The following is a 60,948-nucleotide window of genomic DNA, read 5'->3' as shown; positions in this document are numbered from 1 at the left end:
CATCTAGTCTGACCTCCTGCACGTTGTTGGCCACAGAACCTCACCCACCCCCTCCCATCATAGACCCCAACCTCTTTCGTTCTAAATCAAGCACTGCCAACTCACAATTTTATCCTGTGTCTTGAGGTATTTGGTGCTGCTCTGAAAGCAAAGACCTAGCTGCTGAGGTTATATGACGACGTCAGAATCTCAGCTTCCATGCCAAAAGAAGGGGAAGCTACTTGCCCTCATGATTTTAGGGAAAAGCCCAACAACCAGCAAGTAAATAACTCAACATGTATTTTTTTAAAAAATCTCATGATATTTAAGCCACTCCCAATCTTTTGGGGCCGGACTCTCGATTTTTGAATCATGGTGTGGCAGTACATCAACCCTATAGCCTTACCTTCTAATGAAGAGGCCAATGAAGCTCCTCTGTCATGACGTTGAGAACGATCCATCAGGTGCTCAACACCCATCTTCTGCTGCCTCGTTCCTTAGTGCTCCAATGTGTGTGCGTGGGGGGAGAAGAAAGAGGGGACTACTTAAAACAACTGTATGCAGACAGAGAGATTACAGGATTCTCTCCTGAATCCCATGTGCACTCCTATCCCACTGTGACCGGAGTCCCAGGGGAGCCAACTGAGGTCACTCAATTAGGGTGAACTGCAAAGAATGGGGAAGACAATCCCCAAAGCTGGTGGATATTCCAATTCTTCCATTTACCAAGCAAGCACAAACCAGCTTCTATAATACCTCACTGGTTACCCAGAAGCCAACAACACAGTTCCCTTAAAGTAACCCAGTCGTAAGGCCTCCATCCAGACACCCAAGTCAAATATGATGAGAATTACTGAAAATCTTATTCATCATATAAAAAAGTTCTACCAATTCCAAAGGATCAGACACATTACCTCCCAGCTTAATGAATACTCCAGATCTTACCCAAAGACACGCTTACAGCCAATTCTTATGAACTAAACTAAAATGTATTAAAAAAGAAAAGAGAGAGAGTATTGGTTAAAAGTTCCATATACATACAAACATGAGTACAGTTCTTGAGATTAGATTCATCAAAGAGATGGTGAGCTTTGTAGTTGCAAAGAGTTCTTTCAGAAATAGTCCATAGTTTATAGTTCAATGTTCATAGTCAGGGTGATTCCAGATTAGGACTAGAGATCTCAATCTTGGGTTTAAGTTTCCCCTGCATGAAGCATCAAGCAGATCTGAGATAAAAAGGATCAGGACCCTAGACGTTCTTACACAGTTTCAGGTCTTCTTTGACAGCTCGAAGTCCTCAGGCGAACAATAGGCAATCATGGAGATTTTGAAGTAGACCTATTTCCTAAGCATCACTGGTAATTAGCTGCACAGATTAACATATGGAAATTTATCCATTAGGCAGTCTATCACAAACTTTAAAGAGACCTATAGACAATGACATTATTTCACCCAAGATTCATCTAAATGATAATATTCCTTTTTGATCTCTGAATCTGTCTGTTTACATGATATAAGTAAACACATAAAATTGGTATCACCTCTAATACAAGTGTGCATTTCAAAGTTCTAGCCTATCTAGCAGGGAATGGCCCTAACTACCATTTATATACTTTTATAACATGTTTTTAAAGATTGAATCTGGGTCATTTATCCTGCAGGATGCTTAACGCTTTCTGGCCATGCATCACACTTTGTATAAGATTGGTTGCAACTATATAACAGTGGTGGTAGCAACGATGATTTGCATGGTCATATTTTAATTAGATAATGTCACATCCACCCAAAGAATTAGAGCAAGTCTGCTTTTTTGTTAAATTAATTTTTTTGTTGACAAACCACTTTTTAGTGAACAATGTCATTAAACAGAGGCGTGCGCTTTTTACAATATTTTCCCCAAAACAGCATTACAAAATCTTCAATTGACCAAAAACCAAGTTTTGAGCAAATGAAAAATGTTGATAACCACTTTAATACAAAATTTAGGGGAGGATTTAAAAAAAAAACTCATGAAAAATTAAAACAAAATTAAGGGGTCAGCGTCAAACCTTTTGAAACGAAAACAACTTCAAAAGCTGGAATTTCTTTCCCCCAAATAGGCTTGCATTTCTCACAATCCTGGTAATTTTTTGTGGCTCTTCAAAGAGGGCATGATTGGGCCCAAGACCAGGACTAGAGGATGCGCTTTTCTACAGCTACCTTGTGTGACTTGTGTGTTATATTTTTATCAAGAACATAAATGATTATACCTTGGTGCACAGTTCTGCATTCACTGTGAGGCATGGAAAGCCATTTCACGTCAGAGCAAAGAGATCTCCTGAAACAGACAATCCTAAACTCACTTGATTGGTTCACTGAGTCATCTGATGAGAGCAGACAATTCCTTCTTTAGCACTCAGTTACAGCCTTCTGCTGCTAACCCAGGCACATAGGACTGGCAAGTGCTCCGGCCAATAACATTGATTCCTAAACCTGAAGGGGAGGTACAACTCCAGCACACAGGGAAATGTACTTTCTCAGAAATAAATTTGATCTGAGCCTCAGTGATTTACCATCATGCCAGATTTTACCCTTTCTGTCTTTAACTCCTTGCTCCTGGTATTAGGATTACAGCAGTGCTAAACTGGGGGGGCTGGTTTCTCGCCTTCAGCTGCCTCTCAGTAAAGCCACATGACCAGGAGGAATTTTTAGTGACTCTTTCTTTGCTGCTCTGAACAGAGGCGGAAGTGAAGGGCATCTGAAAGCGTGAGAAGGGGTGTCTGGACAAGGTAAATTACTATGAGTTCTGGGAGGGTGGTTTTTTGGTGGGCGTGACATTTAATGTGGTTTTGCTGTGATCAATCAGCTGTGCTTGCTGCAAAGAAAAATCGGCTGCCAAGAAAGTTCTGGCTTCAGAGAGCTTTGCCCCAAATTCCATCAGCGTGAAATTTGCCACGAGACCCAAACCAAATGGGGAATTTGTTTTTACAAACTGGTTTAATTTCAAATTAGCTCGATTTTCCCCTATGAAATCATAAATCAAGAAATAAAACCAAAACCAAATTGAAACAAGCAGATTTCCAGGGTCACCCACCCGTAGGCTCACTTTCTGGCCTTGGTGAAATAAGAGAGTTTCATCTTTTGGAACAAATATTTTGAGATTTATCGGTCTGACACCGGGGCTTGAGTCTTTCTGGTGCTGTGTCTATTGTTCATAAAATATAGGGCCAAATTAGCTGCTGGTGTAAGTGGGTGAAATGCTGTTGAAGTCAATTGAGTGGCACTCATTTACAGAGAATTTGGCCCAGAGATTTTAAAGCATGATAGGTAGTTATTGCACATGTGTGATATTGACCCAACGGACCTTTTCAGTCAAGGAAAAACAATGCTGGTGAAAATGGGCCAAATTAACAGCCCCAGATCTTGTCCATTCCACAGAACTGGCATTGAATGAGCAAATCCAGTGCAAACTTCTCCAAGCAGCCCCAGAACCTGTTTAACGTCTGTCCACCTGCTTTCAGAGTAACAGCCGTGTTAGTCTGTATTCGCAAAAAGAAAAGGAGTACTTGTGGCACCTTAGAGACTAACCAATTTATTTGAGCATGAGCTTTCGTGAGCTACAGCTCACTTCATCCACCAGCTGTATGTAGCAAGAGGTGGGGCTCAGTCTCCATGAATCAGTTCTTTGCTTCCTGCTGGCAGGCCAGCAATGCTAGCTGTGGGGTGGCTTTCTGAGAGGCATTTGTTTACTAGGAACTAAGATGAGACTCCCAGAACTCATTTCACATGGGCCACTGAATTCAGGGAGATTTTTTAAAGTCAACATGTGTTATTGAAGGAAGTCTCTGCCCTATTTTCACACTATATTTTTTTCACATATTAGCAAACCAAATCCCACTGATTTTAATAAGCCATTCTGCGTTGTATTGCTGATCCTAATGGGTTTGCTAGAGTTGTTATTATGGCTACCTTTCCCTTCCTGAATCTGTGTATTAACAGGACAGGATTAAAAATACTTTGCTTGGACCAACTCCTAGAAAATGAAATACCACTCACTGTTCATACCTGCTGTTGGGATACTATGCCATTTGCTGGGATTATGGAAAGTTAGGATTATTACATTATGCAAAAACTATTAACAGAGCATTCTGCTACAGGGAATATTATGTTGCATAGCAGGACTATTACTCCAAGTGAATGGCCTCTCTATAGGATCAAAGGGAGAACTATGATGATTCTGTTTGCATTTTAATCAGGGACCATCTTTTTGCTCTGTTTGTACAGCATGAAGCCCAGTGGGGTCCTGGTCCAGGACTAAGGCTCCTAGATGCTACAATAGTACAACCAAAATGTAAAATAATAATAAAGACAAATAAGATAGTTTGATACCTAATTTACTATCCTGAAACACAGTGTGACAAAATTCAGGTCAAATTTCTTGTGTTACAATAACTGGAATGGGTCTCTACTGAAACTGACCAAAGCAAAGAACCGAGTCAGTGGTAGCATCATTTCAATTCAGTAACTAACTTGATATTTAAACTAAAAATGACCGCCTGTGTTAGTTTTTTCCTAAGTATGAACTGACAGGTTACAGATGCAAAAGGTAAGAGACGAGGCAGGAAAGATGATGAATTACATATTGTTCAGGTGTACATACCGAGTGGGGGGGATTTTCAAAGTGCTCAGCTTTGGCTTGACTTCTATTTGAGCTCAGTGGCGGAAGTCTAAATGACTTTACTGAGCGCACAGGTAGGCCAACACGGAACGCTTCTGAGAATCCCACCCACTGTTGTTAGTAAGTCTTCTGGTCATGGAAGTGTGTTCCGTGAAAAAGATGCAAGGTCACTGGGATGACAAAGTGCTGCTTACCTTCAGAGTTGTTTTTGGCATCTACAGTGTAATTCCCAGGTGCCCCTGTGGAACTTGCATGTCAAACCAATCTTTTGTCCTAGGAGAAAGTTTAAAAATCCCACCAGCTGACTTGTGCTGAGAGCCAACATAAAGAAAACTGGGTACATGCTCTGTCAATGACAGCAGAGAGAGCCAGAATTAGAGCTGGGGGAATACTTTTGACTAACTGTAAAATTGCTGAAAAATGCTTTTTTCCGGGCACCAAAACTAATCGCAAATTCTGGCTGAATTCCCCAGAGAGCTTTGGCTGGAAAAAATATATGATTTAAAAAAAAAAAAATCAACAGATCTGGTTTCAACCATTTCAAATCAAATGTTTTGCCTTTTTGTTTTTAAACAGTATTTAATTGAAATGGTTTCATTTTTAAAAGCGAAACCAAAAAGTAAAAAACACCCAGAAAGAAACACCAAGCAGATTTTGTTTTGCGTTGAACTAAATCGGTAGACTCAAAATGATTTTTTTTTCCCCCAATTTGGAAACAAACCCCAAACAACTTCACTTTCAGTTTAAATTGGACCATGGATTCACCAAGGGAAGGTCATGCCTGACTAATCTAATTGCCTTTTATGATGAGATTACTGGTTCTGTGGATGAAGGGAAAGCAGTGGATGTATTGTTTCTTGACTTTAGCAAAGCTTTTGACACGGTCTCCCACAGTATTCTTGTCAGCAAGTTAAGGAAGTATGGGCTGGATGAATGCACTATAAGGTGGGTAGAAAGCTGGCTAGATTGTCGGGCTCAACGGGTAGTGATCAATGGCTCCATATCTAGTTGGCAGCCGGTATCAAGTGGAGTACCCCAAGGGTCGGTCCTGGGGCCGGTTTTGTTCAATATCTTCATAAATGATCTGGAGGATGGTGTGGATTGCACTCTCAGCAAATTTGCGGATGATACTAAACTGGGAGGAGTGGTAGATACGCTGGAGGGGAGGGATAGGATACAGAAAGACCTAGACAAATTGGAGGATTGGGCCAAAAGAAATCTGATGAGGTTCAATAAGGATAAGTGCAGGGTCCTGCACTTAGGACGGAAGAACCCAATGCACAGCTACAGACTAGGGACCGAATGGCTAGGCAGCAGTTCTGCGGAAAAGGACCTACGGGTGACAGTGGACGAGAAGCTGGATATGAGTCAGCAGTGTGCCCTTGTTGCCAAGAAGGCCAATGGCATTTTGGGATGTATAAGTAGGGGCATAGCGAGCAGATCGAGGGACGTGATCGTTCCCCTCTATTCGACATTGGTGAGGCCTCATCTGGAGTACTGTGTCCAGTTTTGGGCCCCACACTTCAAGAAGGATGTGGATAAATTGGAGAGAGTCCAGCGAAGGGCAACAAAAATGATTAGGGGACTGGAACACATGAGTTATGAGGAGAGGCTGAGGGAGCTGGGATTGTTTAGCCTGCAGAAGAGAAGAATGAGGGGGGATTTGATAGCTGCTTTCAACTACCTGAAAGGGGGTTCCAAAGAGGATGGCTCTAGACTGTTCTCAATGGTAGCAGATGGCAGAATGAGGAGTAATGGTCTCAAGTTGCAGTGGGGGAGGTTTAGATTGGATATTAGGAAAAACTTTTTCACTAAGAGGGTGGTGAAACACTGGAATGCGTTACCTAGGGAGGTGGTAGAATCTCCTTCCTTAGAGGTTTTTAAGGTCAGGCTTGACAAAGCCCTGGCTGGGATGATTTAACTGGGAATTGGTCCTGCTTTGAGCAGGGGGTTGGACTAGATGACCTTCTGGGGTCCCTTCCAACCCTGATATTCTATGATTCTATGATAAATTGAACCATTCACACTCCTCCCCCCCCGCCAGTTCAGCCCCTGAACCAAAACATCTATTGCTTGTTCAACTCTAGGCAGGATACCACACTCCTTCTGCACCTTGTTTTTGTCTGGGGGTTTTTTTAGTTCTTTTTTGTGTGCATGTGGAAGGTGACCTATTTCTCTGCAGTTTAAATCACACTCTTCTTTTCTCTTCCCTCCCATATACCTAGTTTTCTAGGAAACTCTCTCTCTTTTGCTCTCCCTCTCTTAGACACTAGGAGACAGACATGTACCTGAACCAGAATTGGGAGCATACAGAACCAGATCTGAACTTTGCAGCTTGGACTCATCTCCTCCTTTTGCTCCCCTCTGGGTGACAGTTTCACAAGCATTTACGTGACTTAGGAACACAAGTCCTTGGGATTTATACTCCTAAGTCACTCCGGCAGTTCTGAAATTTCCATCCAACGTACACACAGATATGTGCCTCTAGACAGATCAATAGATATTTCAGCACAAATCTCAGGACTGGTTGTTGTTATTTATATTTCAGCAGTGTCTGAAGGCCCCAGTTGGGGACCCCTTGTACAAACACATGCTAAGAGATAGTCCTTGCCCTTGCCTTTGCCTTGGAGAGCGTATATATCCCACTGATTAGCGTGTGGTACATGCCCCACCCACCCCTTGCACCCACGCCACAGAGGGTGAGACGCTGTTACAGCCCCCAGCTAGCAAGCCTGGCTCTTTAGTGTCTCCAGATTCATGGTCCCAGGTTCTATCTCTGGTGTGTTAGAAAAAGTTAAACTAGTGGCTACAGAAAACAAAAAGTTCAGTGTGCCTCAATCAGGTTATTATTAGATACACCCTCTCCTTTATGCATTGGCAGGGGCCGGACTAGATGATCTGATAGGAATTTTCCATCCCCAGCACCTATGATTTGGGGATTGTTTTGCCTGGAAGTTTTGGTGCACGTTTTTGTGTTTGGTATTAATGTTAGAATTAGCCAACCAAGCTATAGTAGGGATATGAATAAGGTGGGCGACTAAACAGTCTTATCATTTGAATATATACGAGACCTACCAGCCATCTCTGGGGAAGGCTGATAGAATACAATGCAAAAAGGAACTTTTCTGAGTATCCTGGTCATGCTGATCAAAACGCACCAGTGTGGAGACAGGATCCAAGTTGCAACTACATCCATTTATAAAACAGTCTGTGCAAAAGGAGGGAGCCTGTTGTGTCATTCGGAATTGATCCAGCCCCTCACTGATGTGGAGGGAGTATTTCCCCTGACCTCAGTTGGGGTTGGAGCAGGCCTCAACATGCCAATACTTGGAACATCCAGAACTGTCAGGTGTCATGCATCTCACGTGCGACTGACGTGATGAAGCTATAAACTGGCCACTTACCGACTCTTCAGACTGCCAAGTTTTCTTCATTTTAACGGAAACATGTTCACTTTGGAAACTGGGTCTGACAATGATGGAGAGATGTTATCAAATTTCCTCTCTGCATGGGGTTGATATTATCTGACTGGTGTTAATAAAAACATTGCTGATAGGTGAGCTTGTTCTTCAGTAGCTAAGCCATGCAGTCTGCAACTGGTTCCTATCCTGGGCCATGCAATTGTTCATGGCTGAAATTGGTTTTGCTTTGGAGATGATTCCTTAGTATTTATATTTAAGGAGCACCTTCATAGAAACCCACCTTCTGAGGGCTTGGCTGACTACTGGGCCGCCCACCACACCTTGCTGCCATTGAATGGCTTTCCCAGCAAGGCACGCTGCAAAGCTAGGACTGTGGCAAGAAGCATACGCAGGGTTACAAAATACAAACCTAGTGACAGTATCACAGGGAATTTCAGGATTATTTTAAGGGGATTTTTTGCATGACCTTTTATCAGACATTTCTCTAATTGAAACTGTCCGGGGGTAAATGTTTTAAAGATATAAGAATGTCACGACAGAGATTGGAAAATAGTAAATTCCCATCATCCTCCCATTCCAGTAATTCAGCCACGCTGAAAGAGAATTCAGTTCAGTTTCATCCCCTTGGCAAAGATGACTCGGGCTCTCCAGACTGGCTGACTTGGTGGGTTAGCCAAGCGTGGCAGCGTTTGCCTTCAGGACCCAGTGTGCTATATTCACTGAGCCAGGCTGCACCAGTGTGAGTTCAAGACACTGTATGATATAGATGAAGGTTTCTCATAGTGGAGATGAGAATATGAAGAACCAGATCTAGCCTCCTTTTTGCATTATCTAAAGCCTTGAAGTGAAATCCTAGTCCCAGTGAAATCAATGACCGTCCTGCCCAGTGCCTTCAATGGAGCCAGGATTTTACCTTTGGATATTTTTTTTTGTGCAGAAGAAAGGAGCTGGGTTTAAGCACCTCTCATGCTCATTAGACCTGATCATTAGAGGCCTGATTGGTGAATTCTCAGCAGGTTCTCACCTTTGAACTCAGGGTGTCTCTGAACTAGAAATCTATCCATCGGGGGACTTCAGTGTAGGATACTGAATGACTCTTTCTTTGGTGCACAATGTTCTATCAATTTTTGCTTTAAGAGATAATGATTATAATTCCCTTAAAGGCTACACTTGCTTTGCCAATAACAATCTCATGACTGTTAGTGTTTTTTCTCTTATAGCACGTTTTCAGATAGAACAAAACCACCTCCGACTAACATCCTTGTTACAAACTTTGCTTTGCTTTGTGTGTGTCATGGCTGCCTCCAGAACAGACTGTGCTCACATACCTGGTATTTTAGGTGCTGAGGATGGCAGACAGCTCTGATCTCTGGATTGGCAGCGCTTATCTATTCCTCCAGTCGACATCTGAGAAGATTATCCTGCCCTCTCTTTATGAAAGCTCCCACCAGAAGTCTAGCGTGTTCAAGGCCCTCAAGTTGGCTTTAGCAGGTATGTGTCATTGCACTGAATACAAATGGAAACGTCACAATGTCTTATTTCTTTACTTGCTACATTAATTTTCAAGGGATTTGGTGCTTGGAGAAAGGTGTCAGATTCACAACACAGGGAATTTTTTAGGAATCTTAACTGCAATTTCATGGGTCATATCCCATCCTTTCCTATTAATTTCATTGAAGATTGTAGACTTCTCAGGGCTTTTACAGAGAAGTTCAAGCCATGATCTTCCAAGGCTTGAATTCAAGCACTGGGGCAATCAGAATCCTTGCACCTGCTGGACCACTTACTGTCCAATAATAAAGTTAATCCTTCTCTCTTCGTTTCATTGTAGCACTAGGTAAAACTGATGTCACACTGGTTAAATCAGAGCTCTGCACTGATAGCACCAGACATAGACATAGATAAGTGCACTCTGGATATATTATTAATAATTTATTAGTGCTACAATAACACCCAGAGGTCCCAAATGAGATTGGTTGCCATTGAGTTATGCTTTGTATAGACACATAGGAAGAGACTGTAAACTCTTCAGGGGAGGGACTGTTTAAATAGACAAGAAACAATGGGTGGGAGAAAGGAAGCATTAGTCCCATTTCACAGATAGGAAATTAGTGCACTGAGAGATTAGGATTCCAATAGGGCTACTCACATGCTTAAAATTAAGCTGCTGCTCAAGTGTTTTGCTGGAGAAGGATCAGAAAGCTGAGCACCTTGCAGGATTAAGCCCTAAGGGTTGTGGCTGAGTGGGGAATGGAACCCAGCTCCAATCCAGTGCCTAAGCCACAAAGCCATTCTTCCTCTCATATGATCACCCTTCCCAGTATTTCAGAGTAACAGCCGTGTTAGTCTGTCTTTTCAAAAAGAAAAGGAGTTCTTGTGGCACCTTAGAGACTAACCAATTTATTTGAGCATAAGCTTTCGTGAGCTACAGCTCACTTCATCGGATCATCCCAGTATCTTAGCCGTTGATACACTAGAGGGAAGAGATCGCCACTATTCTCAGATTCCAAATCGTTATCGTTTACACTTGGATCACAAAGTTAGCAGATTGCTTAGAGTCCAGATTTTTTTTTTTTGAACAATCATTGAAACCAAGACAGGACAATTTTAGCCCCTCCAATGTCAGTGGAGTTTCAACAGAAAGGAATTTGGTCCAGTCTAACTTTTCCTTGCAGCTGGCTACAACAGCTGACCCGACTTTTTACTCCTGGGTTCACAATTGCAGCCCAGTGATGAAACCTCACTTACCCTGCATTAGAAAACTAGACTTGTCAAGTGTGGGAAATTCTGGATATGGGAAAAATTACCAGTGAAAGAATACATGGGGCAAAGGACCGATAATTTGCTCTCGGCTTCCTTTTATCAAACATATTGAGCCAAATCCTTTACTTGTGTAAATGGGCTCAACTCCAACAAAGCCAATGCAATGGTGCCCATTTACACCAACACAGGATTTGAGCTACAGTAGAAGCATCTCAGCTGTGATCCTTTGCAGCATATTGACTCCCTGGATAACAATAATTTAAAACAGCTATCACATTTGTTTTCTCTCCCCATGATGAATATCTTAGCGTCAATCATTTACTGTACAACCAACTCTCCAGTGTGTCCTTTAGCCGGGTTTCTATAAGTACAACCTGCCTTTTCTCACCAATCTAATTATATCGGGCCAGATTCATTGGCACACTGCAAATGCTTTGTGCTCCTCCAGCGATACAAAGCAGCAGACAACCTGGCTTGATTGCCTGGTTAGGCCAGATTTATGGCTGCTTTGCATCACCAAAGTGGGGCAAAGCAGTCAGATTGTACTGGTGAATCTGGCCATATACGTGAACAAGAGCTCTGCCCATTTCTGTATTAATTGCACTACATTCTGCACTGTACTGCCAGACCTAAAGAAGGAATGAGACCTGGGTATTCAGAGCAGATAAGCACAAAGTCGTCTCCTATGCAACAGCCATAAAGATCATTTTACGCAATTCATTACAACTTTCCATGTTTGTACAGTACCTGTTCACCCAGATCAAACTCTTGTGCAAACTTCAGTTGAATCAGCCTCTTTGTACTCCTGATAAATGGAATGAGAAGGCAGAGATACAGGGCAAAGGGCATTTATTTATCAGTAATAACAGCAAATTTGAATGCCTCTCTCCCCAGATGTCCCAGTCTTACAGCCGTTCCAAACTTCACCTTGTGATGCAACCAGTAATACATAAAGGATCTCAGTGGTACATCACGGCAGGGCAAAAGCCTTGTCATACACGTAAAACAAAGAGATCCTAGAGATGCCAGGGCTGAACTCGAGTGCTCTGGACTAATGAGGCACAAACAGATCCACTTTGACATAGGACATAGGCTGCTGAGCTGAGACACGGCACAGATATTTGTTACCTCAATATAGCTGATTGAAACCAACTGTGACAGGTTGGATCACAGAAACCACCTTGGGACTGCCAACTGATGTGCTGAGACTGTCCCTGAGCCTGTTTTCCCTGGCAGCTTAGGACTCCAGAACCTTGTCTTGTTTGAGACAGACACGCTAGCCTGCTACAAACACAGACCCAGGTCTGAACTACATCCCACAAACTGCAGGCTTAACTGAAAACAGCTTAAGAAGTGTTCCTGTTCTCAACACTCAGGTGCCCAGCTCCCAATGGGGTCCAAACCCCAAATAAATCCGTTTTACCCTGTATAAAGCTTATACAGGGTAAACTCATAAATTGTTCGCCCTCTATAACACTGACAGAGAGATATGTACAGCTGTTTGCCTTCCCCTCCCCCCCCCAGGTATTAATGCATACTCTGGGTTAATTAATAAGTAAAAAATGATTTTATTAAATACAAAAAGTAGGATTTAAGTGGTTCCAAGTAATAACAGACAGAACAAAGTGAATTACCAGGCAAAATAAAATAAAACACGCAAGTCTAAACCTAATACAGTAAGAAAATGATTACAGATGAAATCTCACCCTCAGAGATGTTCCAGTAAGCTTCTTTTTTTACAGACTAGCCTCCTTCTAGTCTGGGTCCAACAATCACTCACACCCCTGTAGTTACTGTCCTTTGTTCCAGTTTCTTTCAGGTATCCTTTGGGGAGGAGAGGCTATCTCTTGAGCCAGCTGAAGACCAAATGGAGGGATCTCGCAGGGGCTTAAATAGATTGTCTCTTGTAGGTAGAGACCCCCTCCTCTCTCCTATGCAGAATACAGCTCCAAGATGGAGTTTTGGAGTCACATGGGCAAGTCACATGTCCATGCATGACTCAGTTCCTTACAAGTTGGAGTCATTGCCTACATGCTACCTTGAACATCCCCTTATGTGGACTGGAGTCTTCCAAGGTTCCATTGTCCGTTAAGTGTTTCTTGATTGGGCACTTAACTTGCAAATTCCTTTCTTAAGAAGCTGACTAAATGTGTTACTAAGACTACTTAAAATCAAACAAGTACACAGCCAATATTCATAACTTTGAATATAAAAATGATACATGCATATGAATAGGATGAATACATTCAGTAGATCATAACCTTTGCAGAGATAGGTTACATGGCATATGTAGTATAAAACATATTCCAGTTATGTCATATATACATTCATAAGCATATTTCCATAAAGCATTATGGGGTGCAACATCACACCAACCCTACATTGAGAGGTGGGTGAGGGTGGGGGTTGACTTTGGCTAACTACACTGAGGTAAAAAATATCCTTGCCTTGTCTCCATTAGGATTTTACATCGAGTTAGCTATCTCTGTGTAACAGATACATCTGTGTGCAGTAAAGACAAAATCTCAGACAGAGAGGTTTTGGATATAGGGTTTATTTACACTGGCTGAGATTTTCAGAGCGGCCTCAGGGATCTGGACACAGTTCCAAAATCTCAGCCACTATCTGGACACAGTTCCAAAATCTCAGCCACAGTTCCAAACACAAGGGAGGGAACAAGGGAATAAAAGGATAATTTCATTGAAGGTGCATGACTGAAACCTTACTAAGTGTTGGTCTACACTAGAAACTTTTGCCAGTACAGCAGTGTCGCTTCGGTGGGTGATTTAATGACATTTCTATTCTGGCAATAGCCCTAGAGTAGACAAGGTTATTCTGACATAGTATTTTTGCTGGTATAGCTTATTTTGTTCAGGGAACTGGTATACCCTAGACTGGTGAAGCCAGTCTTGTAGAATAGCAATACTGGCAAACTCTTTCTAGTGTAGACAAAGCTGAAGGAGGACTGGGGTTGCAAGCAGGAAGCGCACAGGTAAAATGTTTTGTGGAATCTCACCTATAGCTTTACCTCGACAGCAGTCTGGCCATGTGGGAGAGGAACACTCCCTCTTTAATCTCCTCTGAGGTAAAGTCTGCCTGCCCCGTAGTTAGATCTTAAAGTTAATTAATCAGTTTAGCATAGTTAGTTTCTCCCCTTGGGCTTGTGACACCAGCAGAATTACCTGTTGCTGACACCCGGTGCAGCTGCATATGGGTGGTTTAACTGCAGTTTGAGCACATAGCATTGTTACACTTGATTTCCCTGCTGATTTCAGCTCCTCTCTTTTCAGCAGGTTTATTTCTTCCACTGCTGACCCCTGCTGTTACTACTGGGTAATCGTGCTGGTGCAGACAAAGCACCAGAGTGCACCCTGTGTTCTACGTTAGATGTAATGTGAATGGTCTCTCCCTGTTGCAGGGAGTCAGATAATGCCCCCGTCTGTGAACTGCAATATTAATGGATCTCTAACAGATTCAGCTGTGGGGTAATTTGGACTGAATGCTTCAGTTCAAATGGGTTCCATGCATAGCACATAGTCAGTTAAAGCTTACTTCTGTCCTTCCACTTTCAAATACAAGCTCCCCAACCCAGAATAATTTATAATACAGGAAAAAATAAAAATAAATAAAAACAAACACACACAGAGAAAGGCTATCCAGGCACAGGTCTGTCACCAAAAGTTCGAGGAGACAGAGCAAGTCACCACCCAGGCAGAGCTCACGTGGACAATCTGTTTCATGGCAAGAAACTGACTCTGCCTGTTCTTCTGTGCCAGATTCCACCGGCGGCCTGCATGGCGTCGACATGCTCAAGGTGCACTGCAGTGAGCCGCACCTGATTATCCAGCTTAAATTCTGCATTCGAGAGAACTGCCGCAAATTCCTTCGGAGCTACCGGGCCGGGTTGTTCCAGGAGTCTCTGCAGAAACACCTCCAAGTCACCCTGTCAATGACAGCCGTACCTGTTCAAGTGGAGCTGAAGGCTGGCAGCGAGCAGCTGGACCACATGCTGAACGAGGAGGAGCGCTGTTTGGAATGTATCTACAACGAAAAGGTACATTAGAAGGAAGCATGGTCCAGTGATTAGGGCCCTAAGCTGGGACATAGAAAACCTGCGTTCAAGTCCCTGTTTTGCCATGTATTTCCTGTGTGATCCCAGCCAAGTCACCTAAGGCCAAATATATAAAGATACTTAGGACCTAAAGATGCAGGTAGATTCCTAGTGGGATTTTCAGCAGTGCCTAGGTGCATATCTCCCATTGAAACCAGTGGGAGTTTAGTGACATTTTCAAAAGTAAGGTGCTTTTGAAAATGCCACAAGACACTTAAATACCTTTAAAAATCTAGCTGTTAGCCTCTCTTGTGCCTCAGTTTCCCATCTGGACAATGGGGATAATAGAAATTTCCAACCATGCAGGGGTGCCATGAGGTAAATACATCAAAGGATGTGAGGAGCTCAGACATTACGGCAATGAGGGCCAGGTAAGTACTGAGGATAAATAAATGACAGCCAGAATATTAAATATTTTGCCTGTAATACTTGGCACGTCTCTAGATCCTGGGGTCTCAAAGTGCTGAACAAGCATCTATTAAAGCTCAGCACTGCTGTAAGGCAGGAAATTCTATTATACCTGTGTATGGAGGGTAAACTGAGGCACAAACAAGCCTGAATTGCCAGATAAGTGAATCAGTAAGAAAACCCAGCAGTGCCACATTACACTCATGAGACCATCTATTCCAATGTTGCTTTTGCCTCCCCTACATCTCCTTTGAAAGTAGCATTTGGAACAGTTCCTAAAAACTGGGGCAAGCACAACCACTATTCATCACAGGTTGTCAGCATGGTTTGAACTGGGACCTTCAGCACCAGGACGTAGACCTCTAAAACCTGAGCTGGCAGCAGTAGGAGGCTGCTATCCTTGATGTGGACCCACTCCAGTTGAGAGAGATGCAAGTTTTACATGTGTCATACCAGCAACTGGCTTTAATAGTCTGGCAAATGATGGCTAAGCATTCCTGAATAGTTTCCAAACCTTGCTAATGATATTAGAGGCTGCTGTTTTGGGATCCGCTTAGCTCACTAGAGTATAGGGCCTCTGAAATAGATTAAATAATTGAATTCTGTCTCCTGTTCCTTGCCTCTGTGCTGTCTTTAGATGCTTGTTTCACCTGGAATTTAATTTGCACTAGCTCAAAATGGGAGCTATTAAACATCTTCAGTGTCCCCAAAACCAGATATCTGTTGTACCTACTGGGGGTGAGTGCATCTCTGGATTGATTTTTTTGCCAGGAAATGAAACACGTCATTATGGGAGATAACAAAAGGCTATATTATGCATCCTGTCAGTTTTTGCCTCCTGCTCCTTTCCTAGTCTTTTTGCTGAATTAGCAGACAAGCCAAGAAAAGATGGATTCTTTCTCTGCTCCCAAAACTGACTCAATTGGTGTAAATCTGAAAAACCCAGCAACAGAGCATGCTCTCCCCTGTGTGTTTGTCCCCTACGCGGTACTAAGGACCATTAGCTAAAGGGAAAGACTCGTGCAGTGACTAATCCTCACTCTAATGTGTATGTAACCTGGTGGTTAAAGTAGGGCACCAGGAGTCCGAACTCCTGGTTAACTCTGGTCAGGAATTTTTGGCCCGAGCGTCACACTGTTTCATTATAACAGAAAACAGGAAACACTTTGGTTTAGAACAGACAATATGATGTTTCAGTCAGTACTAAGTAGCTGCTGCTCTTAATGATTTTTAAAATAAAATAGAATATTTCAGCTATTAAATTACGTCATATTCTGACACGAGACAAGGTGATTGAGGTCCTGAAGAAAACAAAAGAGAACTGAAGAAGAGCTCTGTGGAGTACAAAAGCTTGTTTCTCCCACCAACAGAAGTTGGTCCAATAAAAGATATGATCTCACCTTCCTTGTCTGTCTCATACCCTGGGGCCAACATGGCTACTATGATACTGCGAACAACATATCATGACATGTCAGTAGCAGTAGTGACTTCTGACACAGAATGGAAAAATGACCAAAAATAATATACAAATGAAAAAATAAATTAAAATAAATTTGGAAATGAAATTTTGCCATTTTGAAACAAAAGTTTTCCCCAATCACAATTATTTGGAAATTCTGTTTCACAAGAAATTTCAAAAAATGTTTGGTTTTTGTTCTGATTCAGAACAAAAATTAAATTGCGAAGTGTCGATATTACCCATGAAACAAATTCTGAGATGCAGCCTGCTCTATTCCTGGCCTTTTTTCCCAGGTCTGCCACTTACTCTTTGAGCCAGATCCTCAGCTGGCGCAAGTCAACATAGCTTCATTGACTTCAGTGGAGACTGGAGTTCTGGGTGCTCCTAGAATACAAGTATCTATCAGTAATGAGCTTCCCTCCACTTTATGATTTATTTATTGCGCCCTTGTGTGGGGAAAAATAGTATAGGGGAAAGTTTGGGGGAAAAGAGCCTTTTAAAAAATGAGGATTATTTAGTGCAAATTCATAGACTGTAAACCCATAAGGGACTATTAGCTCATCTAGTCTGTCCTTCAGTATATCAGGCCATAGATTTCATCCAGTTACAACTGTATTGAGCCCAGTAACTTGTGTTAGGCAAAGCATATCTTTCAGAAAGGCATCTGGTGTTGATTTGACAACTTCATGAGAAGGAGAATGCACCAGCAATGACTGGCACTGTTTGCCTTACAGCCCGACCGCCTGAGGGACGAGGAAATTGCAGAGCTGGAGGAATCTTTCAGGAGCCTGACTTGTCGACAGGAGAGCAACAACTCGACCCCTTCAAACAACTGCAACTCTTTGAACTCCTCATCTCTGCCTTATTGTTCTGGGGGGAGCTCTCTGCCCCCTGGAGCCACCTTCACCTTTCAGGAACAACAATTTGGTGAGTGGTTAGAACTGAGCTGTTAGAATCTTAAAGCCCTGGGTCTTCCACTCTTCAAACCATAAAGGAGAAAGTTTAGGGAAGTAAGGACTGTTTCTGGATGAGTCAAGAATAGAATTTCCCAGATTATGATCATGGGAGCTGCCATACTGGGTCAGACCAAGGCAGTCCGGTTTCTGACTGTAGCCAGCACCAGGCACTGTAGGGTATGTCTAGATTGTAGTGAGGAGGTGTGATTGCAGCAGGTATACCATACCCAGCTGGCTTTGACGGAGCTAGCCTGTTAAAAACAGCCACATGGGCTAGCCACCCGAGGACAGTCCAACCCAGGACATATTGCGCGGCTAGCTTGTGCCATCGCGTCTACACGACTCTTGTTATTTCAGCTAACTCATGCTGCAATCACTCCTCCTGACTGCTGCGTAGACATTCCCTCAGAGGAAGGTACAAGAAACCCCACAGTAGGCAGCTGTGGGATAGAATTTACCCTGAGCTTCTTCCCAAAGGTTCTTCCCAATCCCATTAATGAGAGGCTGGTTTACAGTCACAGAGTTAAAGGCCAGAAGAGACCACTAGGTCATCTAACCTGTCCTACCACGTACCACATGCCAGCACCCGCACACTAAATCCAATAACTGCTCTGAGACCAAAGTATCACAGCCCACAGGAGACTGAACTTTTACATGCTACAGGCAGAGAATAGGAGAGACCCAGGTGCACCAGTGCCCAAGGCCCCCACAATAGGAGGGAAATGATTCAGTGAGAGGTATCCAGATAATCCTGGCAAATGACCTGCACATCCACACTGAAGAAGAAAATCCACCAGTCACTGCCCGTCTGATTTGGGGGGAAATTCCTTCCCAATCCTCCAGATAATGATCAGTTGGTCTCTGAGCAAATGCACAGAAATCAGCCAGCCAAGCACCTGAGAGAGAGAGAGAGAGAGAGAAAGAAAATGCCTGGTGCCACCTTGGAGCCCTGGCCTGTGCCAGCCAGTGTCCCATCTCCAGCCACAGCCTTACCTGATGCTTGCGCCCTGACGCAGGAGGGTTTATATCCCTCTGCAACACACAAGTGAGGTCAGTCAGTGGCCTGGCTCAGCTCTGGGAACGGGAATAAATCACCTCCCAGGAGCGACGTTAAGTTACCCGGACGGCAGCTTCTCCTGCCGACATAGCTACTGCCACTCGCGGGGGCTGGAGTAGTTTAGCCAATGGGAGAAGCTCTCTCCCCTCGGCTTCGGGCAGCTACATTAGAGAGCTTACAGGTGCGCAGCTGTATCGGGGCCGCTGTAAACACTCCAGTGTAACCGCGCTCTGAATGGACAAGTAAGAGGAAGACGTTTCCATTTTCCGAGACAAACCCTTGCATGAAGGTAGGGCCCCTGAAAATGAAGGACGAATGGTACTGACTGGGGAGATAGCCATCCAGGGTTCCCCTCACAGCTCTGCCAGTGTACCCCAGCTGTGAGCTGCCGCATCCCCACTGTTCCAGTCTTGGCTCTTTCCTGATCAGAGATATTTGTGAATGGTCTCAAACTGCAATATGGGTTTGTGGGCAGAGCCCACCTGGGTCACTGTTGAGTATGATTTAGCCCCATATAAGGATTTTACAGGTAAAAAGCAGGGTGGGATCTGCCCTCCCTGATTCACTATTTCAGGAGTCAACAGATATAGAAGGAAGCTGAGAGTGTTTAGAAAAGGAACAGAGAAAAAGATCAGAAAGACGAGCCTGAGGGTTTTAAAAGGGCAAGGACTGATAGCATAAGGTAAAGGGGAACATCCAAGAGAAAAGTAAACCCCATGAAACAAACGTATAGTTCCGCCCTGGTGTGAGACAGCTTAACAATATGTGCAGCCAGGACTGGCCTCACGGGGGCACTCTAAACACATGGCTGCCTTGGACATCAAGCTGGAAAGGTTATTAAGTACAGACTCTCTCCCTTACACAGGTCGCTATCCTCTAGTCCTAAAAGTGGGTGCTAGATGCCCAAATCCGGAAGATGGCACATTTTAACAGTCACAAATAAGTTTCTACTAATTGCCACTTAGTGAAGATAGCACTGTCCTTTGGAATGACTGGACACGGAATGTTCATTAGTATAAATTGTGGACTTCAAACCCTTCCCTGCTCAGCAGTCTTTGTAAAACATGCACCCTGCTCTCTTCACATAGTCACTACCTGTAGATCTAAGTTACCTAGGACGTGACCTCTCATATTCCCAGACAGGGCGAGGGGAGAAACGATTCTCAACAGTAATGACTCTTCTGCTGATAGCGAAACACTGATACTTCATTTAAAATCAACATTCAGGATGAATCATAAACACATACAAATTATATCAGGTCTGCTAATAATACCACAAACAGCAGCATCCCTTTATAGTTTCTATTACAACCAAAGGTACAAATGAAAAGCAACTAAGAAACGCTAAGAGCAATTACACACTGTGCTTACAGAGATCCCCACAATCAGATATTGTATGGTGGATTAGCACTAATGTAAGAATCCGATAAGAACAAATTTCTATTGCACTGATTTCAAAATCTGAAATTTGTAACTGAAATCAGCTGGCTTTTTACCCTGGAGGCTGTGAGGAAGTTGGTCACAGTATCAGCATTGCTGAATGATTAATGCAGGTCAGTTCAGTTGTCATGGCTTCCCTTTCCTGTATACGCTGATTTGGGTGTGTTTTCAGTGAGCACAGATCTCTGTGCATAACTCCCTCTTCATGCAGAATTTACTCCTTTAAATTCAATACTGTCACTGTGTGGCACAAGACGCACAATGCTTCTTCCGGGAGTGAGTTAGTGAAAACTCCAGCTAACAAAGGGTGGGTACAACTCCATGACAGAGTTTAATACATTACACACACACTAAGTTTTATCCTTTACCATACTGAGGTCTCTGCTCCACAAAATATTATGTAGACCTTAACATGGCCTTGCATTGTGTCAGTGCAGTGATGAACTGGGACCCCAACGTGTTAAGCACTTCGTGTTCCCTTTAAGCCAACAGAACACTCACGCCAGATGACCATCAAAAATTTGCCAAGCTCGTGTCGAAGAAATGGAAGCAGGTGGGTAGGTCTTTGCAGAAGAACTGTCGTGCCCTTCGGGATCCTGTCATCGACAACTTGGCCCACGAATATGACCGAGAGGGATTGTACGAGCAAGCGTACCAGCTCCTTCTCAAGTTTATCCAGTCAGAGGGCAAGAGAGCCACGTTACAGAGGCTGATTGCAGCCCTGGAGGAAAACAGTCTCATAACCTTAGCAGAGGAACTCCTGGGCCTCCACCCTAGTGAAAACGACATGTCATAGACCGGGGATGGAGAAGCCAGCGGAACTTGGATCTTGCCCGTTTCAGACAGTTTCCAAGACTCTTGCCAGCATCCCAGGAATGCAAAGCTCAGTTAACCACCATGGTATCCTACTAGCAGAGAATGCCCAAGAAAAAGCCGCTGTGCATTTACAAAGTCAGCCTGGGTACTGAATTACCACATTCATTGCACAACGTTGCCAGGAGACAGTGCTGCTTACGGGCTGGGGAGAATGGCTTCCAACTGGCTCCCGGTCACTACCCCCTGGGGCGACATGTTGCAATGCACCTAACAATGCTACAGCCCAGGCCTACGGATTATGCCAACATGGTGAATGTTAAAGAGCAACTGTGGTCTCAGGAAAGTCCTTTGGGAAACATTCTACAGGTGCTTAGAAATAATTCTGCTCATTGAATATAGTACACACTTGGAGGGGTATTCCCGCCCCCTTCATTCTTCACAAATAAGGACATTTCATGTAAACAGTAACTCCTCCACTAAAAAGCTTGTCTGCTCTTTCCTTTCTCTCCCCACCTGAAGGCATCCTCGTTACTCTAAGAAAGTTTCAATGTCAAGAAAAGTTTCAATGTCAAGAAAAGAAAGTTTCAAAGTCTCCATGCTGCAAACAGCTGCAATGGAACAAACTGCAGGTGGTAAATAAGCAGGAAGAGCAGGTGACCTCTTCTTAAAGGTGTACTGCAATGTCAAAACCAACTCAAGCCCCTACCCACGTGCTGAATGACGCCTCTAAGCGGGCCGCAAGGTCCATTCATCACATCACTGGCTCTCTTTAAAAACTGTCCTTGGCGTTGCTAGAGATGCCCCAGAATGCAGCACTCTGGGACATCACATACCAGGAGAGTCAGGACCCACATGACATCTTTCTTTGGCATGCTGAGATTCTGAGACAGCCAGGAATCAGCTGGGCCTGGGGTACCAGGTTCACATATTCTGGATTTCAAGTGTAAAGTTTGGAAAAGTACAAAAAAAGAGCTAGGGTCAACTTCTGCTCTCTGTTAGATCATGACAACCCCACTGGCTTCAGTAGGTGTGCCCAGGCTGTAACAAGAGCAGAATTTGTGCCTGAGCCCATAAGGAAATACACAGCAACATATAAGGGAGCATAAGCAGTCACGTATCACGTAAATGTGATCATCCAGCTTGCTTTTCTGCGACATGTTTCTTGTGGCATCCTGGCTGGTTTTTACTTATCTTTAGGCCTTTCATTGACTCCATTTAGCCTCCCCCTCCTTCCCTGATCATGGAATAGCAGATAGTCCATGGGGGTCATTTCAGATTTGGGGGGAGGGTGGATCTGCCAGTGTGTGTACTCATGTAAAGTTGCTTGCTCTACCTCTCAAGGGCAGTGGTTCGCCAATGGGCAAGAGCGGATGTCCTTTTAAACCAAATAATGTTTTATCCTATTCCTATAAGCACTTCTGTAACCTTTGGCTGAGACAAAGAAATTCCCTGATAAGGAAGAGCTCAGGCCTGGGATCCAGATGTAGGTTCAAATCAGAGTTCACAGGAATACCGCTCCCCACCCGCTAGAATGATACTATGTTTGTCCCGGTGGTATCCGAGTGCCTAGAACAAACTGAGCCTGACCATTCAATTGGAACCTGAGACAGTTTGCCTTTGGATCTGATTCCAAATCACCAAGGTCATGTGTGTTCACGTGCAGGGTTTGTTAATCCCAAAGAGGATATATGACATATAAAATTTGAATATGGGAGTTTAGGGTACGATGCTGCTCCCATTATTTTGCAATTGGCTTCAAAGAGAGCAGGATTGGAACCTCATTTTGGGCCCGTCTCCACTAAGTCACTCAACATTCCTGCTGGTCCCCCCCTTTTTTTTTTAATATCTATTTTTCAATTGCATTTTACAGTAATGGTTCTTAGAATACGAGATGATATGCATGCTGTCCTGTCACTTTTTAATCCAACATTCCTACGCTATTAGTCTGTAGTCTAACTTAACTGCATGCCCAGTCTTCCACTCAGATCAGTGCTAGCCACCCTGGGGAGAAAAACCTGCCAACACTCTGCAGTCAAAAATCGACCATTCTATTCCTCAGAGTCTGCCTTAAAGTCTTAAATTGCTGTTGCCATTTTACATCCATGGATGGAGCACGCATAAATTTACCAGCCCTGTGCTTTTTATTTCTCTGCCAGTGCTAGTCATGTGTGTTCCCTCTTACTCACAGATTTCCTCTCAAAAGTGCATTAAGTGTTCGAGTTCTTGGCAGCGCATATAGGATAACATCATTTTTAATAGCATTCACAGGTGTCCTCTTTCAGAGAGGTGAAGTAAGAGGGTTTTCCAATGGCATGACATAATGGTGCTGTCAGGAGTATGCACAGTGGGTTAGGATCACTGGGAATGGCTGTATGTCCTAGCATCTTTTCATCAATCATTCCTTCTAGAATCAGCTGCCATGCCCTAGATATGGTGAATTCTGGCCTCAAACCAACACCTGCTTAACCTCCTATCCCACAGCTGTTCTGACCATGTGACTTTTAGTACCATCTAGCACTTTGAGCCCAATTCAGACCTAGTGTCAGCAGGTGTAACTCTCATGGAAGTCTCTGGGACAAATTCAGCATGTGATGTAATAGTACAGAGTAAGCTGCATTAATTTGGCATTGAGTAGCGGTCCAGTTCTGCTCTCACCTCTGTTCTATACCCGTGTGACTTCTCTGAAGTCTGTGGAATTACTCCTGATTTACACGGATGTGCCAAAAGAGTGTAACTGACACAATGAAGGGGAAGAAGAGGAGGTGGCAGAAGGAAAAGAAATTAACAAAAATGTGTGGAATACAAGAGTGGGGCTGCTTTACCTCACTCTACAGTATGATGAGTGGAACTGGAGGAAGAGGGTCAGGTTTCAGGAGGGAGGTAGTTTGGTGAGACTCCAGGGGATCAGCCATATAAGCTGAGACCAGGCTCCTATACACACACAGTAGATCTTCCGCATGCAAGACTGGCCTGTCAGCAAAGGTAGTAAAGTTCTGTTTCCTGTAACTCTGCCTGTCTGCCATGTCACTTATTGCTAATGAGGCACACATCTTCCTGCAAGTTGTTTTTCCTGGTTAACTTCCTTCTTCTTCTTTGGTGTGGTAGGTACACACATTTTTTTGCACACACTTAAATACCAAATAGGCACAAGTGGGATGCTTCTTTACCCCTTACACCAGTCATCTAATGCCCACTTGTGCGGTGTACACCATGGTTTGCATCACTACTGAATTTTTCCCTGCACCTTGACACTGGTCCTATATCAAAGGGAATCTGTGAAGACATACCTGTGGTTTCCTTCAAGGTCAAACGTGCTATTATTTTGAATGCCACAGAATGTTAAACAAATAAATCAGCCTCACAAAAACAAAATAAATGGGCAAAATATTAAGCAAACAACAGAGATGAGGTCAAAGTAAATTCACAGGGGAAACTCCAATAGGGCTTTTTTTTGTGATACAGATTGTTTCTGTAGTGTTTGCAATGTCTCAGATTTGAAACAGGCTCTTTTCAGTCTGGCAGAGGGAAGAAGAGATTGATCCAAACAGGGCTTTAAATGCCTTGTTTTGGCATAGCTGAGCGAAAGGGTTTACATGGCTGTTAAAAGAGGAGGATGAAGTTTTAAATGGCCACCATGTCCACTTTGGCATAAAAACATAACAAGATTTATATGCAGTGTTGTTGTAGCCATGTGGGTCTCAGGATATTAAACAAGGAGGGTGAGATAATATCTTTCATTGATATTACCTCACCCCCTTGTCTAAACTAGATTTATGACTTAAGTAAAACCAACTTTTTTTAAAGGTGTAATGAAAGAGGATATCAGTTGGAGAGACAAGGTGGATGAGGTAATATCTTTTACTGGACCTGCTCCTGGTGAAAGAGACAAGCTTTCAAGCTTACAGAGATCTGAAGAAGAGCTTAATGTAAGCTCAAAAGATTGTCTCTCTAATGTTCTGGGACCTACATAGCTACAACCCCACTGCAAATATCAAATTGGTCATCAGAGGTGTGATTTTCAGAAATCAGTGAGAGTTTGGCATTCAATAGTGCTGAAAAAATCACACCCTAGATTAATTCTTCCACTTGAAGGAGAACAGACACTACGGTGGATGCTTTAGAAACCATGGTAGATGACAGAAAGATACCCCATTCCAGCTTCAGTCCAAACCCATGCCACATACTCATGATGGACTGATTTATAATCCAAGAGCTGCGAACAATTCCAAGAATAATGAAAAGTTTTCAGTATTGCCAGTCACAAGTGTTCAGAAATCATGAGATTTAAAAAATAATAGAATCATAGAATATCAGGGTTGGAAGGGACCTCAGGAGGTCATCTAGTCCAACCCCCTGCTCAAAGCAGGACCAATCCCCAACTAAATCATCCCAGCCAGGGCTTTGTCAAGCCTGACCTTAAAAACTTCTAAGGAAGGAGATTCCACCACCTCCATAGGTAATGCATTCCAGTGCTTCACCACCCTCCTAGTGAAAAGGTTTTTCCTAATATTCAACCTAAACCTCCTCCACAGCAACTTGAGCCCATTACTCCTTGTTCTGTCTTCTGCTACCACTGAGAACAGTCTAGATCCACCCTCTTTGGAACCCCCTTTCAGGAAGTTCAAAGCAGCTATCAAATCCCCCCTCATTCTTCTCTTCCGCAGACTAAACAATCCCAGTTCCCTCAGCCTCTCCTCATAAGTCATGTGTTCCAGTCCTCTAATAATTTTTGTTGCCCTCCACTGGACGCTTTCCACATTTGGAGTTCTTTTTATTTGCTATCTGGTATGTGCATTTTTAGGGTTTTACATTTTCAACCATATCTCTGCAGTCATGAGGGCTAGAAACTTAAGGTTTGGAAGGTTTGGGTTTTTTTAATGTATGCTGAAATTCTGGTATAGTCACATGATTCCGGGGGCTGGGGCTTTAAGAAAAACACCAATATGAGATTTGTGATAAAAATGAGAGAGTTGGCAACACTGGGTTTTACAGCCAGGGAGTCTCAGAACCATGTCAAAATAACCCAGAAGTCAGAGGAAAACATGGCTGAGAACAAGATATATCTTGCACGGTTACTGAGAGGTAGGGTTAGAGTTGCGGGCTTATTCAAACAATAAAAATCAAAATGCTCAGATTTTGAACTACCAAGAGCTGAGGCTCTGTTAGAAAGAGGTGAGCGGATGATCTCTTAGACATTATCTGCGCCTCTTGCCTCAGCATTTAGGTGACAGAAATTGGAAGGGTCACCTTGAGATGCCGTGGGCCTCCTTGCTAGGATGGACAAGTCTTTCTCCAGCTTCAAAGGGGAGCCCAGAATATTTGAGCCTCAATCCCCACCCCATCCACACCCTCACACACATTCCACTTAAAATTTGAATAAAAAACATAGATACCATGCACGTGGCAATGAAAAGCATTTGAATGCTCTCAAACTGCTTGTTTACTTGGATTAGAAACTCTCTTATAAAAAGAAAAGGAGGACTTGGTGCACCTTAGAGACTAACAAATTTATTTGAACATAAGCTTTCGTGAGCTACATCCGATGAAGTGAGCTGTAGCTCACGAAAGCTTACGCTCAAATAAATTGGTTAGTCTCTAAGGTGCCACAAGTACTCCTTTTCTTTTTGCGAATACAGACTAACACGGCTGCTACTCTGAAACCTCTCTTATAAAAATGTGTCTTTAAAAGGATCATAATGTTTTGTGCCTCAAGCCACTGAGACATTAGAAAGACACTGGAAAGGGAAAGAACAGGGTTTCTTCACCACGAGCCAGGCCCTCAGAGGTTATGACTTCAATGGAGCTACTGCTTTAGGATCTGGCCCTGTGTCTTTTGTTTAAAAATGGGCCCAAATTTTGGGCAAGTTCAGGTCTGGATCCAAGCTTTGTAGGTTTTCCCTGTCTCTACTAAGGGCTAAACCATGGTTGAGGTTTCCAAGCCAACTAGGGGAATGAGCCACGCAACAGTTAGTCATTTCAATAAGAGCTGTGTGGCTCAATCCCCTAGTCAGGTTTGAAAATCTCAAGCTGAAACTCCAGCTATGGATACCCTGGAAGTTCAGCTCCAGATCGAGATTAACAGTTTGCAGCTCCAGTGCTGAGGGATTTCAGCGCTGGAGCATGTGCACCCAATTTACAGCATTTAACCTCAATAGTATTTGTCTTTTGTATCGGAAAGCATTTTGTTCTATTTTTTCTGACTTCTTCTATAAAGAAACATGTATTTTTGGTGAATATTGATATATCAGATCATATTTTTACAATGTCTTTAGAAAGCGAAATAAATTAGTTTGGCTTTCTTTGCCTCAGCTTTTATTTCTTACTCAATAAAACTTATTAAAAAGAGGAATATAATCAAGTATGGGATGCTGCAACGGTAAAAAGAAATGAGTGCATCATGGGGAAGCTCTGAGCGTATAACTGTCTTCACCGGCTCTGACAACGTATCTACCTGAAAGATCCTGGAGATACTTAGATTGTCAGCTCTTTAGGGCAGGGACTTTCTGTTCTGTGTTTGGGGTTCTGGTCTGTGACTAGGGCTCCTAGGCACTGTGATAATACAAATAATAATATTAAGGAGAATCCTGCTGTCCAGAAACAGGGACGTGCAAAGCCCATGTGGTTTGGATTCTGGTGACAGCTGTGCAAACTTCAATGGTTTTTGGTTTGCAGGGTTGCTTCCTCACCCTCCCCCCCCCCCCCCCAGTTAAATGCTCTGGTTTCACATCACAACCAAGTTCTGTGGAGGTTCCAGCTATAACTCTGATGGGCCTGTCAGCAAATATGACCAGAAATTGAGGTTTGTTACAAAACTTGAAGACAGGCAAGGTTCCCTTCATTTCAGTGCCATGATGTAAGTTGTGAGCTATCTGTCCACTTACATGGCCCTCATTGACCACAGTATCTGAGCATTTTACAAACGTTGGTGAACTTGTCCTGATAACATCCCTGAGAGGTAGGGAATGATCATCTCGGTTTTACAAATGAGAAACTGAGCCATGAGGAGATTAAGTGGCTTTCCCAAGGTCACACAGGAGGTCTTGGCAGAACCAAGAACTGAACCCAGGGGTGAAATCCTGTTCCCACTCAAGTCAATGGGAGTTTTACCATTGACTTAAGTGGAGTCAGGATTTTACCCAGTCCTCCACAGTCCAATGCCTCAGCCACAGGACCATCCTTCTTCCACGTATCACGCTGTTCTAATACTAACCCCATGGATCAATGTATCGGGGTAGGAGCTCAGAGTGCAGGGCTCTCTGCCTGAGTGATGGACGAGAGTGATGTTTGACGCATCAGCCAGATCTGATCAGGAGCAGTTCCGGTTCTCTTTCAGTGGGGTAGGACTTTGCTCATTTAAAAGCTTCACATGCCAGACTGAGCCTTCTGCCCAACCTTGTCCAGTGACCCTTGAGGGACAAGATGCCATGCAGTGGGTTGGAGAACCAGTGCCAGCCCAAAGAATACCCTGTACAGTCCAGCACATATGACGGGAAACAGTAAATCTGCAAACAGCTCATAAAATCAAATTCTTCTTATTCGTTCCAGGGAGGCCTTTAAACAAGCCCAGCAGTGTGTCAATGTTAGCACGCTCTCCATGTGCTGAGTAACGGAGCTTCGCAAAATTCCTTTGTCTATCAAAAGCTCTGGGTGGATCTATTGCCCCTTTGGCCAACAGGCGGTGCTCCTCTGGGTCTTCCATCTGCAGAACACCTTGGAAAAGCCATGTACTATTAATTATCTGTACCGCAGTAGCACCGAGATCCCCTAGCTGAGATTGAGGCCCCCATGGTGCTTGAAGCTATATGCTCACATTACAAAGATATGACAGTCTCGGCCTCAGAGCACACGACAAGAGACAGCTGGAGAAAAAAAATGATTAGGGGTCTAGAACACATGACTTATGAGGAGAGGCTGAGGGAGCTGGGATTGTTTAGTCTGCGAAAGAGAAGAATGAGGGGGGATTTGATAGCTGCTTTCAACTACCTGAAAGGGGGTTCCAAAGAGGATGGCTCTAGACTGTTCTCAATGGTAGCAGATGACAGAACGAGGAGTAATGGTCTCAAGTTGCAGTGGGGGAGGTTTAGATTGGATATTAGGAAAAACTTTTTCACTAAGCGGGTGGTGAAACACTGGAATGTGTTACCTAGGGAGGTGGTAGAATCTCCTTCCTTAGAGGTTTTTAAGGTCAGGCTTGACAAAGCCCTGGCTGGGATGATTTAACTGGGAATTGGTCCTGCTTTGAGCAGGGGGTTGGACTAGATGACCTTTTGGGGTCCCTTCCAACCCTGATATTCTATGATTCTATGAAAACAGACACATGGGAGCGGGGAACAAGGTACAAGGGAAACAATGAATAGGTAACAGTGTCAGGAGACAGGGGTCCACCCATGGCGACTGTTCCTCTCCTTACCTTCCAGGCCCCACTGCATGGGTCTCGAAACAGCAGCAGCAGCTACCCACAGAGGAGAGTTAATACTTAGGAGGATCCCTGTTTATCTTCATCCTGTGGAAGGAAGCAAAGGGACAGGGAGGCCCCAAAACTCACAGGAGGGGAGGAGCAGCGAGTCTATGGCATGCTTCCGTGTCCACTCTGGGTGGCTGGGGCCCAGAGGGAGCATTGTAAAAGTAGGGGCAGAGCTAGGGAGCTGCTGCTCTGTGTGGTAGGTCTTGCCTTCTTCCACAAGTGGCTGGCTTCAGGCTGGAAATGCAATGCAGTATCCAGCCAGGTATCAGACCCCAGGGCAGACTCCCAGCATGGCTGTCTATATCCCCTGGGGCAAAATGAAAATTAGGCACAGCCCTTTCTCTGACTCACAGCTCAGTTCTGCTCCCGCTGGGATCAGTGGGAAGTTTGCCATTCCACGGGGAAAGAATAAGGCCAGTAATGCTAAAGGCTGGGGGAGGGTTGCCTTGATCACATTACTTCTTAATAAGCTGTTCTGTTTCAACGGACTAACTAGTAGCTGAAGTTGACCAGTTGTACCTGTCCCCATTAGAAAGCTTTACGGGATATCACCTTTACATCTGTGTGGTCGGTATTGCTGGTGAAAATGCTTTGGTGGAAATTATTGTTCCTTTTTTTTTTTAAACCAAAAAATTGGGGGTTTTGGACCATATGAACGTTTTTTAAAAAACGGTATCCTTCCAAATTTTCTGTTTTGTCAAAAATGAAAAAGTACTGCTACTAATAAATACTTCTCATGCTCCCTACCTCTTCTGTAGCACTTTTCATCAGTAAATCTCAAAGCGCTCCACACGGGAAGTCAGTATTCTGATCCCCATTTTACAGATGGGGAAACTGAGGCACAAGGAGACCACATAACTCTCCCACGGTCATTCAGCAGGCCGGTGTGAGTACATGAATTTAGATGCCATTCTGAAGTAATGGTTTTGGTTTAATTCCATTTGATTCAAATCAAAAGGGAAAATGGATTTTCATGGGTTTTGGTCCCTCATTCCATGGAGTCCCCTGCATTTTTTTTCCCCTACTGGAGAAACCAAAACCAAAACGTCAATTTTTTTTTCTCTTTTTCATTTGAATCCAACTGAATCTAAATGAAAATTGTGAGTTAGAAATTCTGTACAAAAATACTTGGGCAAAAAAAAGAAAAGTCTGTGGGAAAATGTTGAACGACCTGAACAAGGCTTTGTTGCTTTCAAAAGTCTCACGGGAAATAACGGCTGTTTTTTAACCAGACCCAGTGTTCAGTGAAGTGCTTCACTTCGCTTGAGCACAGAGGGAAGAATTAAGTGGTCATAAGAAAACACCACTCTGGTACCATGTTTTAGTCCCCAGCAATTTACATTCTCTGCCCCTTTTATACGAGGCGTTAGCTCTATTGTTCGAAGAAACATACGTGGAATGCCTTCCAGATCTGACACAGACCGTGTGATCCATCACTGTACGTACAGTCAAGCAGCCAACCCCTGTTCGGTGCGAGCCAACATCTGCACTCAGAGCTCTCTCCAACTTCCCACAGCCTGTGTGCAGAGACATCTGCCTAAATCACATGACAAGCACTAGGAAAACTGAGCTCCTTTCACCACTACAGTAAGAAAGTGTTTGGAAAGAAGAGATGTAGAGTGTTGTCACAAGCCACATTAGCACGCACACACACACACACACACACACACACGCACGGAGGAACTTTGGTGGCTTCCGTAACAAAAATGCCCCCAAATGCAGGAGACTCAGCATTGCTTTGCTCAGCAAGGATTTCCTCGGTTTCAGTTAGAGGCTAAGGAATGTCTCCACTAACTGTCTCCAGATGTGCCTACTTGGCAACCCACTGACGAAACGTTACTGAGGGGACACAGGATCTACACTATCAAATTGGATGTAAGTATCTAGCATTTATGTTTGATCAGGGGGACATGTTATACTAAAGGCAACGCGAACTGGAGACTCTTATAGTCAAGCTTTTATTTTAGTCAATCCTACAGTTTTTTGTTCCCACAGTGGTTTATACAAGAAGCTATGCAGCTCATTTTACCGTGATTTAATATGCAGCAGAGCCAGTTAAAATGAACTGTCTCTGACCAACTTTGCATAGGCTTGTGCTTTACTTCACAATAGAATCTTCTTTGCATGTTTTTAGATGTTGTTTTTTGTGCAAGACATTAGGGCTTCTTTATGGGGTGTCTTAGAGCTGCAAGAAGGGCTGTTACAGTCCAAATGTAATCATGTAAAAATATGGGCATGTTATGCTTACAAGACCTTCTTTTTTGGGTTACACTCACAATTTGTATGCAGTCCTCTTTACCAGAGTTTCAGTGGTGTAATCTTCGGAGCTCAGTCCATATATACATAATTTTGCAAACTGTGTATCATTGTAAATATATATATATTTCGTTAGCATTTAACAGAACGTCACATATGACCATGTAAACAGATTTTTGTCAGACTGTGACACTCTTACTCACATTATATCTTACTTCAGGAGTATCCCATTCAAATTGATGGGGCATACTCCCAGGGTAAAGGTACTATTATATATATATATATATATGTATTTAGGGACATTGCAATATTTGCATCACAAACTGTAATAGCATTGTAAATCGTTATGGAAGATGCTAATGTGAGAACTTTAAATGAATTTTAGTTGCTGTTCGTCAATGGCAGATCATCAGAAGAAACCAGATTTATCATTTCATGGGGGATCGGGGAAAGAGGGAGAAGGAAAGAAAGCAAGTGACGCAGATTGTTGGGGGAGAAACAGAGGTTTTGCAGATGGTATCTCTTATTTTGAGTATCAAGAAAATCCTACACTGGCATGCTAACTAGTTTTGCAACCCCCAAGCGGTCAGCGACCAACTTCTTAGAGGGATAAGTGGCATTCAGCCACCCGAGATTGAGCAAGAACAGGTCTGCGATATCCGGGGCTGCATGCGTGCTACACTGACTGTTCACTATACTAGAAAGGCTGTAGCATTATTCTGGAGCTTAGGGGACATGTGGGTCAAAGTTTTCAAAAACAGGAAGCTAAAGGCAGGCTCCTAATTCCATATTAGGCTGTGTGGCAAGGCACCTCCTTCGTTTCACCAGACTTAGCACTTCCGCCCCTGGCGATGGTGGGCCTGGGGTAATCAGCCCCACTCAGGGTTCGCCTTCCCCCTTCTGTGCCCCTTGGTCGTATTTTCAGAGCAGGCCTGAAGGTCGGCCTGTGGGGTGACCCTCCACCAAACAGTCTCAAACACAAAAACCCAGGGGGTACCTTTCGCTGCCTCCTCGCTGGTGCAGGGTGTCGTCCTGTTGGTTGCCCTGGGGTGTCAGTCCTTCCCCTAGCAGGCACTCAGGTTTGGCTGTTTCCCCTATGGGAAGGAGCACGGCCTCTCACCCTGGAGTAGCTTATTTCCCTGCTGCCTCTAGCCTGGTAGCTGCTTGTCTCTGTCTCCCTCTTTTCTCTGCCCAGAGGAGGGTTTTTTAAAGGCCTCAGGCAGCCCTTAATTGGAATCAGGTGTCCCTAACTGACCTGAGGTAACCCCTTCTCAACTTGTAGGAAAAGGGGCCTTTAATTTTCTATGGGTAACATCTCGGCCTTCCAAGACCCTCTTGCATTTCCTCACCCTCGTGTCCCACCTCAACACTAAATGGTGGGACCTAATGTCATCTGTTGAGGGTGAGGAACCCCGGTGGGCCAACCTATACTCCACCTTGGGGATATCGGTTGGCGGCTCCTTCATGGAGCCGTAAGCACAGGCATGTACCTGGCACGGTTTGCCTCTGTTCCCGATACCTGGCCCCTTTTGTGGCACGAGGGAGACCCTGGTGTATGCCTATCTTCAGCCTGCCAGGCTGCAGCCCCTATTCTGGCTCCTAGACCTCCGTTGATGTTTTTAGCTGCACTTCTCCCCCCATCTTCTTATATATGCACACCCTGTCTGTGGCCTCACAGAGTCATGGGACCTTCTCGTCAACTTCCTCTTAACGATGGCCAAAGTGGCCATCTATAACATCAGGGAGAGGAGGTTGGCTGAGGGGGTTCTCTGCTACTCTGGGGCCTATTTCTGATACTCCCTCGGCTCATGTATCTGGGCAGAGTTCCTCTGGGCAGCGTCCACTGGCTCCCTTGACACCTTTGAGGACCAGTGGGCGCTGTCCGGGGTTCTCTGCTTGGTGTCCCCTACTTTTGACCCTTTGACCCACACACCTGTCCTTGTTATTTTTTTCAGTTGCCCCAGATAATTATTTGAGTCTCAGGCTCAGAGGATCCTCCCCATGGCTGGGGGAGGGTCCTTGCGCCCCCCCACCTCTCAGAACCCAATATGAAGACCCCCTTGCAGCCCTCCAGCCTGACTGTATCACAGCTGCTATAACATGAGGCCCAGTTTTCCAAAGTGCTGAGCACCTCTGGGCATCAGCGGGAGCTGCTGGGCGCTAAACAGGTCTGACAGTCAGGCCATTGTTCCTACGTAGGAGCCCAAGTACAGATTTACACACCCATCTCTAACACTGACATTTTTAAAGATCTTGGCCATATGCTGCAAACCACCTGGACTTCTCTTACATTTCAGGTTAGCAAAACAAACAAACAAAACCAGCCCACCTCTGATGAAAGGAACGGCCACTGTGAATAATAGATGGATCTGGAGTTTATTCTAATATTACACACCAAGGGCTGGATTGCGAAGGCTCCTTAAGGGGTGATTCACAGCACAAGGGACTTTCCCTTTCTCTCCCACTCCCCATTCTTCAGTAGCCTGCATATGCGCCTGTCATAATTTCAGAATTGTAGTCCTCTGTTAGCATGCCCCCTGTCCCAGGGCACATTATGCTCCCAAAAGGGTAGTGGGGGACAGGGTCATAGCCTCCCAATCTCCACCAGCCCATGCACTGGACTGTGACTGGCTACCCAGAGCCTGACCTCTTGCTCTGCCACCAGGGGCACCGGGTGCCCCGAAGGTTGTGGAGGCAGGTGAGGAGGAGAGTCAATTGCCCCTCACCCAGTCTGGCACTAATCCACAGGGTGGGCCAGCCAGACTATGGGCAGAAAATGCAGTCCCCGACCACTTGGGGGAGAAGGTGGTTGTGGTCCCAGAGGCACAATCTCTCCTCAAGCTTCCCATGCGGTGGGGCAGGCCGGCAGCACCTGCTGCTCAGGGCGTGGTGAAACACTGTAACAGCCCCTACAGACCAAGGCCGGTGAATGGCACATGTCAGAGACACAGAAATAGCACCTGATCCTGTAACCCTGTAACAAAGCCTATCTGTGTGAGCCCAATCCCGCGTGAGCACCCTGAATTGTGGGCACTTTAGTGGGAGTCATGGGCACTCAGCAAATGCAGATCTGGGGCTCCAGGGTTGGGTCTAACAGCTACAACTTGGCTCTTTTTCCCCATTTAATTTTTGGCTGGTTTTACAATATTTTGCAATCAGAAAACTGCACTGGAAGCAACAACTGCTTTCCAGCTTTTGCACTTGATAAGTTGGTTGAGTACAGCATTTGGAAACTACAAACAGATCGCCAGATAGCTCTGCCTCCGAAACGTACACAGCTAGCCCTGCCTCCGAAACTGTTTTAGAGCTTTTCTCAAAGGCTAATTTGTGTATCAGTGGCCTTGAAAAGGAGTGGCGAATAGAACTGATAGGTGAAATGAGAGGCTCTGTGATGAAATCTGACCCACCAGAAAAAGAAACTGGCTTGAAAACTAATGGGATTAATTGCACTTTGAAGGATTATTGCCAATGGACAAATTAACGAGAATTGTAGCAATAATCCCGCAATAATCCTGATCATGTCCATTAATGTGTGTTAGCATGAGAGGCAGCTCACGCAAGGGTTTTGTAAGGTCTTGGGGGCAGGCACTCTCTCTTTGTTTTGTGTTTCTACAACCCCTAGCCCAATGTGTCACCACAATACCAGTAGTAAATATCAGCAACAACAGCTGTACATTTTAAAGCTCCAGAGCTCTGCAGAAGGGTCATCCTGGACAAAGCACAATCTCCTCTCATGGCTGGAGGCTTAAAACTTCTGGCCTGCTCATGCGAGGGGTTTAATAGTAACAGCACAATTCCAATACTACCTGCCATAGTGGTGCCCACCGTTAGGACTATAGTCGTAAACATTATTTGTACTGTGGTAGCACCTAGGAGCTCTAGTCATGGACCAGGACCCCCGTCGTGTTAGGAGCTGATCGCCCACTGAAGTAAATGGGAGACTTTCCTCTGAGTTCCCAGGGCTTTGGATCAGGCCCCAGGCTTACTGGGAAAACTGGTTGAAGATGTTCAGCTAAACAAAGCACATTTTCAAAGTTTGGTTATGGATTTATAAACTTCTAAGGACCTTCATAAATTAGTTTACTGGTTGTTTTTGTGACTTCCTTTGCCAGGGCTTTATACTACATTTGCCTGGCTTCCCACCAGGCTACATTACAAAGCATCTCGTTCCTAACTCAGCCGAGACCAAACCACAATGCTTTGCTTTGGAACGGTATAACTTCACATTAGACCTCCTCCCGCAGTACCCTTTCATGCAAGTAGAGAAGCCCTCATGGCACCACAGCCATTTGTATTACAAACTTTGAAGAGGTTTGTGACTTTGCATGAAGAAACCCAGTCAACACTGGGACTTGGCACGGAAGAGTCAAGGCCAGGAATGGAACGGGTTTTCTTTTCCAGAAGTGCACTGGCATTTTTGCCAAACACTCCAGGCACTTTACAGTGATTTTAATTTGGGAGCAGCGGTTCAGTTTGCAGAAAAGACCATTTTGCCATTTAATACATACATGCGTAGTTAAAGTTTGCTCCTGCTAAAGAAGTTCGAGCTACCCATGTCAGAATTAACACTGTGCGGAGACCTGAGGTGAAACACCTCAGAGCTTCTCTGAAGGGGCCAAACATGGATGTCATCTGAAATAGAGGTGACAAAACTTGTCCAGGTGACAAAACTGCACTAATGGGACTAACATGTGATTTGAAACCAATGTGAATCAGGCTATTTACAGACTCGTATCTCATTATAAACCAGGCTTATTGTGGTTTAGCTTAAATCAATTAGGAATACAGTAAGAATCTGTTTAACCTAAACCAAACCTGCTCCCTAACAGTGTGTCCACACATGCGTCTCTACTGGGTGACAACTGATTTAAGTTAAACCAGTGTGACTGTCTGTGTAGACGAGGCCTTCTAAGTCTAATCAGAGAGTGGGCTCAAGGTACAGGACGTAGTTATACTGATCTGCTCTCCAGAAGGTGACTGATACATAGTTGAGGAAGGAGTGTTTGAGGGAATGGTTTCTCTCTTTCTCTGTTCTGAACCCACTCGCTGTCAAGCCCACCAGTGTTGTTTCCCCCACTCTTTTCTCCTCAGGTTGCTCCTGCAACCAAGCCATGGTGCTTTCCTCAGACTGGAAAGGCAAGGGGAGGGGAAAGGATGGCTATGTTCATCCATGGCGTGAAAAGTCTGTCTACTAGGTTACAAGGGAATACCCTCCTGGGTTCTTATCTGTCCTAACTGGACTAAGGAGCCCAAAGCTTTTCTCTGAGGGGATGTTTGGGTGTGGATGGGAGGAGGTATAAAGACTTCTGAAGTGGGCTGTGCAGAACAGCACCACCTGTGGGGCATTGCTGGTAAGAATTTAAGCAATGGTTGATGGGGAAACCGAGGCTGGGTGGGAACTATAAAGGCTTGTGACAGGGCTGATGAAGTGGTCTGACAGTGCGGGAGGGGAATCTGGCTAACTGATAGGTGGCAACAGGCAAAACAGGGAATCATCATTGAGCGGGTGGGTTTCCAGTGAGGTCCCACAGGGATCGGTCTTGGCCCTACGCTTTTTAACACCTGTATCAATGACCCGAAAGGAAACAAAATCATTACTGATTAAGTTTGCAGATTACACAAAAATTGGGGGGGAGGGGCAGGGGGAGGAAAATGGTAAATAACGAAGAGGAAATGTCACTGATTCAGAGCGGTCTAGATCACTTGGTAAACTGGGCGCAAGCAAATATGCATCTTAACATGGCTAAATGTAAACACACACCTGGAAACAGAATGGGGGACTCTGTCCTGGGAAGCAGTGACTCAGAAAAAGATTTGGGGGTCATGGCGGCTAATCAGCTGAACATGAGCTGCCAAGTGTGATGCTGTGGCCAAAAGAACTGATATGATCCCAGGACGCATAAACAGGAGAATCTCAAGTAGGTGTAGAGAGTTTATTTTACTTCTAAATCTGGCACTGGTACAACCACTGCTGGAATACCGTGTCAGGTTCTGGGGTCCACCATTCAAGAAGGATATTTATAAACTGGAGAGGGTTCAGAGGAAACCCATGAGAATGATTAACAAATTAGAAAACGTGCTTTATAGTGAGACTCAAGGAGTTCAATCTATTTAGCTTAACAAATACAAGGTTAAGGGGTGATTTTTGATTACATCAATGAATACCTACACGAGGAACTAATAATTAAATAATGGGCTCTTCAATTGAGCCGATAAAGGTACGGCTTGATCCTCATGGCTGGAAGTTGAAGCTAGGAAAATTCAGACTGGAAATAAGGTGTACATTTTTAACGGTGAGAGTAATTAACCATTGGAGCAATTTACTCAGAGTCATGGTGGATTCTCCATCACTGACAATTTTGAAATCAGGTTTCAGGAAATCAGATTGGAGGTTTTCTAGGAATTCTTTTGGGGAAGTGCTATGGCCTATGTTATACAGGATGTCAGACTAAATCATCCCAACGGTCCCTTCTGCCCTTAAAATCTATGGCTCCAGAGCGAGGCTCCATCCAGCCTGTTCAGGGAAATGTTGCATAGTTCCACAGGTTGTTCTTATTTCTGGCCCGGCTTTTATCTATCTATTTAGTTATTTTGAGTGGAGGGAGAGGAGGGAAGGGAGGACGTGATGTTGGTGGGAGGAGAATCTAATAATCTGCTGTTTTAAAATCAACGAGACTGGCTCCTGCATGGAACTTTTCCCAACCCCCAAAATCTCATATACTCTGCAAATAAAGCATGACTTGAAACCTGTCCAAGAGTCACATCAGGCGAGATTGCTCACAGTCTGAGTAAACAGCTGTGCACTCAGGAAGGTATGGGGCTGAGCCACTGAATCCTGACCAGGTGGTGTAGAGCAAAGCAGAGGCCAATGTTACAGGGCTCATGAGGACATAGCAGTTACTGCTTTGACACATGCTTGTGCCAACACATTAGCACAAACACTCTCTCCTCTCTCCCTTCCAGCGGAGAATGCAGCACAACTGGAGATGAGCTTATCTTGCCTCTCTCAGATGCAGCATCCTGCCACCCTTCCCCTGGGTTACTTTGATTTGATGATTTAATTGGGGATTGGTCCTGCTTTGAGCAGGGGGTTGGACTAGATGACCTCCTGAGGTCCCTTCCAACCCTGATATTCTATGATTCTACTTCACCCACTTGAAAAGAGCTAGAAGCTTTCTGAACCCTAGTCCTAGGATGCTGTATCTGATCACAGTCTGCTCACACACAAGTTAGCAGGACACAGAACCAGGATCTCTGACCCTTGGGCAGGCTAAAGAGACAGTATCTTCCTGGAAATAATAATAAAAAAAAAACACCCTGATTCTTTGCTTTAAAAAAAAGTCTCTGGCTTCCAGTTCACAATAAAAATCTACGTCGGTCTCTGCTGTTCCTTATTTGTAGGAAGATTTTGTTTGTTTTAAACAGATTTGGGCCCAACATATTATGAAGTGGTTGTTGCCTAGAGAGCTCACCATGGAGCCTTTTCCAGATCTTCACTTTGAGGGCTGGGCGGGTTGGTCCCAGTGTCGAATGGGCCAGGATTGTGCTCTGCAGTAGTGTTGTGAAAGGTGGCATTCGTCTACCTTTGAAAGAAGCCTCGGGAGTGCCAGGGAACGGAACTGGAATTGCTAGAGTTACAGAACAGCGTTTTAACAGAAGTCCCAAAAGAGCTCACAGGTTCTGCACTGAGACGAGAGCAAGGTGCAATCCATTTCCAGCTGGAAGGTCCCTTTTAGAGCAAACACAAACCCGTGAACAAAACAATAATCAGCACTTAAATTCTCAACCTGCTTCAACAGGCAGATAATTCTCATTATCCCCATTTTACAGGCGGGGCAAAGGGAAACACAGAGAGGGCACACGACTTGCTCAGGGTCGCCCAGCAGGTCTGCGGGAGAGGCAGAACTAGAACCCAGGGTTCCTGAGTCCCGGTGCAGTGAAATGAATCGGCATTTCAAGGCAACGATTACACAATCCATTTAAAAGTGTAACTGTGCAGTGCAGCCTGGTGGGTGATTGACAGCTCCGAGGGTTCTTTTAATTTTTTCCATGGGAATCTGGCTGCATGCTGTGGGCCTCGCACTGAAATCCTTCCACACCCAGAATCGATAGGTGCTCTGTTCCTGTGGGTGCAGTATAGAACTCCACAGGGCCTCCAGTTCAGGCCACGCATCCAGTGCACAAAGTCACAGCAGTGTACAACTAAGCTCCAGAGCTGGATCTGGACAGGGCTGTTTATTAACTTGCTCAAAGTAATTCCTCCTATTGGTATTTCCGTTCTTTGAGAAGGAGGGTTGTTTTCTTCCACCCCTTTCTCCTGGAGGGACAAACTGTCATGGGTTCGGCTTTTTGCTTTGCTGCTTAAGGGGAATGAGACTAACCAGTGGATGCGTTTCTGACTGGTTTTAATGTAATGCTACAACAAACAATGCAGTCTGATTTCCTCACAGTTTAACGTGCTGTAAAACAATGCATGTTTTGTTTAGAAATTTCAGAAGGAAATTAAGACTCACCGGGGCCTAGCACCCACCAAAACAGGAGTGTTCCCTTCCTAAAGCCAAGCTGCACATCACTGAGCTTAGCAGCATGCTTTCCGGTCTGCTGGAAGCCCAGGGTTAATCTGCCCCTGCACAGACATATACAATCTGCATCAGGGCAGCATATTCTTTTCCTTGTTGGAGGGCCTAGCAGTGAAAGGTGGGTGACAGCAGCCTCTGTGTAATTGGGAACACAGCTGAATCAACTAGGTAATTCATACAAATCACCCGCCAAGAGAAACCTCTACAAACAACTCTGACTTCCTAGGCAGCAGTTCCACAGCTCAAGCCGGTTACAGGCGCGGCACCAAGCGGGCCGGTATCGTACTAACCCATGCCCACAGACTCTATGCGGTTGCCGTAAGTCTGATGTGGCATTCCAGGTGCTTACTCTGGACCTGGGGTGCAAGTTCTAGCTCTCACCACAGAATTAGTGTCTTCATGACTATGGGGTCCAGGCCTCAAGTGATTCCATTTGACTGGCAGCGCCTTCCTCTATCCCAAGTAGAGGGAGAAAGAAGCTGACAATCAGAGGCACTGCTGTGGGTCCAGGGAGAGATTGGAGTACAGCACTCCCACCATGACCAGAGGCTCTGGAGACTCAGAGGAGATTAAGATGGGCTCAGTAGGGGATACATGAGGGTTAAAAGAGAAGCCACCTCTATAAGGAAAAGAACAGGTTAAGGAATATTTAGATAAGTTAGATGTATTCAAGTTGCAGGGCCAAGTGAAATTTACCTTAGGGTAATTAAGGAACAAGCTGAAGCCATCTCCAAATCATTCGTAATTATCTTCAAGAAATAACTGAGGATGGGTGAGGTCCCAGAGGGCAGGAGAAGGGCAAGCATAGCACCTATCTTTAAAACAGGGAACAAAGAGGACCCTGGGAATTATAGACCAGTCAACCTAACTTCAATACCTGGAAAGATACTGGAACAAATTATTAAACAATCAGTTTGTAAGCAGCTCGAGGATAATAGAGAGATAAGGAACAAATCATGCCAAGCCAACCTAATTTCCTTCTTAGACAGGGTTGCTGGCCTAGTGGGTAAGGAGGAAACAGTAGATGTGATATATCTTTATTTTAGTAAGTCTTTTGACATCTCATATGATGGTCTCATAAGCAAAGTAGGGAAATGTGGTCTAGATTCATTCACTATAAGGTGGGTGCACAACTGGTTGAAAGACCATACTCCAAAAGAGTGTATATCAATGGTTCGCTGTCAAATTGGAAGGGCGTATCTAGTGGGGTGTTGCACGGGTAAGTCCTGGGTCTGGGACTATTCAATGTTTTCTTTAATGACTTGGGTAATGGAGTGGAGAGTTTGCTTATAAAATTTGCAGATAACACCAAACTGGTAGAGGTTGCAGACACTTTGGTGAACAGGATTAGAATTCAAAACAACCTTGATATATTGGAGAATTGGTCTGAATTAAACCAGATGAAAGTAAATAAAGATAAATGCAAAGTACTTCACTTAGGAAGGAAAATCAAATGCACCACTACAAAATAGGGAATAACTGGCCAGGTGGCAGTACTGCAGAAAAGGATTTGGAGTGACAGTGGATACATATTGAATACGAGTTAACAATGTAATACACTTGCAAAACAGGCTAATATCATTCTGTGACTGGTTGGCTCACAGAAACCCCCTTGGGGCTGCCAACTGATGTGCCAAGACTACTTCTGCCCCAGCCTTCCCTGCCAGCTTGGGACTCCAGCACCCTGTCTGGCTGAGCCAGACACACCAGTCTGCTCCAACACAGACCCAGGGTCTGAACCACGTGTCCCAAAGCTGCAGACTTAACTGAAAGCAGCTTACAGAAGTGTTCCTGTCTTTAACACTCAGATGCCCAACTCCCAATGGGGTCCAAACCCCAAATAAATTGTTTTACCCGGTATAAAGCTTATACAGGATAAACTCATAAATTGTTTGCCCTCTATAACACTGATAGAGAGATATATACAGCTGTTCCCCCCCCCCCCTCCAGGTATTAATACGTACTCTGGGTTAATTAATAAGTAAAAAGTGATTTTATTAAATACAGAAAGGAGGATTCAAGTGGTTCCAAGTAGTAACAGACAGAACAAAATTAATTACAAAGCAAAATAAAATAAAACACGGAAGTCTAAGTCTAGTACAGTAATACAACTGAATACAGATAAAATCTCACCCTCAGAGATGTTTCAATAAGTTTCTTTCGCAGACTGGATGCCTTCCTAATCTGGGCACAATTCTTTCCACGGTACAGCCCTTGTTCCAGCTCAGGTGGTAGCTAGGGGATTTCTTATGATGGCCCTCCCCCTTTGTTCTGTTCCACCCACTTATATACCTTTTGCATAAGGCGGGAATCCTTTGTCCCTCTGGGTTCCCACCCCTCTTCTCAATGGAAAAGCACCAGGTTAAAGATGGATTTCAGTTCAGGTGACATGATCACATGTCACTGTAAGACTTCATTACCCACAAGTATACAGGAAGCTTACAAGTAAAACAGAGCCATCTACAGGTAATTGTCCTGGTTAATGGGAGCCATTAAGATTCCAAACCACCATTAATGGCCCACACTTTGCATAACTATAATAGGACCTCAGAGTTACATTTCATATTTCTAGTTTCAGATACAAGAGTGATATATTTATACAAATAGGATGACCACACTCAGTAGATTATAAGCTTTATAATGATACTGTACAACAGACCTTTTGCATGAAGCATATTCCAGTTACATTATATTCACACTCATTAGCATATTTTTATAAAATCATATGGAGTGCAACATCACACATTCCAGGGTGCATTATTAGCAGTGTTGTACGTAAGACTTGGGAGGTAATTGTCCTGCTGTATTCAGCACTGGTGAGGCCTCAGCTGGAGTTCTGTGTCCTTTCTGAGTGCCACACTCTGGAAAGGATGTGGACATTTTAGAGAGTGCAGTGGAGACTAGCAGAAATGATAAAAAGGTTTAGAAAACCTGATCTATGAGGAAAGGGTTAAAATGGGCATGTTTAGTCTTGAGAAAAGGATGACTGAGGGGGATAAGTCTTCAGATATGTTAAGAACTGTTATAAAGAGGACTCTGATCAATTGTTCTCCATGCCCACTGGAAGGAGGACAAGAAGTAATGGGCTTAATCTGCAGCAAGGGAGATTTAGGCTTGATATTAGGAAAAACTTTCCAACTCTAAGGGTAGTTAAACTCTGGAATAGGCTTCCAAGGGAGGTTGTGGAATCGCTGATCTTTTTAAGAACAGGTTGGACAAACAGGGATGGTCTATGTCAGTGGCTCTCCACCATTCCAGACTACTGTGTCCGTTTCAGGAGTCCGATTTCTCTTGCATACCCCCAAATTACACCTCACTTCAAAACTACTTGCTTACAAAATCAGACATAAAAATACAGAAGTGTCACAGCCACACTATTACTGAAAAATTGCTGGTCTCTCTCATTTTTATCATATAATTATAACAGAAATCAATTGGGATATAAATATTGTACTTACATTTCGGTGTATAATAGATAGAGCGGTATAAACAAGTCATCGTCTGTACGAAATTTTAGTTTGTACTGACTTTGCTAGTGGTTTTTATGTAGCCTGTTGTAAAACTAGACAAATATATAATTGAGTTGACATGCCCCTTGGAAGACCTCTGCGTACCACGGTTGAGAACCACTGATCTAGGTTTACTTGGTCCTGCCTCAGCACAGGGGCTGGACTTGGCTTCCCAAGGTCCCTTCCAGCCCCACATCTCTATGATTCTATTATTTCAATTTCTTCTGTCTTCATCATGCTCCATGCTCATCCCTCTCCATTCTCAGCTCTTTAAAATGCCCGATACAAACACTTAGATCGTTTTTCCTGTTCTCTCTTTGCACGGGGGTTCACTGTTGTGTTTTATAGTCATCTCCAACTACCCTAACCCTGTGTCCCTTTGCTAGCCTGATGTCCTAGAGACTGATTTCACTGCTATTCAAGCAGAGTCCATGTAACTCATCCAGCCCGCTTGTGTCTCAGGGGAAGCTCGATGCTCTGTCATCCCTCCCAGCTACTGGTTCACCCCTGCAATCCTGTGGCTTCTTGCATCATTTGACCGAAGGAATGGCAGAGCTTCTGAGCTCACCTGTACAGTCCTCTCCCTCAGCTCCAGATGCCCAGGTCTCCCCATTGCCATCTATGCCTTTTGCCAACAAGCTGCTGGCCTTGTTGCCGACTCTGGTGAGAAATGCAACTCTCCCCAGCAGTTGTCGTAAAACCATCCAACCTCACGGTCACGCCTTGAGTTTGCGCTCCCAGGGTGAAATCTGGGCCCCACTGAAGTCAATGAGAGTTTTGTCATTGATTTTGGGGAAGGGCGGGGAGGGCTAAGATTTCACCCCTGATAGACAACACAGTTCCCTGGTTGCAGGAAATACAGCCAACCCCACATTTAAACAAATGCCCTCAAGGAATTCTACATCAGATCCGCTGATTCCCTTCCAATGCCACCTGAGGAGCAGCAAGAGGGAAGGCTAGGAGGTATCCCTTGCCCTACCTTTTTCACAGCAGTGGCAGGGGTGCTGCAGGTCCAACAGCCTGTCTGGTGGGACCCCCGACCATCTATTTCAAGGTTTCACATTCAAGGCGGGGAGGGGAAGGTTACAAGAAATCTGACTGGGAAGAACTTGGCAATGGACCCTCAGACCTCTAGCTTTTCCAGCGAGCCATAGAGGGCTGGAGGGGTCTGGTTTTGTTGGCAGAGCAGCCTGAGTGATACAAAACCATCCCTACTGTCATGGCTTGAACCTACCAGCTTCAGCTAGTCCCAGGAGTGAGAAGCTGGACCCAGGTAGCAAAACCTGCTCTTCCCACATGGTAGCACATTGTACTATTCAGTGCATTACCCCACAGCCACGCTCTTGCTGCAGACCTGTGCAGCAAGGGGCAGGGCTTTTCTGCTTGCTTTAACATCACCCTAGTTTTTCCTGATGCTGGGTGGTGATGAATACTCAAGAAATAGAAAGGGATCTGCAGAACTCATCAGCATCTTGTTGGCCAAGTTCAGTAACAGAACCTCGAGAGCTTTTCCCACACTGACAAATTCAAACAGAGCTGACTCCTGGCTAATAGTCAAGGCCAGGATGAGTGCTGTAAAAATATCCAACATTAACACAAAGGTCCATATAATTTGATATAGGATCAAGGCAAGCAATTCCTTTTAAATTAGAAGTTTATATTCAGAAGTAATCTGTTGTATTTGAGCATTATATTGCTGTATTTCAGAGTCCTTTCCTTCAGTAAATGAAAACATAGAAGAGGGATTGGGCCATCAGCCCATGCATGTAACAATCCAGGATTTTTTTTGGCTCCTTCACAAGGATTCTATTGCCAGACTCCACAGATTTGGCAGGATAAATCTGTAAGTCATGGAAATTTCTAGCTTCATGACACACACATTTTATTCCAAGTCCTAGTTGATAAAATTAAATGCAATAAAGAGCCAGTTTTTTATCCAAGACCTTAATTAGCATCTGGAATCTGAGAGCTGATGTAAGATCAGACATTTACACAAAAGAAAAAAAAATCCTTTCTCAAATAGGGAAGGAGACGGGATTTTATGAAAAACACTTCTGGCTTTTAACTTGATCTGAGATACGTAATCACTTGCCAACATATCTTGGATTTTCTCATAGAGGGACCAATCCTGGAAGGCACTGAACTAGCCTTAACTCATTCTAAAGTCATTAGTTTTGGAGCTTAAATCCCATTGGCAGTCAATGGGGTTTAGGCACTTTGGAGCCTAAATCCCTTTTTAAATGGGTAGCAATGGCTAAGCACCTTCAAAAATCTGGGCCTTCAAGGCTTATAAGTCAGCACCAGCACCTTAAACGGTCCCTGGAAACCCAGAGGCAGCCAGTGCAGACCTCAGAGCACTAGAGTAACACGTTGACAGTGAGATCACCAGGGATAGGGTGATAAATGGGCTGCGGCTTTCTGCACCAGTTGCAGCTTCCAATTGTATTTCAGGTTTCGGCACACACAGAGCACATTGCAGATGTCTAGCTGCAGGATGGATGAGGGATGGATGAGGGATGGGAGGTCTACACACAACAGAAAAGGGCATAACTTCAAAACCAAACATGGATGAAAAAAACAAAACAAAAAACCCCAAATACTACCTGCTCTACGCACAGTAGCTGGAGATCTCACCCAACCCAGGATTGTGTATTGATTGACCAAATGCAGGTGCACATCCTGTCAAGGGACAAATATAATCTCTCCCATACCTCCTACCCACCATCATCACCACCACCTCAGATGTATTTGGTCTGAGCCTCCGCCAGATCATTCTCATGCATGCTGTGGTCTCCAGACAAGTGCTTGACTGGCTCCCACTGGGTCAGAGGAGATGTAGATGAAGACTTGGGGTGTCTTCAGCATACTGATGATCATGCCGTCTCACTGAAGGCTAATGGCCCCTCTATGAATGAGAGGGGTGATACGGTGGAACCAGTGGCACCCAAACATGAGAGCACCCTTGGGGAAGAAAAATAACTTCCTCCAAATTCCCCTGAGATCTCTCTGACAGGAAGGGAACAGAACCACTTAAGAACAGCCCCACCCAATCCTCAGAGAGCCTGTGAGTAAACTGGGGCTTGATGCAAGAATTACTGAGTGAAATTCAAACCGAGTGGCATATGCTAGAAGTCTCTTGTTGCCAGTACTAAAACATCCTTCGAATTTCTAAACATTATAGATGACTATTTCCTGAATGCTCTATATTGGACCACCTCATGACAGATAAAGAGAAACTGATCATAGAACTAGGTGCATGCGATCATGACTTGATTACATTTCTTATGTGCAAACAGAATAAAGTCCCAACCAGTAATATATATACACTTGGGGCTCCAAAAGGGCCAGTTTCACAAAGCTGAAAACATTTGAGTCCAATCAGCTGGCAGAAAAAAATTTAAGCAGAAAAATATGAATGATAACTGGGAACAGCATCAGAACATTTTACTAAATTTCCAAAAAGCTCCAACCAAGAAGGAAGGCTGTACTTGTTTAAAAACAAACCAACAAACAGCCTGACTAGGAGGGAAAGTGAAATAAGCAATTTAAAAAACAATGTATGACAATAAAAACGGGGATGCTGATAGCAGTGACTATAAATAGAAGCTAGAATCCAGAGGAAATTGATAAGGGAAACAAAAGGACACAAGGCAACCTCTATGGCCAGCAAAGATATGGAGTTTTTAAGTATATCAGGAACAAAAGGAACCATAACAATAGTATTTGTCCATTACTAGATGGAAATGGTAGACTAATCAACCACAATACAGATAAGATAGACGTGGTCAATAAATATTTCTGGTCTGTATTTGGGAAAAAGTCAGAGGATGTATATATAGGATGATGGTGATCAAATAAGCTCTATTACAACCGTAACTAAGGAGGATTTTAAACACCAGTGCCTAAAGTGACATTTTTAAATCAGTAGGTCTGGATAATTTGCATCAAAAAGTTTTGAGAGAGCAGGCTGAGGAGCACTATGGACCATTAATGTTGATGTTTAATAACTCTGGAACGCTTGAGAAGTTCCAGAGGACTGGAAGAAAGCTAATTTTGTGCCAGTATTTAAAAAGAGTAGACGGGATGACTTGTCAGCATGACAACAATTCTGGGCAAAATAATGGAATGGCTGATCCAGGATTTGATTAGGAAAGAGTGAAAAGAGGGTAATATAATTAATGCCAATCAACATGGGTGTATGGAAAATAAATCTTGTCTAATGAAATTGATATTATTTTTGATCAGCTTACAAGTTTGGTTGATAAAGATAATAATGTTGATGTAATAGACTTCTGTAACGATGCTGGTTCTGGCGGGACCCCACTGAGAGTGCCAATTCAGGACAAATTGCTAAGAGCAGGGCAGTTACAGCCCAAGGCTGGGGTTTCTATGCACACCAAGGCAAACCAAACCAGCCAGACAGAGAAGACTTTGGTTTTACCCCACTGGCTAACCACAAGTCACACAAGCAATTCCCTTGGACACTCCAATCTCCCAGTATCACCACCAGTGCCACTTGTTAAGGGGATTAATGGTTTTGGAAACCAATACCCCAGTAAAAGAAAAAAGGTTCTCTCGATCCCAAAGGACCAAGCCCCAGACCCAGGTCAATATACAAATCAGATCTTACCCACAAATCCTGCTGTTGCCAATCCTTTAGAATAAAAAATCTAAAGGTTTATTCATAAAAGGAAAAAGATACAGATGAGAGCTAGAATTGGTTAAATGAAATCAATGACATACAGTGATGGCAAAGTTCTTGGTTCAGGCTTGCAGCAGTGATAGAATAAACCGCAGGTTCAAATCAAGTCTCTGGAGAACATCCACAGCTGGGATGGGTCAGTCAGTCCTTGCTTCAATGCTTCAGTGTAGCAAAGTCCCTCCAGAGGTAAGAAGCAGGACTGAAGACCAGATGGAGGAGCTGCAGCAGCTTTTTATATTCTCTTGCCATGTGGTCTCTTTCTTTCTTTGTTCCAAAGACACGCTGCCCATCACATGGCCTGGAAAAACCTCAGAGTTCTGTCCATAGGCAGGTCCCTGCACACCTTGCTGAGTCACAAGGCGTGTCTGCCTTCTCTCAATGGTCAATTGTATAGTTGATGGTCCTTAATGGGCCAGCAAGCAGGCTAGGCAGAGCTGACATCAACTTGTCTGGGGTGTCACCCAGAAGCATAGCATAAATTTGGAATACAGACAGCATAGAGCCAATACTTACATCTTTAAATACAAAAATGATCCATGCAAACAGCATAATCCTAACCAGCAAACCATAACCTCGTCTTAGACACCTTATTTGACCCCCTTTATGCAAGATTTGGTGCCACTACAGGACCTTGGTTGCAACAATGTTCTATACAGTCCCAGTTCAAGTCAATAACGTCACAACTTCTGTAAGACATTTGACTTGGTATGCACAACATTCTGATTAAAGAACTAGAATGAGACAAAATTAACATGGCACACACTAAACGGACTAAGAACTGGCTAACTGAGAGGTTTCAAAATATAAGCTTAAATGGGGAATCATCATTGAGCGTGTGTTTTTTTGGAGGGATCCCGCAGGCATCAATTTTTGGTTAAGCAGAAGGTCAGACTAGATGATCATTCACAATGGTACCTTCTGGCCTTAAAAATCTATGAATGTAAATTATGGCAGCTATAGGATTTGTAATCAGATATCATTTTACTTTTGTGTGTGAGAGTGTGTGTATCAATCATAATGATCTTTTAAAAAATCCCACTGGTGTAGATAGCTCTCAGATTCTGATCACCACCTCCCCTTGGGTGTGTAAGGCTTAAATAAATAGATATACCCTTCTCTAGGGAGAAAGAGAACCAATTGCTTCTAAGGATAGCTGGAACAACTCTTGTCATCAGTTTGCTTCTGTTCCACATAGTTATTTAGCTACTGTGGGAAACAATGTGACTACGTGTACTGTGGTGAAAAAGGATCTGTATCCATTCCAGCTATAGACATGTGACCAATTCTTTCCCTGGATTATATTTAGATACTGCTTTCTGCATCCTTGCAACTCTTATTTTTCTTCTTGCAGTTTAGTTACTAATCTAACTGAATAGCACAGCAGTTCTCAAACTGTGGGTCGGGACCCCAGTGTGGGTCACGACTCTGTTTTAATGGGGTCACCAGGGATGGCATTAGACTTGCTGTGGTTTGGGGCTGAAGCCAAAATCTGAGCCCCATCACCCAGGGCTGAAGCCCTCAAGCTTTGGTGCCCCCCCAGGATGGCAGGGCTTAGGCTTTGGCTCCCCCAGCCTGTGGGGGTGGGGCTCAGGCTTTGGTGCTCCTTCCTGGGGTCATGTAATAATTTTTGTTCTCAGAGGGGTCACGGTACAATGAAGTTTGAGAACCCCTGGACTAGAAGATCTCTGGGAGAAGCATATGTGGGCAATCACATCTCCTTGTAGAAGAAAAGCTGTCCTTGCCTGTGAAATAAAACATTCTTCCCTAGCCCCCATCTTTGTACAGCACTGCATGATTAGCTATGGGCATAATAGAGGCTCTTTTCTGTACCTCCGATGCATTGGATATTGGTCATTTGTCACAGGCAACGTGTCCCACTGGTCTGATCCATTTTGGCAGATCTCCCATCTCTAAAATGATGTTGTATCCATCTAACGTTATTATATTGCCAGATATAACTTTTAAAAACGTACATATGTTTAACAGTTTATAAACACCAATGGAAACAAAGGGCCAAATGTGTGTATTCAGAGGTGCACCTACTGTACCCCACTTAGATATGCAGTTATCACCGTGTGCATGCAGATGTCGGGGTCTGCATGCAGATTTATATATGCATACACACAGTCCCACCCTGCAGTTGGATATTTCTGCTCTTGTTGGGCATGCTCAGAAATGCCAGCCTACTTTTGTGCATGGCTATTTGAAAATTTGGCCTTCAGCTGCCAGATTTGTCTCTTCGCTTTTGAATGACAAAGAGGGGACTGAAGAACTAAAGAAGCCACTTAATATTATCAAGGGTTTTATTTATATGAGACAAAAAGAATGGTTTTGATCACAGTTTTGCTCTACGTTCTTCTAGGACACAACGGTGGGATCTTTTGTGGTTTTGGAGTGGGGGGTGAATCAACCACTGTATCAGCGGAGAGGTTTTAAGAAAAAGTTGAGTTTCCTCATGGTAACTTGAACAGCAACATGGTCTAGAGGTCAGAGCAAGTGACTGGAAGCCAGGCCTTCCTGAATTCAACTCCTAGCTCAGTCACTGGTTTGCTGTCTAGCTCTTGGTAAAGCACTTAATGGGTCTCAGCATTGCCATTGGTAAAACAAGAATATTAATACCTCCCTCCCGGGTGTCTTGTGGTTATTAAATTAATTTTTACCAGAGTGCTTTGAAGATGTTAAGTGCTCTGCACTGATGTACAATGTGTTTATTTGCAGATGGACATGGGTTTTGAGCAACTCACCAAGCACAGCTTTTAACACTCCTTACAAGAAGTGTGGAGACAATGAGAGTTCGGCTGAAAGGGGATGCGATCTGCACCCTTTTCCTGGTGGTAGTGCTTTGCTCTTTACTCTATTCCCAGTTGGAGCGTACTTCCCGGACAACAGGAAACAGGGAACAAACGCACAAGAAACCTTCACCAACGCAGAGAATCTTCCCAGGCCCTGAAGCCCGCAAGTGGCATCCTCAAGCGGAGGTGACATTTGGCCAACCCAGAATCATTTTTATTGCTAAAGATGCGGAGGTGGCAAGTAAAAAGGCCCAAACTACCACTTCACCACCGCTGACTCATTCTGCCTTCGACTTCAAGCGCTACCTTCTAAACAAGGACAATCGGAACTTTGATCTTCTCATTAACCAGCCCAAGAAATGCCTGAGAACACCCGGAGGTCCCTTCCTGCTTATAGCCATCAAATCGGTGGTTGAGGACTTTGATAGACGTGAGATAGTCCGTAAGACCTGGGGCAGGGAGGGTTTGGTGAATGGGGTGCAGGTTCAAAGAGTTTTCCTCCTAGGAATACCAAAGAATAAGACGGCACTTGCAACATGGGAGATTCTTGTCCATCAGGAGAGTCTGATGTACCAGGACATTTTACTCTGGGACTTTCTGGATACTTTCTTCAATCTGACCCTGAAAGAGATCCACTTCCTGAATTGGGCTGATGAGTTTTGTTCCAGTGTGAAGTTCATTTTTAAAGGGGATGCTGACGTTTTTGTCAATGTGGAGAACATCATTGACTTCCTCGAGAGACATGACCCTGCAGAAGACCTCTTTGTTGGGGATATCATCTACAATGCTCACCCAATCCGGGTGCAGAAGAGTAAATACTATATCCCAGAAACAATGTATGGGCTAGGCACATACCCACTCTATGCAGGCGGTGGGGGCTTCTTATTGTCCAGCAGCACCATGAAAAAGCTCTTCCAGGCTTGCAAAGAGGTGGAGCTCTTCCCCATTGATGATGTCTTTTTGGGCATGTGCTTGCAGAGAATCAATCTCAAACCTGTTTTGCATGAAGGATTCAAGACGTTTGGCATCGTGAAACCCTCAGCTGCCCCGCACCTGCAGACATTTGACCCCTGCTTTTACAAAGATCTCATGGTAGTCCACAGTCTAAAAGTAGCCGAAATCTGGCTAATGTGGAATCTGCTTCACAACCCACAGCTTTCCTGCACCCAGAAGAAGCAGGTGAAGAAGCCTTTCCAATGGAAGAGAAAAAAAAACCAAAGCAATGATAGACAGCAGCCTTCTGATAAAGCAGGCTAAGCACAGCAGAAGTACGTGATGAACCAAGCTCAGAAGAACCTTGGGTGGTTGCAACCTAACACGCTGATTTAGCTCATCTCGTGTAAACTATTGGGAGACAAGGCCACCCTATTGCAGACATTTGCCAGAATTCCATGTTGGCACACACTATATGCCGTAGGATTTTTTCCCTTAACCTGATTCCAAGTAATTCACAAAACTAGATTTAATTTATTATTATTTATTAGCATCGCAGTAGAGCTTACAGACCCCCAGCTAGGACTATTGTGCTATACAAACACACAGTAAAATACAGCCCCAAAGAGCTTATAATCTAATTTGAGACTTAACATGATAAGCGAATGTGACATAAAAGGAGCAGGGTAGGGTGGGAGATGAGGGCAGGGGTCGTGAAGATAAAAAATCATTGGCTGGGATTACTGAGAGTCAGCAAGAACTACCAAATTGCGCAATAGCTAAAGTAGAGAAAATCAGCTCTCCCCAACTGATGCACAAATCAAACCACAATCGGCTGGCTCCTTGGAGGTGTTACAGTGGAGGTGGGTCTTGAAGGAGAAGAGGGCCGTGGCATTATGGATTAGTTCAGGGAGGGGGCTCCATGCAGAATGGGAGAAGGAGAGGAGACAAAATTGGAAGCAGAAGCTGGCTTTGCCGGCAGACCAGAGGATGGGTGAGGGGGGCACATGATCAGAGACCTGCAAGTAAGTAGGAAGGATCAGCGCTGTGAAGGGCCTTGAAGGTGAGGATAAGAAGTTTCACTGTTGCCCCTCCCTATGTATTGACGTCTCATTCATAGCAACATGTCAGTGAAACTCCTGCTAAACGGATGCTGAGTCAGGACACAAGTTGGGCGGGTTCATGGCAGCTTTCAACAATTTGTTGTAAATTGATTTACAGTCAATGGAAGCTGAAAATCCTCTGACAACAGCTGATCATCTTCTCACCTTGATGGTCCAGATCCTCCATTTCAGACCTCAGCGGGCGAGTAGAGCAATGGCCAACGCATACTTCTGCCCCATGTGTCTCTTACTGTGTTCTTTGATCTGGAAGAAATTACTGACATACAGGACTAGTTTATAGAGATTCAGGCCTTTTGTGTATTGAATGCAGTCAAATATGAGAAGCAGCTGGGCCTTTTCAGACACTGCGGGGGGGGGGGGGGAATACCCTTCAGACACAAAGGCTTTGAAATAAAAACTCTTCAGGACATTGCAGCAAAAAACAAGCAAACGAAACAAACAACTTTCTGCCATTAGGTGACATTCAATTTATCATTCAAAGTTTTTGAATAAGCATTTAAACTTTTGGAGAGGATCACTGGATTGCTTGATTCAACACAGCCTGGACAGCATTTTAGCACTTAAAGCATTTTATTTTCTGATCATTGGTAACCTTAAAAATAAGTACTCACTGGCCAGCACAAGTAGGGAGTGAATCTCTTAAAGAGGATTAGGAAAGGCCTTTTGATCCAGGAAATTATAGGTCCGGATGCACAGCTGAAAAGCTGAAACTATGATTGCTAATTTAGGCACCTAACTCTCTCTGAAATCAATGGGAGCGAGGCCCCTAAATACCTTTCAGGATCTGAGCCTTAAGCATATACTTAAATCCATCCTTACTGAGGAGAGAACTTAAGAATGTGCTTAAGTCCCATCGACTTTAAGCCTGTGTATAAGTGCTGTCCTGCAGAGGGCTGTTTTTCCTGATTTGGGGCCTATCACATAGGTCCCTTTCATAGCTGCAGGATCGTACACAGTACCAGCTTTTCTTGTTTTTCCATTTGCTATACCAGGGTCTCAATTCTAACTTTCCCTATGCAGCACAGTTCATGGGGAGGGAGTCTGTTAACCTCTGTTGATGCACCGTAGTGCTTACTGATGAAGTGCAGTGATGTGTTATCTCTTGGTTAGAAAGGGACCTTATAATAATGTACTTTCAGGAGAATTGTCAACTGTGGATCATCCTATGATCCTTCTGTTTCTGTGATATGTTGGCAATTCTGGGAGTAAATACTTCATGTATAAAGTGTTCACACAGAAAACATGGATGAAATGTACGGAAGCTCTGCAGAGACTAGAAATCAGTCCCAGTCTTGGCGGGGAAACCATCCCGCGAGGTTGGTAAACTTGCCATATGTATGCATTTATGAACTGTACAGAAAAGCTTTATGTGGTGATTAGTTTTCTAGTAGGGAAATTATTTCTATTGCAATTAAAAGACAGTATATCAACGTGCATGTCCACTTATCAAGATGAATATGGGGTGTGTGGTTTAGTAAAACTCACATATGCTTGTATTTCTGAGCAGAGAAAGAACCTGATGACATGTTGGATACCACAACGAATTTTTTCTAATTGCAGGTTTTCATGCTTACAAAGGAAATTTGTGCTTAGCTTACCTCATGATTTCTTACCACACAACTAGTCAGGGTCCAGCAGTCCTTACCTTCAAGCTGGGGTGCAGAAGTAGACTGGCTCCTTCCTCTCATACACTGTTTCCATAGCTGTAGCCCACTTGTAATGTAGGGACATGGTATCCATTGGATTCAATGTAAACCCCTCCCCCTAATACGATGGAGGCAGAATTTTAAGGAGGGTTTTGCAGAGGAAGGAGCTAGGCCAGAGCCTTGACAGAACGGGTCTTGTATTGGCCCTTGCTGAAAAGGAGGGGGAAACGCAGCTAGAAGTCTGGCAGAGCTGCCGGGACAGAGAAAGGCTCACATTCAGCAGCGGCACACGTGTCCTGAGGGCTGGCAGGGGTAGAACTGGCATTCTCCTGGCCTCCATTTTCCCAGTCTTTGGAATGTCTCATTTCTTCACTTAAGAAACACTAGGGCTGTTACCTATAGCAGGGCCAGAAAGTCCTTTTTATTTGTCAAAGCTTTCTGGGTTGCCCATTCAGTCTGAGTTTAAAGCAGTGCATATGCTTGTAAAATGTCAGCATCAAGATACAAATTTATATCAAAATAAAAAATCGCCTTAACGGTGTAATTATCACAAATTCCCACATGAATAAAATAGATCCAGTCATCCAGTATCAAACACATCTATTAACCCCCACTAAGGCTGTAGCTCTCCTACTTTTATTAGGCTGCTGAGCCTTTAATAGCAGACAGATCCCACACCCCCTGATTTGTCTCGGTCAATATTTTGCCCTGCAGGGTACCTGGAAGGGCTCTACCCCTCCACCCCCACCCCAAGGACCTCAGGTTGAGAATTGCTCCTAAGGAATTGGGGACCAGTTTTTCTGAAAGAGAGGCCCTAGGTCCATGTGTAAGAATAATGCACTGATGGAAACAGCTTTAGGAAAGGAGACCAATTTTTGGCTTGGAAGAACGTAGCTGTGGTAAGTCAAGAGAATCTGTTAGTTTGAAGGTGCACACGTCAATAGTAGAGTGTACGACACTTTGCTAGGCAGCTGAGATTTGAAAGTTTAGCTTTTGTTTTAAGAGGGATGTGGGAGGGAGGAATGTACGAAACCGACTGAATTATATACATATATGCGCACCCCCCAAAGTTTTTAAGCTAGTGAATCTACCTAAAATCCATATTTAGGTGCTTAAATTGGGCTCAGTTTCCAGATAGAGCATCCGCAACTCCCATGGAAACTAAGGTGAGTTCAGAGATGTTCAGCAACTTCCAAAAGAAAATGGCCTCCTTTAGGTGCCTAAATATAGATTTAAGGTGCTTAACTTCAGGCACACAATTTTGAACGTTTTGACCGTACGTTTCCAGTGAAGCCAGTTTCTTTCTGGTGTTCTCCTGAAGTGCTGGAGCCCTAACCGCCTCCCCCACAAGGTGCACAAGAATCAGAAACTGACCCTTCCACTTTCCCTCTCCAAGCAAAACAAACTGCAGAGTAAATTACACACACACAAACACACACACACACGATGAAAGACAACAAACTTTTTCAAAACACCATCCAAAATTAGACTTTCAACATGGCTTTGTTTTACTAAAAGCCACTTGGGCCTCTGAAAATGGACTGAATGCACCAGGGGGGCTTTGGCTAACAAAGCCTTTCCCCACGCGTTTGAAGACGGGCATGACTCCTGGCAAGGGATGAAGAATACGGTGAAAGGTGAGTTCTAACACTAGCAAGAGACGAAAGCTGACTTCCATGAGACCAAGGCAAACACCTGAAGTTAATATAGTACAAAGGGTTTTATTGAGTCTCAGGAACCCACACGCAGACCAACCCTTTTCACACTATACGTAAGTATCCAGGCTGGGCTTGTTTAGTGAGCGGACTGGGGTTGGACTCCACATTCAGCATCTCTAAGTCTGCCTGTCTCCAGGGCTGTAAACTGGGTGTGGAGGCGCATGCCAAGACCTAACTCTGGGCTGGGTTGATTGTTGCTTAGATGTCATACAAAAGAAAGCCAGAGAAGTTTCTGAAGCGAGCTGGTGTTATAATTCTCTGCCTTGTGTCTATTGCCTATTTTCTAACTGCTGGTCTGTCTCAAGCAGACAGAACAGAGCAGCCTCTGGAGAGTATGAAAAGGACAATCAGCTTTTAAAAAAATCATTTAAACATAAAACCCATGTGGCCCAATTCTCAGAGGAGCTGAGCACCTCAACTGGCATCTGCTTCAGGTTTTGAAAACCAGCCCAGCAAGCTTCCTTCGGTAGGTTACTAACACTACATCATTCAACAATAAAAACAGTAGGACTTGTAAAATCTAACCGTCTTTTCACTACTTCTGCTGTTTATGTCCATTGTGCAAGCTGAATGCAATGCAAATATAAGTCAGTCTCAGGCACTAGCGAAGTGCTGCTGGGTGTAGACAGCAAACAGTAAAGGGAACTGAGGAAATACAAACAAGAACTGTTTCAGAGTAGCAACCGTGTTAGTCTATATTCGCAAAAAGAAAAGGAGGACTTGTGGCACCTTAGAGACTAACCAATTTATCTGAGCATAAGCTTTCGTGATGCATCCGATGAAGTGAGCTGTAGCTCATGAAAGCTTATGCTCAAATAAATTGGTTAGTCTCTAAGGTGCCACAAGTCCTCCTTTTCTTTCTGCAAACAAGAACTGCTTTCACTGGAGTCCTTTGAAGAACAACGCTCACTCATAGCTTCTCCTTCGGCTCTATACTGCCTAACCCGTCCCTTCAACTCACCCCCACTAGGCTTATGGATTGTGTCTAACAGCTCCTTCCTGTCCCCCTTTGGCAAGGTCAGCCACCAGGCCAATAGAAGAACCAAGTTGATGCACATCCCAGGGGATGTCCAGACCCTAGGGAGCCTGCCAGTGTCCAGGTAAGCCACTCCCACGCCCCTCTTTAAGACAGGAGGGCAGCATGGACCTGGTGGCAGTAAGATCCCAAAGGACAGTAGGGTAGAAGTGGCTTAGAGTGGCCACAGCAAGAACTGCTTAGGAAACAAGGGAGTGACATAGGAAGGGACAGTGGAAGTGGGGCTGGAATGGAGACTACCAGTAGCCTCAGAGACTCTCACGTGAGAGAAGGGGGGAAAACCCTGCTGGGTATGGGGCATAAGTAACTTTGGGCCTAGCACAATGTGGCTCCAGTCCTGACACAGACAAAAGTGGGAGTGGGTTAAAGCAACCAAGGGTTGGCCTGGGGTGGGCTTGTTCCACCAGTCTAAATTGATTTTATTACACCCGTACAAACTCCCATTATAGAACCCTTAAACGGATTTAAAAAAAACCCACTTAAACCTGTTTAAATTTGGTAATTTATTGAATTAAGCTAACCTGGTATAGTGCCTCTACATTAGGAGTTCGCACTTGTGTAGTGAAAGCTGTTTAGTCACATCAGCACAGGTGTTAGATGTCTACACTGAGGAGGGGTGTGAGTCTCAGCTCCCGTAGACATACTTACATTAGCTCTGATCCAGTTTGCATAGGAAAACCAGTGTAGCTGTGATGGGACAAGCAATAGCAGGGGCTAGCCACCCAGAGGACATACCACCCAAGATGCTAAGTATGCACTCAGAGCAGCGAGCCCCTTCTGCCACACCAGCTACGTTGTATTTTTAGCACACTAGCTCCATCCCAGCTAGTGCAGGCATGTCTCCTGTGCTGGGAATGACACCCTCAGCTTGAAACCCTGAGAAAGCCAAGTCCTGAGGTTAATTTAGAAGCAGGAAAACCATCCGTTCAGCAGTATCAAGCTCCACTTTGATAAGCTGGTGTCTCATCCCGAACATCCATAACTAAGGCTAAGTTTTTGCCAGGATATTTTTTAGTAAAAGTCATGGACAGGTCACGGGCAATAAACAAAAATTCACGGAAGCCGATGACCTGTCCTTGACTTTCACTAAAAATTATCCCTGACAAAAGGGGTAGGTGGGTTCAGCATCCACTGCTGCTGGGGCTCACGGGTCCCCCACCACAGTGTCAGGGCAGCTGTGGGGTCCCCCCACCAAGGCGGGGGCTGGGAGCTCCAGCCTGGGGCAGAAAATGTCACGGAGGTCAAGGGATTCCATGACTTCTGTCACATAATCGTAGCCTTACCCAAAACATTTGGGATGCCTTTAAAAAAAAAAAAAAAAGGAAAATTCTCTGTGAAGTGCGTTTACCATGGAATAAGACTGACCATACTGATCCATTCGAAAAATTACAATCTAGATTGGAATTTTTAGAACCCTTACAGTAGATTCCAAGACTTTAATCATACATAGTGCTTTAAAATGGTTAAACTGAGTGTGCGTATATACATGTAAATAGAACTGGGGGGAAAAGATTAATTAAATTTAGGGCACACGTTTTGACCGAAAAGCAGAGGTTTAACGTTTTAACCCCACTTTCAAAAGGTTGTTCTGTAAGGGAAATGCCACCTTACCTTTAAAATAGTGCAGTCCATGAGCTGGGAGGAAATGGCTGTGACCCATCAAGAGAAATAGTTTGCTGCTAAATAAAGGATAGATTAGTGTCAACTGGGGATGTGGAACCAGGTTAACAGCTGGGAAGCAGCTTTACATTCCTTGTGGCTGAAATTCACTCAGGTACAGCAGAGAATGATGCACCACTTAAGTCACACCTGAGTCCTCAAAACAATACATAGGTTTCCTGCAGGCCACTTGCACAGGTGTACATTTCATCACGTGAATCAGTTATTGCTTGGGACTGATCAAAGTCCCTTTATCTCATCCGCTGTTTGTCCTGTTTCAACACTGAAGACAACTTTTCTACCTTCCTTTTCCCTTTCTTCCTTATTTTAGGTGATTATATTTAACTCTGAGGCATCTTGGAATGTAGTTTGCATGAAGGGAGTGACTTGGAATAGAGTTGTATTGTATTCTATTGCAATTACCTCACTATTTATGCTTCCACCATGTTGGATCATATTAAAGAAGTTCTGTATTACAATCACAAATGAGTTTGATTCCCCATAGTTTAAATTCCAGGGTATTACTAATTAAGAGGTCTCTTGGTTTTTGGTGCTGTTTCTCTCCCTCCATGTGTGAAACTTGCAAGCTGCTAATTGTGTTAGTACATTCTAAGACAGAGTCTGTTCTCAAAGCAATTCACAGAGAGAGAGAGACTCAAAGCAATACTCTAACAACAGAAACAGCACCCAGAGACTCCCCGCCCTTTTGTTGTATTAACAATTGTGATTAAAATAGAGATAGAGGATGTATGTGGATGGATGCTTGGTGTGGATAATAAGTGAATGATCAGGGAGGTGCCAGCCTAAGAATCCAGTGTCCATCGGCTGAAGAAGGCGTCAAGTGGAAATAACCAGAGGACCCCCCCGGAGGGCAGACTGGAATCCACCCAACAGCCTCAAGAATGGGAGAACCAAAGAACAAGATAACATCTTGGAGCCGTCAGGAATGTGCTATCATGATGAAGCAATTCCCATAGACTGGCATAGGAAGAAATTCCTCTAAAAATAGACTCTAAAAAGTGAGAACTTTGGGGTCTGATTCTGCAAACCAACTTCCAGGAGCATCACATGAGCATCTGACAAGGCCCTGCTCCCTCCTCATGTCCAGGCCACCTGGCCAGTGGCTTGGCATGAGCAACTCTAAGGCTGGTAACTATGATAACAACCTTGCAGAACCTGTGTGTGTGTGTTTGTATGAATGAATGTGTGAATAAATATGAGATTGAATGGAATGTTATAACTATAACTAACTGCTTACTATGATTCTTTCTGTATTCACAATAAATGTGGTATTTTGCCTTTTTCCCTTTAATAAGATCCTGCTGGTTTTTATTTTATTGGTATAACAACCACACAGAACCATGATATTTTGCTCTGACTTGGCTGAAAAGCCCATGTGATCACACCACAATAAACAAGAAGAGTATTTGTCTCGGTGCATAAGATGCAATGCTGGTGCTTA

At 44.1% G+C, this 60,948-nt stretch overlaps 2 protein-coding genes across 2 annotated transcripts; both read left to right on the top strand.

Moving 5' to 3' along the window:
* The first annotated feature begins 2,320 nt into the window (after positions 1 to 2,320).
* On the top strand, positions 2,321 to 24,469 carry TRADD (TNFRSF1A associated via death domain). The gene is made up of 5 exons (XM_084644290.1): positions 2,321 to 2,747; positions 9,399 to 9,549; positions 14,598 to 14,875; positions 17,534 to 17,726; positions 20,738 to 24,469. Exons 2-5 carry the CDS (start codon positions 9,408 to 9,410, stop codon positions 21,046 to 21,048), a joined length of 924 nt encoding a protein of 307 aa, XP_084500416.1. The 5' UTR covers positions 2,321 to 2,747; positions 9,399 to 9,407; the 3' UTR covers positions 21,049 to 24,469.
* Positions 24,470 to 31,053: 6,584 nt separating this feature from the next.
* On the top strand, positions 31,054 to 54,843 carry B3GNT9 (UDP-GlcNAc:betaGal beta-1,3-N-acetylglucosaminyltransferase 9). The gene is made up of 2 exons (XM_084645011.1): positions 31,054 to 31,407; positions 51,297 to 54,843. The coding sequence occupies exon 2, from the start codon at positions 51,365 to 51,367 to the stop codon at positions 52,625 to 52,627; it is 1,263 nt and encodes a 420-aa protein (XP_084501137.1). The 5' UTR covers positions 31,054 to 31,407; positions 51,297 to 51,364; the 3' UTR covers positions 52,628 to 54,843.
* Positions 54,844 to 60,948: the final 6,105 nt, after the last annotated feature.

This window comes from Lepidochelys olivacea (assembly GCF_965140295.1).
Source record: "Lepidochelys olivacea isolate rLepOli2 genome assembly, chromosome: 12".
NCBI classification, from domain to species: Eukaryota; Metazoa; Chordata; order Testudines; family Cheloniidae; genus Lepidochelys; species Lepidochelys olivacea.
This window is presented reverse-complemented; position numbering and strand designations above follow the sequence as displayed.

What these genes read in the sequence shown, in the direction of transcription:
- TRADD (XM_084644290.1), top strand. Translation starts at nt 9,408, where the DNA reads ATGGCAGACAGCTCTGATCTCTGGATTGGCAGCGCTTATCTATTCCTC. An exon ending in AATGTATCTACAACGAAAAG is followed by an intron (nt 14,876 to 17,533) that starts GTACATTAGAAG and finishes TTTGCCTTACAG; the next exon opens with CCCGACCGCCTGAGGGACGA. An exon ending in CTTTCAGGAACAACAATTTG is followed by an intron (nt 17,727 to 20,737) that starts GTGAGTGGTTAG and finishes GTTCCCTTTAAG; the next exon opens with CCAACAGAACACTCACGCCA.
- B3GNT9 (XM_084645011.1), top strand. Translation starts at nt 51,365, where the DNA reads ATGAGAGTTCGGCTGAAAGGGGATGCGATCTGCACCCTTTTCCTGGTG.